The 58497-nt window shown below is 53.6% G+C and overlaps 5 protein-coding genes across 5 annotated transcripts; 2 read left to right on the top strand and 3 right to left on the bottom strand.

Moving 5' to 3' along the window:
* Positions 1-494: 494 nt before the first annotated feature.
* LOC311169827 (tripartite motif-containing protein 60-like) lies at positions 495-1880 on the bottom strand (the record flags this gene model as incomplete). The annotated part of the gene is made up of 1 exon (XM_084232085.1): positions 495-1880. The coding sequence occupies one exon, from the start codon at positions 1878-1880 to the stop codon at positions 495-497; it is 1386 nt and encodes a 461-aa protein (XP_084088211.1).
* A 3292-nt stretch (positions 1881-5172) lies between these two features.
* On the top strand, positions 5173-6564 carry LOC311169829 (tripartite motif-containing protein 60-like; the record flags this gene model as incomplete). Its single annotated transcript, XM_084232087.1, has 1 exon — positions 5173-6564. One exon carries the CDS (start codon positions 5173-5175, stop codon positions 6562-6564), a length of 1392 nt encoding a protein of 463 aa, XP_084088213.1.
* Positions 6565-40607: 34043 nt separating this feature from the next.
* On the bottom strand, positions 40608-42102 carry LOC311169830 (tripartite motif-containing protein 75-like; the record flags this gene model as incomplete). The annotated part of the gene is made up of 2 exons (XM_084232088.1): positions 41802-42102; positions 40608-41687 (listed from the first exon to the last, which is right to left on the bottom strand). Exons 1-2 carry the CDS (start codon positions 41991-41993, stop codon positions 40608-40610), a joined length of 1272 nt encoding a protein of 423 aa, XP_084088214.1. The 5' UTR covers positions 41994-42102.
* A 4533-nt stretch (positions 42103-46635) lies between these two features.
* LOC311169831 (tripartite motif-containing protein 60-like) lies at positions 46636-48021 on the bottom strand (the record flags this gene model as incomplete). The annotated part of the gene is made up of 2 exons (XM_084232089.1): positions 46636-47691; positions 47773-48021. 2 exons carry the CDS (start codon positions 48019-48021, stop codon positions 46636-46638), a joined length of 1305 nt encoding a protein of 434 aa, XP_084088215.1.
* Positions 48022-51236: 3215 nt separating this feature from the next.
* Positions 51237-56285, top strand: LOC311169832 (tripartite motif-containing protein 60-like; the record flags this gene model as incomplete). Its single annotated transcript, XM_084232090.1, has 2 exons — positions 51237-51972; positions 56244-56285. Exons 1-2 carry the CDS (start codon positions 51361-51363, stop codon positions 56283-56285), a joined length of 654 nt encoding a protein of 217 aa, XP_084088216.1. The 5' UTR covers positions 51237-51360.
* Positions 56286-58497: the final 2212 nt, after the last annotated feature.

Genomic DNA, 58497 nt, shown 5'->3' on the forward strand with positions numbered 1-58497 from the left:
TCACTTCCCAGCACAAAATCCCTCCTCTGTTTTATTGAAATATTCATTCTTTTTTTAATATTGTGCATATATACACACACACACACACACACATATATATTTTAAGGATATATTTATATATACAAGACTGGGGTACAGGCCACAGGTGTGGGAGGGTGAGACAATTCACCAGAGAGAGTGGGGAGTACACTGCTGAGGGGAGCAGTGGGTGAGACAGGAGAGGTCTGTGCGCCATGTGGGACTCTCCCTGGCCGGCCGGGAGTCCAACTGGCGCTACTGAGGCTGTGGACAGCTTCACAGCGCTGCGCTCAACCTGCGGAGCCACCAGGGAGGCCCTAGACGTTCATTCTTGAGGGGCATGGGTCAGAGGTTGAGACCTCTGACCGTGGGGAGGGGAGAGAGAACATGAAACTGAGACACCAAATGTGGACTCAGACTCTGTATTTCCAACACTTTCGTGAAGAGAGGGGGAACATGGACGCGGTCACAAGGGCTCAGCCTTCATTGACTAGAGTCATGGAAAGTGATGAAGAAGTTCCAACAGAGAAATAGGGCACAAGCCTGTCTGTGAACGTGTCCCTCAGGATACACAGATGGGATCTGGTACTCAAATTGTAAAAGGAAATCTCTCCCAACTCGTAGTCCAGGAAAATGCCAACCTGTACTGTGGGGGGGGCAAGACGTGTCCAGGTGGACCGCTGAAACTGCCAGCAGCCATTGCGGGGGGAAGGAGCTGTGAGGCCATTCCTGGGGAAAGATTCCTTGCACACACCCAGGGACCACACACCCGCGCCTCGGATGTCCACCTGCCAAAAGTGCCTGCCGGCCTCGAACCCCTGAGCGCTCAGGACAGCCTCGCGGGAGGTAAACGCCTTGGGATGAGCAACGTCGATCGGTGCCACCCTTTCGTGGGTAAAGGTGGCGGATTTCCTGTCCTGTGAGATAATGAGGTTGTGGTGCGCGGTCTCGGGGTCTAGAGTCAAATCCACCTGAAACTTGCTCATGCTGGTTTTCAGGCCAATGTAATGTGGGGGGAAACTAAAATCCCCCTTCTTGAAATCATATTTGAAGGCTGCTGGTGCCTCTAAATTAGTGTACCTGCTCCACTGGAGGTGGCTGCTTCTGACCCCCCTCAGTAACCCCAGGTCTGTCTGCACACACTGGGCGGTGATTTCCCGAAGCAGACTCTTGAGTGTGGCGCCGTAGTCTGACATCTGGTTTCTGCTTTCAGTGACTCTTCGATAAACACCTGACATTTCCCTCAGTAACTGAGTATCCATTTTAGCATGATCCCTTCCCAGTAATCTCTTCAAGAGCTCTAGGTCACAGTACAACTCACTCCTTCGAGCTTCCACTGTCTCGCTTAGTTCCCTTATTTTGGAGACCTGCGTGGCTAAGCCCCTTTCGGCATCTTCCACCTGCTTCCTGAGGGGCTCCAGGGAGCTCTTGAGCTTCTCCCTGCGCTGAGCAGCAGCTTGCTCCAGGGGTACCAGGGGGTGACCCCGGTGGGGGGAGGAGGCCCCGCACTGGGCACACAGCAGCTCCTGGTCCTCCTCACAGAACAGGGCCAGGGCCTGGTGGTGCTGGGCACACAGGGCCTCTTCCTCCTGCCTCTTCCTCTTGTTCCTGGCGGGGGGCAGCTGCCTCAGGAGGTCCGTCAGAGCACACAGCTGGGAGTTCTTGTGGGCATCCCTGGAGGGGCAGTGGTGCAGGCAGACGGGGCAGGGGAGGACGTCCTGGAGGCCTTGCCAGCGCTGGCGGAGGCAGGGCCCACAGCAGTTGTGGCCGCAGTCGAGGGTCACCGGGTCTCGCAGGGGGTCCAGGCACACGGGGCAGCTGGCCTCTGCCTGCAGCTCAGCCAGGGAGGCGGCCAGGGCCATGGTGCTGGGGGCGTCTGTCTGAGGAGCCGCCTGAGGAAGGCCCGGCTCTGCAGGAGCGGGAGGGAGAGGCGAGGACTGGCAGCCTTCCCTTGCCTGCTCACAAGCTCCCAGGAGGGTCCAGGCACTGCAGGGAGTGTGGGCCACTCAAGCTGCAGCCGCAGAGTCACAGGATATACAGGCCAAACATCCTCAGCTTGGTGTTATTGCACCTCGGGTGCTAGGGGTCCCTCTTCCAGAGACAGGCAGGTCCCTGGGGTTTGGGACAGAAGGCACAGGAGGTCTGTCTGCAAGGACTGTTCTGTGCAGAATGTGAAGGGCTCAGCTTTATATACCCTGTAGGGTGTGTCTTTCCCCACCCTCCTCCTCCATTGGCTAGAATGCAAATCCCATCAGTTTCCTGGGGAATTTTTGGCCCCAGGGCACTACCCATCATCCTCTCTGATGCATCTTCCTGCAGGGTGTGGTCACTCTCTCCTGTCCCCCGCCCCGCCCCCTTCTCACCCTGCACTGGGTCTCCTCTCTCTGAGCTCAGCAGTGATCTGGTTTCTGGCCACTGGGTAGTGAAATGGCCTCGTGTTCATCACGATGAAATGGCAGGACAGCCCTGACCTGAAGCTGTTGTTTTAATACCGTCTGACCCTTCAAGCAGGGGTGTCCAGCATGTGTGTGTCTTGGTTGTCTGATTCACAAGGTCATCTTGACCTCTCCGTCCCCCCTGGCTGGTGGAAACCAACTCTGAGATCCACGGTGGATTCATTGGAGGACTCTCAGCATGGAAAGTTCTGGTCACAGATGCCTCATTTCAATCTTGCGGTGAGGACACCATTAGGCTAATCCAGAATGTGTGACATTAAGAAAGCAACTGGCCTGAGGGCCTCATAAAATTCAAGGTCATGAAAGCAAAAAGTGAAGTGACTCAAGAAAGCTCGGGGCCCAGTGGGGACAGGGTGGCGGAGCACGTGAAAGGCATTTTCTCGAGTTGTTCTCATGCTTTTTTACTCTGCTGGATACTTGCTCGTTCGGAGATTGCTGCCGAGTCTTTAGCAGGAAAGTGTTATGGGATCGGAAACCTTCTAATGATTTTGCAAAAGAAATGTATAGATTCTCTCTTGTGAAGGGGCGGAGGAGTCTTGGTCTCGGGAGCTGGGCTCCGCTGCGGGCCTCGGCGCTCGGCCCCGCGCCTGACCGCAGTTAGAAGGAGAGAGGACAGTCAGAGCAAAGCAGGCTGTGTGCTTGGACAGGCGAGCTCAGGCTGCCTTACACAGTGCCCAGCACTGCGACAGAGCCTGGTCTGAAGGCCGAGAGAAGCTGCCTGAGAAAGAGGGAAATTAAGCCCAAGGTTTACATGGAGGGGACGTCAGAACTCCCAGGAGAAAGCATCCCTTTGTCCCCTCTGGCTCTTGAAGCTGAAAAGCTGATCCCTCAGTGAGAACCAAGCTCCCCCAGCAGCTGGCGAGGAGCAGGTGCGCACAGGGTCTTAGAGGCAGAGGCCGTGACCAAAGGCCCGTGGCCGCGGGTGGGGGACCCGGCCGCAGCCGCCTCGGGCAGCACTCTCCGTCCGTGCCTGTCTGTGCGCGTCTCTGGATGCTGGTAGCAGGAATTTTGAGAAAGGCCGTGTAGGTGGTCAAGCTGACCGACACCGCGGTGGGTTTCCTTGTTTGTTCTTCCCTCCGTGAAAGGACAAAGTGTTGCCAGCTGGCGGCCTCCTCTGCCCAGGAACTTGCCAACAAAGATTCTGTGTTTTGTCTTGATTGCATCTTTCATCGTGGACATGGAAACTTTGTCTTGGACATTTTTACAGATTGTGTTACTCAGCAAAAGTGTCCCTGCACTTTTATCTTCCTCAGATGCACGGAAAGTGACAGACACAGGTTTCTGATCGCGGAGGCCCTTTGCCCTCAAGTGGAGGAGGAGCCGCCCTGGCCCTTCCAGTGCCTCTGCCTCTCCATGAAGCAAGTGTTTGCACAAAGGCCAGGGGTGGGAGCCTCAGGCCTTCCCTGGCCCCTTCCAGCAGAGACGTGTCCGCTGAGTAGACAAGGGCAGGTCAGCATGAGCGCACTGGTCTCTGGCCAGGACACTGCAGCTTGGTGAGAGCTTCTGCAGGGGAGCAGATGGCCCCTGGGGGGCTGGTTTGGGTGGGAGGCGCAGCTCCTCCTGAAGACAGAGGTGGAGCCGATTCCTCTAGGGCAGCACTCGCCAGCCCAGGACAGTGAGGGCAGAGCACACAGCTCCAGGGACAGTGCAGGTAGCAACTCCGGGGAGTTCATCAGGCTTCTGAGATAAGGACAGTAAATTCTAAGAAGTGCTCACCAAGATATACTCCAGAGATGAGGTCAGAGAGTCCAGGCGGACTAAACAAAGTCCAGAGCACAAGGAGCCTCTAAGGGGGCAGCAATGCCAGGAATGGAGGTAGGGGCTCTGGGCCTGCCTGGTGGTGGGAGGTAAGTTCCTGTGTCTGAGGCCTGGGAAGGCCTAGGTCAGGTACCCAAGCAGAGACGACAAAGAAGATGGTGCCCAGGTCCTGACTGAATCTCTAAAGAGGTCGGGTCAGAGCAATGCCGGTCCTGACCAGCTGTGGGTGACAAGCTTCAGTGCCGCACCCCCTTCCATGTCAGGGTCCAGAGAGGATTCACTGGTCACATTCATGGGCCGACCATGTGGGAACTGACACACAGATTCTGGACACCCGTGCTTGAAGGGTCAGACGGTATTAAAACAACAGCTTCAGGTCAGGGCTGTCCTGCCATTTCATCGTGATGAACACGAGGCCATTTCACTACCCAGTGGCCAGAAACCAGATCACTGCTGAGCTCAGAGAGAGGAGACCCAGTGCAGGGTGAGAAGGGGGCGGGGCGGGGGACAGGAGAGAGTGACCACACCCTGCAGGAAGATGCATCAGAGAGGATGATGGGTAGTGCCCTGGGGCCAAAAATTCCCCAGGAAACTGATGGGATTTGCATTCTAGCCAATGGGGGAGGAGGGTGGGGAAAGACACACCCTACAGGGTATATAAAGCTGAGCCCCTCACATTCTGCACAGAACAGTCCTTGCAGACAGACCTCCTGTGCCTTCTGTCCCAAACCCCAGGGACCTGCCTGTCTCTGGAAGAGGGACCCCTAGCACCCGAGGTGCAATAACACCAAGCTGAGGTTGTTTGGCCTGTATGTCCCCTGACTCTGCGGCTGCAGCTTGAGTGGCCCACACTCCCTGCAGTGCCTGGATCCTCCTGGGAGCTTGTGAGCAGCAGAGGAAAGGCTGCCAGTCCTTGCCTCAGACAGAAGCCCCCAGCATCATGGCCCTGGCCGCCTCCCTGGCTGAGCTGCAGGCAGAGGCCAGCTGCCCCGTGTGCCTGGACCACCTGCGAGACCCGGTCACCCTCGACTGCGGCCACAACTGCTGTGGGCCCTGCCTCCGCCAGCGCTGGCAAGGCCTCCAGGACGTCCTCCCCTGCCCCGTCTGCCAGCACCACTGCCCCTCCAGGGATGCCCACAAGAACTCCCAGCTGTGTGCCCTGACGGACCTCCTGAGGCAGCTGCCCCCCGCCAGGAACAAGAGGAAGAGGCAGGAGGAAGAGGCCCTGTGTGCCCAGCACCACCAGGCCCTGGCCCTGTTCTGTGAGGAGGACCTGGAGCTGCTGTGTGCCCAGTGTGGGGCCTCCTCCCCCCACCAGGGCCACCTCCTCACACCCCTGGAGCAAGCTGCTGCTCAGCACAGGGAGAAGCTCAAGAGCTCCCTGGAGACCCTCAGGAAGCAGGTGGAAGATGCTGAGAGGGGCTTAGCCACGCAGGTCTCCAAAATGCATGAACTGAGAGAGAAGGTGGAAGCTGGAAAGAGTGAGCTGTACTCTGAATTTGCACATTTCAAGCGCTTCCTGCAAAGGGATCATGTTAGCCTTGATTCTGAGGTACTGAGGGAAATGTCAGGTATTTCTGAAAGAGTCACTGCAAGTAGAAACCAGATGTCAGACTATGGCGCCACTCTCAAGAGTCTGCTTCGTGAAATCAGCACCCATTGTGTGCAGACAGACCTGGGGTTACTGAGGGGGGTCAGAAGCAGCCACCTCCAGTGGAGCAGGTACGCTAACCTAGAGGCCCCAGCAGCCTATTCATACAAGTTGGAGGAGGTGGTGTGCAGTCTCCCGCCACATTACATTAGCCTGCAAAATGTCATCCACAAGTTTCAGGTGGATTTGACTCTAGACCCCGAGACCGCGCACCGCAACCTCATTATCTCACCAGACAGGAAATCCGCCATCTTTACCTACGAAAGGGTGGCACCAAACAACACTCATCCCAGGGCGTTTACCTCCCAGGAGGCTGTCCTGAGCGCCCAGGGGTTCGAGGCCGGCAGGCACTTTTGGCAGATGGACATCCGAGGCGCGGGTGTGTGGTCCCTGGGTGTGTGCAAGGAATCTTTCCCCAGGGATGCCCTGGCACCTTCCCCCAGCAATGGCTGCTGGCAGTTTCAGCGGTCCACTGGGACAAACATTGACCCCTACACACTATGCATTCGAGTTGGCGTTTTCCTGGACTACGAGTTGGGAGAGATTTCCTTTTACAATTTGAATAACAGATGCCATCTGTGGACGCTGACGGACACGTTCACAGACAGGCTCATCCCCTATTTCTCTGTTGGAGCCTCTCCTTTTTCATTTTCCATGACTCTAGTCACAGATGAGAGCTGAACCCCTGTAAACATGTCTGTGTTCGGGTTCTTCCTCTGTGCATGGAATGTTCTGTAAATAAAGAGTCTGATTCCATTCTTCGTGTCTGAGTGCTCGTGTCTTCCCCGCTCCCCCGTGGCCTCACCCTCTGCCCCCATCTGGGCAAACTGTGAGGAAACCTGTTGTTCCTTCACTGGCTTTGGGGTTCTTTCTGTGAGGTTCACCCGCCCAGAACTCCCCACCGCGTATGCCTGCTGTGACCTCCATTCTGGCCCAGCAGAGCCCCACAGTGAGGAATAAACCTCTCCCCTCCTGGTGTATCTGCAGCCCTGACAGCGGGACCAAGGTTGAGCACGTGTATGTTCCCTGTGGGGGGCAACCTTGACCTAGAATATGTGTCCTCTCAGAGGTCCCCCTCATTCTGGGGATATTCTGATCACAGGAGACATGGCATTTTTATTTTCCAAATACCGTAAGACAGACAGTTTTCAATTGTGTTCAAAAATTATCTGCACTATTGTGTTGTTGGTGCACATTTCTCTTGCGAGGGATGGAACTCCATCACAAATTCCTTGCAATTTTAATAATAAACAATTAAAATATTACATTCCTGGTTTATCAAAAATTTCTCCCCAAAATTATTTCCCTGTCTTGTTTTTGCCCAGGCAGAAGTCAATGCTTATAAACTGCAGGAGAAAGCGCTCGCACATTCAAACGTCGAACATAGTTAAGTGGGTCAAAGCAAAGGACACAGCATGTTCACAGAGTGAAATACATGAGAGGTAAAACTTTCTCCACTCATATCATTATAGGACTAGAGTTTCCCAGAAAGACCCAGAAGGAACTTCAGGACGGTAAAGCTGGAACATAGCCTGGTCTGGGTGACATAATCTTTAGATATTGCTTTAAATGGTTGCGGGTGATGCTGGCGCTTGGGGCACCCTCTTGGGAGATGCTGTTCCTTGGGAAGTGCCGCCCTGGGGGTGGCCCCGGCTTTGAATGCGAGTGTGGGCGCTGGAGGAGGTCGCGGCGAGATTTGCCTCTGAGGTGTGGTGCGGAGGACGCACCTTGTCACCTTCACTGTGGCCTCTTGTCACCGTGGCCCCGTCCTTCCACAGTGTCTGTGACCATCTGTCTGCGGCGCCCAGCGCGCTCGGCCTTCCACGGGCTCTCCCCCTCTAGTGGCTGGTGATTTTGATTTTCATTTCAATATTAAACCTTGACCGTTTTTCAAAATCAGAATGTCCTGATGGATTGATTGTGTCCAAAGCCGTGTAGTTTCCAGAGGACAGCGTCAGCCCTGGACGTGCGGTCCAGCTTCCCGCAGCACCCACCTGGCTCAATGTCCCATGGCTTTGAGGGCCTGGCTCAATGCCCCATGGCTTCCCGGGGCTGACAGCTGAAGGGCTGTTTGTGGCATTCCCCAGTTTGTTTGGGCTGCCACGCATGCACCCCTCCGCTGCTGTTTTCGCTCCCCACTTACTCCACTTGGCTTCCCTGCTCCGTCCAGGTTGCCGCAAAAGGCAGCGTTCTGTCTTCTCCAGGAGCTGAGAACCCCAGGGTTCTGTACCCCGTCGTCTGCTTGTATATTTCGATCGATCCAGGTCTGGCGTTCCTGAAACGATGCTGCTGTGAACCAGGGCGGGGGCTCTTTATTGTGGTGCTTGTCTTTAGACAAAGGCCCTGCGGGTTCCGCCCATGCCCCGGGGGGTTCCGTTTCCCCACTTGTCAGGAACCCCCGAGCTGCCTTCCAGCCCCACCAGCAGCGAGCAAGGGCTCCCTCCCCACCCAAGTCTCTGTGATACTTGCTGCAGGCACAGGGGTGCCTGGAATCCCACTGAGAAACCTCACATTTCTGTGGGGAATATGTAAAGAATCGTTGAAATGGAAATATCATTAAAGCCCATGATTTTTGGTAGCACAGAGGATGTACTTCCTCATCACAAATTCTGGAATGAGAAACCAACCCCAAGGGATTCTTGCGGGAACTCATCCGACATCCTCAAATGGGCCCACGAAGGGGTGGGTGCCCGCGGGGCGGGCAGCTCGAGGCTGGGTGACGAACGAGGCGCAGAGGCCTCGAAGGTGGGAAAGAAGAAGCCCGCGAGGGAGTCCAGCCACGGCCTCAGCTCACTCTCCTCTAGGCGAAACCAAGCGCCTTCTCATCCTCAGCTGCAAAAGGCCAGTTGTAGACACTGTTCCTGACAAACGGGGGGCCCATGGTAGGTATCCCCCCAAGATGGCCACATCCTAACCCCTGGCTCCACGATAAAAGGGAGTTGACGAACCAGGAGGCAGGGAAGCTGCCACGAGCTTCCCTGGGTGATCTGGGCGCCTCCCGCGGCACCCCGGGGTCCCAACACATGGAAGGACGGGTCGGTGGGACTTGGGGTGGGGGGGCCTGAGCTTGCTGGCTTGGGGTGCTGGAACAGAGGCGGGTGTCGAGGCCAGGGCTGGGGGAGCCTCGGGGAAGAAGGGGAATCTCCCTGTGAGTCCGGGAATGACCGGGGCCCTCGCCCCCCTGTCGGCCCCAGGGCCCGTCCTGGAGCTCCGGCCTCCAGCGGTGAGAGACAGCACATTTGTGTTCAGCCATAGATTCGTGGTCACAGCAGCCGAAACAGGAAGTGCGGCCCAAAATGCTCCACTCGGAACCGTGAACACGCAGGCCTTGGCGTCCTCTCGTGTTCAGAGAGGCTGGTCCACGGCCGGGCAGACTCAGACGGAGGGAGACGCAGAGGGAGGAACAGGGACCTGGGGGAAGAGACGGCCGTGCCCTTCTCCCTGACCCGGCCTGGCAGGGCCCGAGGGTGAGCACGCGTCCTCTCCTGCAGAAGGGCAGGGCTGTGTCTCAACGCTCTGTCCCGCTGACCCCAGCCTCTGAGCCCCGCAGTCTGAGCATTTGGCTTCAGCAGCTCCACCTGCCCCATGAGGCGTCCATGCAGCCCCAGGGCTTCTGCAGAAGCCTTGTCAGACCTTTAGCTGGTCGGGGGTGCAACCCTGAAGGCTGGAGAGGAAAGGGGGGAAACCAGGAGGTGGTTGCAAACCACCCAAGCCACCCCTCCAGGCAGCGCCTCCTCTGGGCTTCTGCAGGGCGAAAGCACTGCTCACAAGGTCACACCTGCAGGCCCGAGGGCAAGTGTGAGCAGACGTGCCCGCAGGGCCAGCAGGGAGGTGAGGCTGAGGTCCAGGGGCTGTGGCTCGTGGTCACTGCTCCGAGACGCCTCACTGCTGGCCTCCTTACTAGGTCTCCGAGAAACCCGAGCGTCACCCCTGCAGGGAGCGTGCCACTATTTCTTCCCCCAAGACCCCAGTCACCGCCCCTGTGCTGATTGACGAAGCCGTTTCTTCTGGGAGGTAGTGTCTGGAATGAGCTACCACGACTCTGTCCCCAGGCTGGCTGCTCTGGCAGGCCCCATGCTGGTGGCCCCCGGGTGACCGTGGAGGCCCACCAACTTTGTGGGGATCCCTGCCCCACTGAGGCTATGCCTCTGAGTGCTTTGCCCTGGGTAGAATCTGCACCTGGCCTGCGAGATTGGCAAATACGCTCTGTAGCCCTGACAAATACCCTCTGTGGCTGGGGAAGTTCACGTGGGCCTGACCCAAGCGCATCTTTTTGCATGGAGACCCGGGCTGCTCGCGGGTGGTAGGGGGACCCCAATTCTTATCCCTCCTTCCCGGCCAGCTCTCACTAAAGTGCACTTTTACCTGCTCCAGGTGTGGCATTGGCTATTTATTTATTTTTTTAATATTTATTTTTGCGTATAAGAACCAGGGTGTAGGCCAGAGGCGTGTGTGGGGTGAGAGGATTTACCAGAGGCAGAGTGGGGAGCAGAACAGGCAGACTGACTGAAACACACTGCTGAGGGGAGCAGCCAGCGAGTCAGGAGAGATCTGCTGTGCCATGTGGGTCGCTCCCTGGCCAGGGATGGAACTCAGGTAGTCACAGTGATAGGGCTGAGACTTACCTCCCATGCGCTGGCCATTTATGCTCTTGGCTTCTAGGCTTCACCTAAGAAGGTGAGGAGTCACTTGAGATGAGGATACCTGCCAGGGAGTAGGGGGAGGCGTGTCCCCCGAAGAGAGAGGAAGGAGCTGAGGGAACTTGCATCCTCTCTGGGATTTAGGATCTGCTCTGTGGTTTGATTGTCTTGCAAATCATTGATTTCTTGTCTACACCTGCGCGTTCCGGGTACAGGGCACCTGGCTGTCCACACGTGGGGACACTGAGGATAACATTAAAGTGCCCCACCCCCGAGCTACCCCCATGCCTGCCCTTTTCTAAGAGCTGCAGCTTCTCTGCTTCTCACAGCCGGGAGAAGACCGCTCTCCCCTGCCTGTCTCCGCGAGCCATCTGAGCATTTCCAAGGCCGAGTTTGTGTCGCGCTGGCTCAGGCGTCCTGGTGCAGGGGAGGAGTCCAGACGCAGGGGTGAGACCTGGCCCGAGGGAGCTAGTCAGTCTCCTGCGTCTCCACATTCCTGGCTTAACAGGGACGGAGCCAGGGCTGGAGGACCTAAAGCACAGGATTGGGCATTAAGTACTAATTGAGCTTAATTCATTTATAGGAATGAAATAAGATAAATCACGGGAGGGAATAATTGCAAACGACAACCGTGACGGGGCTGTTCTGTGTCATCCCTCGCCTTGGACAGCAGAGGGTCCCTGAGACACCCCAGAGCTGCAGCGAGGGTCCCACGGGGGCCACAAGGGGGCAGCAGAGCGGGTGTCTGCGCTGGTCTGCGCTGTGAGGACCCAGGCCCCAGGGGCACTTGTGGAGATTAAAAAAATAAAATCACCAAAATGCAACCCCAAATCTTAATTTCTTCAGGCCATTCTTTTCAGTTATTTTAGAATTATTGTAGAGCAATGAATTATCTTCCAAATATTTCATTCCCAGATGGATGCCAGTTTTCAACTGAGGAAGTGGTGAGCCCATCTCTAAGAACTATGGCTGGGCAGAATTTTAGGTTAAACCCACCCACTTCAGCACCTAGTTTCTAGCGCCCACCTGGAACACATTTCCATGTAAATCCCAACACACACCAGACAGACACAGGCATTGCCCTGACCCCGGGGTCTCCAGAGCTTTAGCAACAACCCCTGTGGTCTGGGGGCAGCTCCGGGGGCCAGCCCCCCAGGATGTTTGATTTCCAGAGGGAAGGGTGGGTGGGAGCAGGTAGCAACATGGAGGGGCAGACTAGTGTCTCTCCACGGACGCCGAGTGTGGGTCCTCGGCTGGCCACAGTCCCGGCGAGTCCCAAGACACCCAGGTGGCCGCCCAGGTGGCTCGTCAGGTCAGGGACATGAGAATTTTCATCGAGGGTGTGGGCCTGAGGCCCAGGTAGCAGGTTTTTGACTGTCGGGGAGGACCATGAAGTTGCTGTTATAGAGCAACCCCGATATTAAACGGGTTCCTGGCTGTGGGTCCTCACCCGCGCGCTTTAAAGGGACTTATGAATACTCTACTACAGACACACACAAAAGGGTTAATAAAAGGTTTATTTACAAGAGGAAAGGAAATAAGGAAAATGTACAACTCAGGGAGAAAATAGGGAAATAAAGTCTTTAATGCGTCCTACCCGATCCGACGACCTGGAAACCCCAAAGTCACTCTCAGAGCTGACCGGACGCTGCTGCTGGCCAAGAGCCCAAAATGGAGAGAGCCCCCCAAAGCCCACGTGTCTGCCTTTTGTATCCACCTGGCTGCTTAACCCCACCCTCAGGTCCCAGCCACCTTCCCTTTGGTGGGGATGGGATTTGGAGTTCCCAGTGTCTTTGGCTTTGACCTGGGGTGGGGGTGGAGTCCACAAAGCCTGTATGGAATTTGCTTTGGGACCGCCTTTTCCCCCTAACAATTCCCCCCTTTCACTTGTTGCCACCATTTCCATGGTGATGAAGATCAAATATATGGAGGTTGGGATGCAGTCTCAGATGAACGTTTTGTCAGGTTCCAGTGTGAAAGAAAACCAGTCTCTCCAGGTATTTGTCCATTGTGGAAAGCAAAAGTCCTCCACTCCAGGAAAAATAGTTCATCAGTTTAAGCCAAAAAAAAAATCTGGAGGCGTTAGCCAAAACAAGTCAGCAGATATGTAAAAAATTTCAGGAAGAAAAAAAATCTTAAAATGGTTCAACTGATGTAAAAACACAAATTTTCTCAACCTTGATCCCAAACTTTTAACAGCAAAGCAAAAGTTTGCAAACTAAATCTACTTTTAAACCATTTTTCCTATTTTTGCATAAAATCACAGAGTAGAAATAACTAACAGCAATTTTAGCTGGCTTTGTTGAAATATTCCATACAGGATCAGAGCGAACCGGTGGCATCCAGTCGATGTGTGCTTCAGGTATAAAGTTGGTCTCATCAGACTCCACCTGGGCTTTCCTCTTCGCGAGGGTACCAGGGCATTTTCGTTGGCTGGGTTGTCCAGTCCTGCCAATGGAGGCAAGCTTCCTCACCTTCTTTGGAGGTCTCTGGAACCCTACAAACAAGGCAAACAGGTTCTCCTCTTCTTGGTTCAGCTCTTTTTCAACTTTTGGAAGAACTCCACACAAAGCCACACAATCAAACTCGCGTCCGATTTTTTTTTGTTAAAACAGGCAAAATCCCTATGGAAGTTATGCAAAAACAGACTCTGAAATAAGTAGCAAAAATTACTACCACTATTTGTATGCTGTGTTGGTATCAAGGGGAGAGAAAAAGTGACAAGTTAGCTTTGCTGGAAAAAAAATTACAACCTTTCTGCAGATCCTGGTTACTCAAAACAAAACAAAACAAAACAAAACTTTCGTGGATTCAGGACAGAATGCATAAAAAAAATTTCCAGTATTATGTCAAAGAAACCTTAGTAAATGTCAGGTGTATTTCCAGGTCTATTCAGTCCTTTGTAGGAAAGTTTTTACTCTCAACAGTTCCATCAATAGGAATCTGTTGAGACCTTTTCTCCCTATATTTCCAGAAACAATTTCTGTAGATGTGAAACAATTGAATTATACAATATTACAAGGTGACAATCACCATTGACAATTTACATACATACCCGATACTACTGTTAACATATTGTACATACCAAAGTTTTTACCATTTTCCCAAGTGACAATGCTTCCCTTCCAGTTTTACTTCATTAGGTAAAAGCCAAATAGAACAAATTCATGTAATGCTTTCCCAGGAGGAAAAGGAGAAACTTCGTGGAGTGTCTCAGGAGCTCTACTGAGGTTCCACAAAATTTCCTTGCATCAGTCAAATGACAGGCCACCAAATTTGTACTTGAATTTAGATTTCTGGGAAGCTTTGCCATAAATATCAGAAAAGTAACAGAAACAACAATATTTAATCTCTATGAAGGCACCGGCTTAGTTCAGTAGCACAATGTTGACAATCAAACCATAACTTTTTGTTTTTCTCATAACTGGAGACTCTTTTTTTTTTTTTTTTCAATGTCTATGGGCACCATGTATACCAATTTGTCAATCACTGGAGGTCAAGACGGTTAGACACAAGGACATACAGACAGACAACATATAGACACAAAGAGCTCTTTAGTTACCATTCATCACGCGTGGGATATCCCATACAACTGCAGTTTGTCTGATAGGCCAAAGTAATAATAAAAAAACAAGCAGGGAAACAAAAAAACTTCAAAGTAAAAAAAAAACAAAAGTTGATAGGAAATAACAAAATCAAGATTAAAAACCTTTGTATGAAAGAAAAAAAATACTGTCAGCATATGCATGATCCTAGATGTCATTTCACATCTCCTAAACTTTGCAAGGAAGAGATTGGTTAGAGCATGGTAGTTTTTTTTCTTCTCAGGGTTTCTTCAGAAAAAAAAAACGAGTTCATGGGTATCCTGCAACAATAACTGGAAAAGAAGTCAGTAACATTCAAGTTTTTGTCTGTTTCTTAAACAAATACCTCAAGTCCTCAATGGGTTCACAAGACCAATGGGACTTCGTCTCTGGGTCCGTTCCTTCTGGCGCTTTCTTAACTCTGGAATGATGTACCCAGGGTTTTATTCCTGCAAGTTTCAGAGAAGTATGTGTGCTTAGCAAAACATCATATGGACCAGTCCATTTTTCTGACAACTGGTTTTGGGCATCCCCACTCTGCCAGGTCTTCAGTAAGACCTGATCTCCAGGTTTGAAGGGATGCAATGGTTGATCAGGAGGCATAGAGATTCTCGAGGTTGCAAAGTTATGAATCACTGTTAGAACCTCCTGGATGTGTTTCACATATTGCGTGATCCGGCAATCTTGAGCTATTTCCGGACTGGCTTTCAGAACTGAGGCCTGGAAGGGTCTTCCAAACACAATCTCAAAGGGGCTTCATTGTAGCCCACTTCTAGGTGCCACTCTTATGCGGAGGAGGGCAAGGGATAGTACCTGGTCCCAACGAAGCTGTGTTTCTTGGCACAGTTTCGCCAAGGTTTTCTTCAAGGTGTGGTTCATCTTTTCTGTTTGCCCAGAAGACTGCGGTCTCCATGCAGCATGCAATTTCCAGTTGATCTGTAACACACTGCTTACTGCATGAGTAACATCAGAGACAAATGCTGGCCCATTATCACTCTGGATAGAATCCGGCAACCCAAAGCGAGGAATTATCTCCTTTAGCAGCTGTTTTGCAACCTCAGAAGCTTTTTCCGTCTTTGTGGGAAATGCTTCCACCCATCCCGAGAACGTATCCACAAAAACCAACAGGTATTTGAAGTTGCCTGTTGTTCTAGGCATTTGTGTAAAGTCCACCTGCCAGTCCTCAAAAGGGCACTTGCCTCGATATTGAACCCCAACGGCTTTGGGGTGGGAGTCAGTCTTGGGGTTATTCCTGGCACATAGTTGACAACCTCGGGTGATCCGTTGTGCTATTCTATGCAAATATGGTCCCTTCAAATATGGGCGCACAGTTTCTAATAAGGCATCTCTCCCATAGTGGGATCCTTCGTGAAGATGTTTTAGCACCGGATATACCAGGGCCTCCGGAAGGAGTATCATCCCATGGGAGTTTACTCTCCAAGTAGAGCTGGGGTCAAACTCAGTAAATCCCCATGCACGAGCTCTCTCCTCATCCCGTTCGGTGTATTCAGGAGCATACTGAGTCAGGTCCACAAGAGGGATGAGTGCACCCTGGAGGGCAGAACGGGCAGCGGCCTTAGCTGCCCGATCAGCTGCCCTGTTGCCCTTTGCCAAGTCAGACCCACCCTTTTGGTGGCCAGGACAGTGCATCACAGCGACAGCTGATGGTAAAGCCACTGCCTTTAACAAGGCCAGGATTTCTAATGGGTGTTTGACATCCTTGTTGCTAGCCGTAAGAAGTCCCCGCTCCTTCCAAATGGCCCCATGCATGTGGAGAATCATAAAAGAGTACTTTGAGTCAGTAAATATATTGACTCTTTTACCTTTTGAGAGTTCCAAGGCACGGGGCAGGGCTATTAATTCGGCTTTCTGTGCTGATGTACCTGCCGGAAGAGCCTTGGCTTCTACGGTGTTCTGGAGCGTCACCACTGCATATCCAGCACATCGACGGCCTTGATCCATAAAGCTGCTGCCATCTGTAAATAGCTCCCACTCTGGATCCAGCAGAGGCTGGTCCGTTAGATCTGGTCGGCTGGCATACACTGTGTCTATGGTTTCTAAACAGTTATGGATTAAAGTGTCATCCTCAAGTCCGTCTGCATTGCTTGGAAGCAGTGTGGCAGGATTCAGGGAATTAGAAACCTGCAGTTTCACATTAGGATTGTTCAACAGAGCTGCTTGATATTTTCCCATTCGCCCAGCGGTTAACCAAAGTCCACCCTTCTGCTCCAGCAATGTCAAGACCTGATGTGGCACACACACAGTGATGGGCTGACCCAATGTAAACTTCTCTGCCTCGTGTAGGAGGTCACAAGTGGCAGCCACAGCACGCAAGCATGAAGGCCATCCCTTAGTGGTGTGGTCCAACTGTTTGGACAAATATGCAACGGGCTGCATTTCTGGTCCCAACAATTGGATCAGCACTCCTAGGGCAACCCCCTGTCTCTCATGTACATAAAGTCTGAATGGCTTCCTAAGATCCGGAAGTCCTAATGCTGGTGCTGAAATCAACTTTACTTTTATTTCATCAAAAGCCTTTTGACATTCCGGAGTCCAAGACAAAGGTTCAGAGTCCAGGCCTTTGAGAGCATCATATAAAGGTTTTGCTATTAGTCCAAAATTAGGAATCCAAATCCTACAAAACCCAGCCATACCCAAAAATCCGCGCAACTGTCGCCGGTTACTGGGGATTCTAAGGGCTGAAATTACCTGTTTTCTTTCCGTCATCAGGCTCCGTCTGCCTTTCTTGATTTCAAACCCCAAATACGTCACAGTTTGTTTGCATATCTGTGCCTTGTGAGGTGACACCTTGTAGCCACATTTTGCCAGGTGGTTCAGTACCACTGTGGTATTTTCCAGACAAGATTCGTAGTCTGGACTTGCAATCAATAAATCATCTACATATTGCAATAAGACACCCTGGTTTAGTTGAACCTTCCTGAGATCCCTGGCCAGTATTTCCCCAAAAATAGTTGGGGAGTTCTTAAACCCCTGTGGAAGCACAGCCCAGCAATACTGGAGTGTGCTCTTGGACTTAGGGTCCTGCCACTCGAAGGCAAAAAGCGGTTGATCCTGGACATCAATTGGGATACAGAAAAAGGCATCCTTCAGGTCTAATACTGAAAACCACCCATAGTCACCAGGTATTGCAGTTAATAGGGTGTACGGATTAGGCACAGTGGGATGTAAATCCTGAACAATATCATTAATAGCCCTTAAATCTTGGACAAAACGGTACTCGCCTGTATGGGGTTTCTTCACTGGCAGAATTGGAGTGTTATACGGTGAGCGACAGGGCCGAATGAGTCCAGATTGAAGGAACCTTTTCAATACTGGCTCAATTCCCCTCAAGGCCTCCTCCCTTAAGGGGTATTGTTTCCTTCTCAGGGTTTTGCTCCCCTCTATCACTTCTATCCTTACAGGCTCAGCATTTTTCGCACGTCCTGGGGTTCCATCAGCCCAAACCCACTTACTTACTCTTTCAACAATTTCTGGAGGTAAAATTTCACTTTTTGGTGGAGCATCTTGAGTAAGCAACATCTGGAATCGCAGAGCATGCTCTGGAGGCACCTGTAGGTGAAGCCTCTGATTTTTGGGTGAGAATATAATTCGTGCATTGAGCTTACTTAAAAGGTCACGACCAAGGAGAGGGATTGGACACTCTTCCATGTACAGGAAGCTGTGCTGGAGCTGTGTGGTGCCTAGCCGGCACTCCAAAGGTTGCAGGAAGGGTGTCTGTTGTGACTTCCCTGTAACCCCAATGACTGCTGCAGTCTTTTTGCTCATTTTAGTTAATTTCGAATTCAAAACTGAGTATGTTGCTCCAGTGTCCACCAAGAAATCAATCAGACGGTCCCCCACAGCGAGGGTTACCCGGGGCTCCGAGGGGGTTATTTTGATGGGTTTAAGATCTAGTGGAACCCCTGGGCACCCCTATTCTTCATCTGAACCTTCTCCATAAACTTTCATTTGTCTCCTTTCTTCCACACTTGGCTCCCGATTCCTTCTACTCTGTCTATATTCCCTCCTATCTTCACCTGAGACCCTACTCTGTGCTATCACTGGTCTCCTGTCCTCTGTGCTGGGCTCTCGATTCCTTCTCCGTCCGTATTCCCTATCATCATCTGAGCCTCTACTCTGTGCTAACATCTGTCTCCTTTCCTCTCTCCTTGGTTCCTGGTTCTGTGTACCCCTCCTATATTCCCTCCTGTAGCCCCTACGTGAATCATCCTGTCGTGGTGTCCTCAGTGTTCTATCCTGCCTTCTGTAATTACTGCGTCTGCCTCTTCTCTGTAACCTGGGACAACTGTCCTTCCAATGTCCCTCTTCCCTACAGAAAGCACACTGATCTCTTCCTAGGGGTTCACATCTCCGTCCATTACTGTTTTCCCGAAACCTTGGCCTGTGCTCTCTTTGTACAAAAACTGTCGCAGGTTTCGGTCTCCTGTCCTCTCTCCTGTCCTCTCTATTATTATAAATCTTAAATGCTAAGTCCACTACCTGGGACGGACTCATCTCTGTGACGCCGTCTACCTTTGCTAACTGTTTCCTTATGTCTGGAGCACAATATGTGATGAACACCATAGTGAACAAATGAGCATTTTCTGGGGCATCCGGATTTATATCCGTGTGGTCTCTATACGTCTGAATAATCCTCTCAAGGAACTCTGATGGATCCTCATTAGCCCCTTGTGTAAGGTACAATAATTTGTTAACATTTTTATGTTTGGGGATTCCCTGCTCCAGTCCTACCAATAAACATTTTTTATAGAGATCCAACTTCGCCATTCCTCCATTGTTGGGGTCCCATTTAGGATCTACCTCTGGGACAGCAATCTGTGGCTCTGGGGATTGGCTATCCTGTTGGCGGAGACGTGCAGCCTCCTCACTGGCTTTCCTCACTACTATCCTCCGCTCATCTAGACCTAGTAAAACTTGTAACATCATCTTAGCAACATGGGACTCAGGTATGGACTTTGTGGGTTCATTTGAGAATGAGGACCTGTATCATTGAAAAAATCCCTGTTGAAGGGGCCTCTCAGTTCACACCTGTGTGGTTCGGGGGTCCACTGTGCTCCTATCTGACCGCCCCACACAGCGCCTCTGAGGCGGCCATGGGGGGCCTGTGTGTTTTTACTTTCTCAGAGCTTCTCGGGTGACTCTGTGACAAGGGTAGAAACTGCCCAGAGCAACTTCTTCTCAGACTCTGCCTCCTGGTGACAACCCGCAGGACCTTCAGCATGTGAGGGCCTCAGAGTCCCCAAAGTAAAACTAAACCTTGAACCACAAAGGGGTGAGAGGTGCGGACATGTCTGCTTGTACCCCACGAGACCACCACCCTGGGCGCTCAGTTCCCACATGGCCGACCCGTGAATGTGACCAGTGAATCCTCTCTGGACCCTTACATGGAAGGGGGTGTGACCCCGAAGCATATCACCCACAGCTGCTCAGGGCCCTGGCATTGCCCGGACCCGACCTCAGCTTTCCTCGGAGATTCAGCCAGGACCCCCGGCTCCACGCCCTGTTTTTGAGCTAGTTGTAGCCAGGCTGGATTGTAGCTGATACAGGGCCCCAGGCCAGGCATTGTTCTCTCCTTCTTCCCCAGCACATAGCCTGACTTGGGGTGTTCGCTCCTATTTTTAACAGGCACTTAGCTTAAGCTCTGGCTTCTGTTAGTGTTCATTTGCTGCCTTAGTTTGAGTCCTGATGTGGAGGGTTGCAGTTGTTTTGAATATCCCAGCCTTGGCTTCGAGTGACAGCCTCTTCTGTGAGGAGACCAAGTTCATCTGGCCGGTCTCACCCTTGTCCCCAGTGATTGGCTCCAGCTGCTCTATATTGAGAGTCTCAGGCACAAGCCAGTGCCCCTCGGTGGGGATGCCGCCTCCTGTAGCTCCCCACGGTGAGCCCAGCCTGTCCTGGGTGCCTGGTCTCAAGATTTCCAAGTTGGTGAGTCCCCTGAGTCAGCAGCTCCGCAGGGTTTCACACAGCACCTGCCCCTGTCTCACTGGTGTTTCCTACCCCTTTCTGCTGAGCTGTTGCTCCGAGTGTGAGCTGCGATTGTCTTTTTCTTGGTCGATTTTGGCTTGTTCCGTGGTGTAGTTGCGACATACAGAGGAGGTGAGCCCAGCTTCTTAACTCTGCTGCTCTATTGCTGGACCCTTGCTGTATTTATTTTGATTATTTGCCCATGTAAACCAGTCTATTCAATTGGTTTTCAATGTTCACTTCCATGGGAATGTGAAGAAAAATGGAAAATATCTGATAATTTTTTTTTAATGGGGCGTTCTAATTTTATTTTTTGTAACTATTAAAATTGCAGGGAATTTGTAATGGATTCTTATGTCTTCCTCAAGAGAATGGCATCGAGAAATACAAGGTTATAAATTCTGAAGACAAGTGAAAATTTTCTAAGAGTATTTGGGGGGGATAAAAAGGTGCTTCCTGGGATATTAGCATCCCCGAGTTCGTCTGAGATGATTCATATTCTGGTTACTGTTATGTTCACCCCACACAGGGAACATGCACCCCAGTCAATAGTTCTGGTGTCAGGGCTGCTGAGGCCACAGACACACCAGGAAGGGAGAGGTTTATTCCTCACTGTGGGGCTTTTTTGGGGGTGGAGGGAAGGGATGTGTTGGGCCAGAACGGAGATGGTCACACAAGGTTAATGTGGTAGGGAGTTCTGGGGGGTGGAGGACTTCATAGAAAAGAACCCCTAAGCCTAAGGAGCATCAGGTTTCCTGACAGTTTGCCCAGATGGGGGCAGAGGGTGAGGCCACGGGGGAGCGGGGAAGACACGAGCACTCAGACACCAAGAATGGAATCAGACTCTTTATTTACAGAACATTCCATGCACAGAGGAAGAACCCGAACACAGACCTGTTTACAGGGGTTCAGCTCTCATCTGTGACTAGAGTCATGGAAAATGATAAAGAGGAGGGTCCAACAGAGAAATAGGGGATGAGCCTGTCTGTGAACGTGTCCCTCAGCGTCCACAGATGGGATCTGTTATTCAAATTGTAAAAGGAAATCTCTCCCAACTCGTAGTCCAGGAAAACGCCAAGTCGAAGTTTCACCACGGGGGAGTGGAGGCGTGTCCCGGTGGACCGCTGAAACTGCCAGCAGCCATTGCGGGGGGAGGGAGGTGCCAGGGCATCCCTGGGGAAAGATTCCTTGCACACACCCAGGGACCACACACCCGCGCCTCGGATGTCCACCTGCCAAAAGTGCCTGCCGGCCTCGAACCCCTGGGCGCTCAGGACAGCCTCGTGGGAGGTAAACGCCCTGGGATGAGCAACGTCGTTCGGTGCCACCCTTTCGTAGGTAAAGATGGCGGATTTCCTGTCCTGTGAGATAATGAGGTTGTGGTGCGCGGTCTCGGGGTCTAGAGTCAAATCCACCTGAAACGTGTCCATGATATTTTGCAGACCAATGTAATGTGGGGGGAGACTACAAATCTGCTTCTTGAATTTGTATTTAAAGGCCGCTGGGATCCCCAGGTGAACACACCTGCTCCACCGGCGGTGGATGCTGCTGACCCCCCTCAGCAACTCCAGGTCTGTCTGCACACGCTGGGTGCTGATTGCACTGAGCAGACTCTTGAGTGTGGAGCCATAGTCTGACATCCTCTGTCTGCTTTCAGTGATTTTCTGTTGAGCCCGGGATACCCGGTTATCGGTGGCATCCTGGTCCATTTCCAGGAAACACTTAAAATGTGCAAATTCAGAGTTTAATGCTTTCCTTCGAGTTTCTAGCTTCTCTCTTAGTTCCTGTGTTTTGAGGATATACATTTCTAACTCCCTTTGACCATCTTCCGCCTGCTTCCTGAGGGGCTCCAGGGAGCTCTTGAGCTTCTCCCTGTGCTGAGCAGCAGCTTGCTCCAGGGGTACCAGGGGGTGACCCCGGTGGGGGGAGGAGGCCCCGCACTGGGCACACAGCAGCTCCAGGTCCTCCTCACAGAACAGGGACAGGGCCTGGTGGTGCTGGGCACACAGGGCCTCTTCCTCCTGCCTCTTCCTCTTGTTCCTGGCAGGGGGCAGCTGCCTCAGGAGGTCAGTCAGGGCACACAGCTGGGGGTTCCTGAGGATGTCCCTGGAGGGGCAGTGGTGCAGGCAGACGGGGCAGGGGAGGACGTCCTGGAGGCCTTGCCAGCGCTGGCGGAGGCAGGGCCCACAGCAGTTGTGGCCGCAGTGGAGGGTGACCGGGTCTCGCAGGGGGTCCAGGCACACGGGGCAGCTGGCCTCTGCCTGCAGCTCAGCCAGGGAGGCGGCCAGGGCCATGGTGCTGGGGGCGTCTGTCTGAGGAGCCGCCTGAGGAAGGCCCGGCTCTGCAGGAGCAGGAGGAGAGGCGAGGCCTGGCAGCCTTCCCTCAGCTGCTCACAGGCTCCCAGGAGGGTCCAGGCGCTGCAGGGAATGCAGCCACTCAAGGGGCCTCTGCTCCTTCCTGTGACTCTGCAGCCCCAGCACCCTCTGCTCCTGGCCTGGCGCGCGGCCTGCTGGAAGCTTCTGTGGGTCTTCTCGGAACCTCAGGGCGCAAGCTGGACGGAACCTGAAAGACAGCGACCCCCCCAGTCAGGTCCAGGGCTGTTCTCACCCCACTCCCCCCGCGCAGGCACGGCGAGGGCTGGGCCGGGCCTGGCTCCCCACGCGGCCCGGGCGGGGCTCCGGCTCCGGCGAGAACCCGAGGCGCATGGAGCCCAGAGACACGTGAAGAAACTGCGCTTGCCTTTTGGTCGTGGACTGGGTGACAGAGATGTGGGTGAGACCCGTGGGGAGGTGACAGTGGCAGCTTTTATCTTGATGTTGATGTTGCTCTTTTCCTTCCGGGCTTGTCTGGTTGTTTCTGACCCTTTTCTGTGAGTCCCCACTGGAAGGTGCTTTAGACTTGTGGCAGGCTTTGGGGCTTTGCTCTGGACCAATCCCATTTGGATGGACTTTTACCCACGAGGGGACGGGTCACTTTGGGTGCTTGATTTAGAAACTAGACTCTTTGCCTTACCTGTATTGTTTCCTAATTTTATTAAAGTTCCTTTTCATTAAAGTCTCCTATGTTTTGTGTTGATGCGGCGGATGGCAGAACCCATTTAGAATAGGCAGGTTTGCGGGGTTTTGGGGTGCCCCTCTCCCCGTCCTATAACACCGTGACGGCACAGTGCACCCTGGAGAGGGCTGAACCTTTGCTGTCTTGCCTGTCGGGGGTGTGTGGTGTTCTTTGACATTCCTAATGGTTTCTTTACTCTCTTGCACTGTATGTTGATGATTTTCTTATACCCTCGCAGTCACTTCACAGTTAGATGTGTTCCTAGTTATTTCATTTTTTTTCAAAGATGTATTTATTATGCATACAAGAACTGAGGTACAGGCCAGAGGTCCGGCGAGGGGGTTGAGAGGATTCACTAGAGACAGAGTGGGGAACAGACTGACAGACTGACTGAAATACACTGCTGAGGGGAGCAGCAGGGAGTCAGGAGAGGTCTGCTCCTGCCATGTGGGTCACTTCCCTGGCTGGGGATTGAACTCATGCTGCAGTGGCTGTGGATAGCTTCACAGTGCTGCGTCTTAACTCCTTGTGCCACCAGGGAGGTCCCTAGTCATTCCATTTTTTGCTGCAGGGTAAGAGTCACTTCAAATATTTCCTTTCCCTTTACCTGCTCACACACGGATATACTTATTTGTTGCACACATAGGGATATTAGGTTTTTGCACAATAATCTTGCTCCTGTCCACTTTGGCCTTTTTAATTTGTAGATTCTTTGGCTTTCCTAGAGGACAAGCATATCTCTTGCAGATAATGGTAGTTTGCTCCTCCCTTTCAGTGTTTATTTAGCCCTTTTAAGCCTAGATTTGTTGACTGGGTAGCATCCTGGTGGGGACAGTCACAATGAATTTCTCAACCTGTCCCTACCCTAAGCCAGTGCTCAACCTTGGCATCACTGAAATGGAAGCAACTGGACATTGAGAATAACCTTTTCAGATGCTCTGTGAATCCAGTCACCAGTGAACTATCATTACCAAACCCCTCTAAGATCGGGGTCCATTTGCCCAGTGACCTAAAGCCAGAAATTCAGAAAATAGGTTCATTTTAACAGACCAAGAACTTGACTGCCTGATAAGCAACAGAGAAGGGAGAACTTAGGTTCAAACAAAACTGGAAAAAAAGCAAATCATGAGCTTTGTCCCCGAGCTTCAGGGAGAGCCCCCGCTGCTTAGAGGGCTGGTAGCTCATGAACTCACGGGCAGACTCCATGGTCGTGTGCAGAAGTTCTCCTCACACACTCAGCACTCTCCCCTTCCCAGCGGTCAGCCGCCAACTTAGGAATAACCAGCTGGGTCCTGCTCTGTGGTTGCCACTGTCCTGTCTCCACTCCTGAGAAAAGGCACAATGTGGTGCAAATATTTCACTTCCCAGCACAAAATCCCTCCTCTGTTTTATTGAAATATTCATTCTTTTTTTTAATATTGTGCATATATACAAACACACACACACACAAACACATATATATTTTAAGGATATATTTATTTATACAAGACTGGGGTACAGGCCACAGGTGTGGGAGGGTGAGACAATTCACCAGAGAGAGTGGGGAGTACACTGCTGAGGGGAGCAGTGGGTGAGACAGGAGAGGACTGTGCGCCATGTGGGACTCTCCCTGGCCGGCCGGGAGACCAACTGGCGCTACTGAGGCTGTGGACAGCTTCACAGCGCTGCGCTCAACCTGCGGAGCCACCAGGGAGGCCCTAGACGTTCATTCTTGAGGGGCATGGGTCAGAGGTTGAGACCTCTGACCGTGGGGAGGGGAGAGAGAACATGAAACTGAGACACCAAATGTGGACTCAGACTCTGTATTTCCAACACTTTCGTGAAGACAGGGGGAACATGGACGCGGTCACAAGGGCTCAGCCTTCATTGACTAGAGTCATGGAAAGTGATGAAGAAGTTCCAACAGAGAAATAGGGCACAAGCCTGTCTGTGAACGTGTCCCTCAGGATACACAGATGGGATCTGGTACTCAAATTGTAAAAGGAAATCTCTCCCAACTCGTAGTCCAGGAAAATGCCAACCTGTACTGTGCGGGGGGCAAGACGTGTCCCAGTGGACCGCTGAAACTGCCAGCAGCCATTGCGGGGGGAAGGAGCTGTGAGGCCATTCCTGGGGAAAGATTCCTTGCACACACCCAGGGACCACACACCCGCGCCTCGGATGTCCACCTGCCAAAAGTGCCTGCCGGCCTCGAACCCCTGAGCGCTCAGGACAGCCTCGCGGGAGGTAAACGCCTTGGGATGAGCAAAGTCGATCGGTGCCACCCTTTCGTGGGTAAAGGTGGCGGATTTCCTGTCCTGTGAGATAATGAGGTTGTGGTGCGCGGTCTCGGGGTCTAGAGTCAAATCCACCTGAAACTTGCTCATGCTGGTTTTCAGGCCAATGTAATGTGGGGGGAAACTAAAATCCCCCTTCTTGAAATCATATTTGAAGGCTGCTGGTGCCTTTAAATTAGTGTACCTGCTCCACTGGAGGTGGCTGCTTCTGACCCCCCTCAGTAACCCCAGGTCTGTCTGCACACACTGGGCGGTGATTTCCCGAAGCAGACTCTTCAGTGTGGCGCCGTAGTCTGACATCTGGTTTCTGCTTTCAGTGACTCTTTGATAAACACCTGACATTTCCCTCAGTAACTGAGTATCCATTTTAGCATGATCCCTTCCCAGTAATCTCTTCAAGAGCTCTAGGTCACAGTACAACTCACTCCTTCGAGCTTCCACTGAATCGCTTAGTTCCCTTATTTTGGAGACCTGCGTGGCTAAGCCCCTTTCGGCATCTTCCACCTGCTTCCTGAGGGGCTCCAGGGAGCTCTTGAGCTTCTCCCTGCGCTGAGCAGCAGCTTGCTCCAGGGGTACCAGGGGGTGACCCCGGTGGGTGGAGGAGGCCCTGCACTGGGCACACAGCAGCTCCTGGTCCTCCTCACAGAACAGGGCCAGGGCCTGGTGGTGCTGGGCACACAGGGCCTCTTCCTCCTGCCTCTTCCTCTTGTTCCTGGCGGGGGGCAGCTGCCTCAGGAGGTCCGTCAGGGCACACAGCAGGGAGTTCTTGTGGGCATCCCTGGAGGGGCAGTGGTGCAGGCAGACGGGGCAGGGGAGGACGTCCTGGAGGCCTTGCCAGCGCTGGCGGAGGCAGGGCCCACAGCAGTTGTGGCCGCAGTCCAGGGTGACCGGGTCTCGCAGGGGGTCCAGGCACACGGGGCAGCTGGCCTCTGCCTGCAGCTCAGCCAGGGAGGCGGCCAGGTCCATGGTGCTGGGGGCGTCTGTCTGAGGAGCCGCCTGAGGAAGGCCCGGCTCTGCAGGAGCGGGAGGGAGAGGCGAGGACTGGCAGCCTTCCCTCAGCTGCTCACAAGCTCCCAGGAGGGTCCAGGCGCTGCAGGGAGTGTGGGCCACTCAAGCTGCAGCCGCAGAGTCACAGGATATAAAGGCCAAACATCCTCAGCTTGGTGTTATTGCACCTCAGGTGCTCGGGGTCCCCCTTCCAGAGACAGGCAGGTCCCTGGGGTTTGGGACAGAAGGCACAGGAGGTCTGTCTGCAAGGGCTGTTCTGTGCAGAATGTGAAGGACTCAGCTTTATATACCCTGTAGGGTGTGTCTTTCCCCACCCTCCTCCCCCATTGGCTAGAATGCAAATCCCATCAGTTTCCTGGGGAATTTTTGGCCCCAGGGCACTACCCATCATCCTCTCTGATGCATCTTCCTGCAGGGTGTGGTCACTCTCTCCTGTCCCCCGCCCCGCCCCCTTCTCACCCTGCACTGGGTCTCCTCTCTCTGAGCTCAGCAGTGATCTGGTTTCTGGCCACTGGGTAGTGAAATGGCCTCGTGTTCATCACGATGAAATGGCAGGACAGCCCTGACCAGAAGGAACTTCAGGGCGGTAAAGCTGGAACATAGCCTGGTCTGGGTGACATAATCTTTAGATATTGCTTTAAATGGTTGCGGGTGATGCTGGCGCTTGGGGCACCCTCTTGGGAGATGCTGTTCCTTGGGAAGTGCTGCTCTGGGGGTGGCCCCAGCTTTGAATGCGAGTGTGGGCGCTGGAGGAGGTCGCGGCGAGATTTGCCTCTGAGGTGTGGTGCGGAGGACGCACCTTGTCACCTTCACTGTGGCCTCTTGTCACCGTGGGCCCGTCCTTCCTCGGTGTCTGTGACCATCTGTCTGCAGCGCCCAGCGCGCTCGGCCTTCCACGGGCTCTCCCCCTCTAGTGGCTGGTGATTTTGATTTTCATTTCAATATTAAACCTTGACCGTTTTTCAAAATCAGAATGTCCTGATGGATTGATTGTGTCCAAAGCCGTGTAGTTTCCAGAGGACAGCGTCAGCCCTGGACGTGCGGTCCAGCTTCCCGCAGCACCCACCTGGCTCAATGCCCCATGGCTTTGAGGGCCTGGCTCAATGCCCCATGGCTTCCCGGGGCTGACAGCTGAAGGGCTGTTTGTGGCATTCCCCAGTTTGTTTGGGCTGCCACGCGTGCACCCCTCCGCTGCTGTTTTCGCTCCCCACTTACTCCACTTGGCTTCCCTGCTCCGTCCAGGTTGCCGCAAAAGGCAGCGTTCTGTCTTCTCCAGGAGCTGGGAACCCCAGGGTTCTGTACCCCGTCGTCCGCTTGTATATTTACATCGATCCAAGTCTGGCGTTCGTGAAACGATGCTGCCGTGAACCGGGGCGGGGGCTCTTCATTGTGGTGCTTTCCTGTCTTTAGACAAAGGCCCGGCGGGTTAGGCCCCTGCCCCGGGGGTTCCGTTTCCAGCTTGTCAGGAACCCCCGAGCTGCCTTCCAGCCCCACCAGCAGCGAGCAAGGGCTCCCTCCCCACCCAAGTCTCTGTGATACTTGCTGCAGGCACAGGGGTGTCTGGAATCCCACTGAGAAACCTCACATTTTTGTGGGGAATATGTAAAGAATTGTTGAAATGGAAATATCATTAAAGCCCATGATTTTTGGTAGCACAGAGGATGTACTTCCTCATCGAAATTCTGGAATGAGAAACCAACCCCAAGGGATTCTTGCGGGAACTCATCCGACATCCTCAAATGGGCCCACGAAGGGGTGGGTGCCCGCGGGGCGGGCAGCTCGAGGCTGGGTGACGAACGAGGCGCAGAGGCCTTGAAGGTGGGAAAGAAGAAGCCCGCGAGGGAGTCCAGCCACGGCCTCAGCTCACTCTCCTCTAGGCGAAACCAAGCGCCTTCTCATCCTCAGCTGCAAAAGGCCAGTTGTAGACACTGTTCCTGACAAACGGGGGGCCCATGGTAGGTATCCCCCCAAGATGGCCACATCCTAATCCCTGGCTCCATGATAAAAGGGAGTTGACGAACCAGGAGGCAGGGAAGCTGCCACGAGCTTCCCTGGGTGATCTGGGCGCCTCCCGCGGCACCCCGGGGTCCCAACACATGGAAGGACAGGTCGGTGGGACTTGGGGTGGGGGGGCCTGAGCTTGCTGGCTTGGGGTGCTGGAACAGAGGCGGGCGTCGAGGCCAGGGCTGGGGGAGCCTCGAGGAAGAAGGGGAATCTCCCTGTGAGTCCTGGAATGACCGGGGCCCTCGCCCCCCTGTCGGCCCCAGGGCCTGTCCTGAGCTCCGGCCTCCAGCGGTGAGAGACAGCACATTTGTGTTCAGCCATAGATTCGTGGTCACAGCAGCCGAAACAGGAAGTGCGGCCCAAAATGCTCCACTCGGAACCGTGAACACGCAGGCCTTGGCGTCCTCTCGTGTTCAGAGAGGCTGGTCCACGGCCGGGCCGACTCAGACGGAGGGAGACGCAGAGGGAGGAACAGGGACCTGGGGGAAGAGACGGCCGTGCCCTTCTCCCTGACCCGGCCTGGCAGGGCCCGAGGGTGAGCACGCGTCCTCTCCTGCAGAAGGGCAGGGCTGTGTCTCAATGCTGTCCCGCTGACCCCAGCCTCTGAGCCCCGCAGTCTGAGCATTTGGCTTCAGCAGCTCCACCTGCCCCATGAGGCGTCCATGCAGCCCCAGGGCTTCTGCAGAAGCCTTGTCAGACCTTTAGCTGGTCGGGGGTGCAACCCTGAAGGCTGGAGAGGGAAGGGGGAAACCAGGAGGTGGTTGCAAACCACCCCCAGCCACCCCTCCAGGCAGCGCCTCCTCTGGGCTTCTGCAGGGCGAAAGCACTGCTCACAAGGTCACACCTGCAGGCCTGAGGGCAAGTGTGAGCAGACGTGCCCGCAGGGCCAGCAGGGAGGCGAGGCTGAGGTCTAGGGGCTGTGGCTCGTGGTCACTGCTCCGAGACGCCTCACTGCTGGCCTCCTTACTAGGTCTCCGAGAAACCCGAGCGTCACCCCTGCAGGGAGCGTGCCACTATTTCTTCCCCCAAGACCCCAGTCACCGCCCCTGTGCTGATTGACGAAGCCGTTTCTTCTGGGAGGTAGTGTCTGGAATGAGCTACCACGACTCTGTCCCCAGGCTGGCTGCTCTGGCAGGCCCCATGCTGGTGGCCCCCGGGTGACAGTGGAGGCCCACCAACTTTGTGGGGATCCCTGCCCCACTGAGGCTATGCCTCTGAGTGCTTTGCCCTGGGTAGAATCTGCACCTGGCCTGCGAGATTGGCAAATACGCTCTGTAGCCCTGACAAATACCCTCTGTGGCTGGGGAAGTTCACGTGGGCCTGACCCAAGCGCATCTTTTTGCATGGAGACCCGGGCTGCTCGCGGGTGGTAGGGGGACCCCAATTCTTATCCCTCCTTCCCGGCCAGCTCTCACTAAAGTGCACTTTTACCTGCTCCAGGTGTGGCATTGGCTATTTATTTATTTTTTAATATTTATTTTTGCGTATAAGAACCAGGGTGTAGGCCAGAGGCGTGTGTGGGGTGAGAGGATTTACCAGAGGCAGAGTGGGGAGCAGAACAGGCAGACTGACTGAAACACACTGCTGAGGGGAGCAGCCAGCGAGTCAGGAGAGATCTGCTGTGCCATGTGGGTTGCTCCCTGGCCAGGGATGGAACTCAGGTAGTCACAGTGATAGGGCTGAGACTTACCTCCCATGCGCTGGCCATTTATGCTCTTGGCTTCTAGGCTTCACCTAAGAAGGTGAGTCACCTGAGATGAGATACCTGCCAGGGAGTAGGGGGAGGCGTGTCCCCCGAAGAGAGAGGAAGGAGCTGAGGGAACTTGCATCCTCTCTGGGATTTAGGATCTGCTCTGTGGTTTGATTGTCTTGCAAATCATTGATTTCTTGTCTACACCTGCGCGTTCCGGGTACAGGGCACCTGGCTGTCCACACGTGGGGACACTGAGGATAACATTAAAGTGCCCCACCCCCGAGCTACCCGCATGCCTGCCCTTTCCTAAGAGCTGCAGCTTCTCTGCTTCTCACAGCCAGGAGAAGACCGCCCTCCCCTGCCCGTCTCCGCGAGCCAACGGAGCATTTCCAAGGCCGAGTTTGTGTCGCGCTGGCTCAGGCGTCTTGGTGCAGGGGAGGAGTCCGGACGCAGGGGTGAGACCTGGCCCGAGGGAGCTAGTCAGTCTCCTGCGTCTCCACATTCCTGGCTTAACAGGGACGGAGCCAGGGCTGGAGGACCTAAAGCACAGGATTGGGCATTAAGTACTAATTGAGCTTAATTCATTTATAGGAATGAAATAAGATAAATCACGGGAGGGAATAATTGCAAAGGACAACCGTGAGGGGGCTGTTCTGTGTCATCCCTCGCCTTGGACAGCAGAGGGTCCCTGAGACACCCCAGAGCTGCAGCGAGGGTCCCACGGGGGCCACAAGGGGGCAGCAGAGCGGGTGTCTGCGCTGGTCTGCGCTGTGAGGACCCAGGCCCCAGGGGCACTTGTGGAGATTAAAAAAATAAAATCACCAAAATGCAACCCCAAATCTTAATTTCTTCAGGCTATTCTTTTCAGTTATTTTAGAATTATTGTAGAGCAATGAATTATCTTCCAAATATTTCATTCCCAGATGGATGCCAGTTTTCAACTGAGGAAGTGGTGAGCCCATCTCTAAGAACTATGGCTGGGCAGAATTTTGGGTTAAACCCACCCACTTCAGCACCTAGTTTCTAGCGCCCACCTGGAACACATTTCCATGTAAATCCCAACACACACCAGACAGACACAGGCATTGCCCTGACCCCGGGGTCTCCAGAGCTTTAGCAACAACCCCTGTGGTCTGGGGGCAGCTCCGGGGGCCAGCCCCCCAGGATGTTTGATTTCCAGAGGGAAGGGTGGGTGGGAGCAGGGAGCGGAGGGGCAGACTAGTGTCTCTCCACGGACGCCGAGTGTGGGTCCTCGGCTGACCACAGTCCCGGCGAGTCCCAAGACACCCAGGTGGCCGCCCAGGTGGCTCGTCAGGTCAGGGACATGAGAATTTTCATCGAGGGTGTGGGCCTGAGGCCCAGGTAGCAGGTTTTTGACTGTCGGGGAGGACCATGAAGTTGCTGTTATAGAGCAACCCCGATATTAAAAGGGTTCCTGGCTGTGGGTCCTCACCCGCGCGCTTTAAAGGGACTTATGAATACTCTACTACAGACACACACAAAAGGGTTAATAAAAGGTTTATTTACAAGAGGAAAGGAAATAAGGAAAATGTACAACTCAGGGAGAAAATAGGGAAATAAAGTCTTTAATGCGTCCTACCCGATCCGACGACCTGGAAACCCCAAAGTCACTCTCAGAGCTGACCGGACGCTGCTGCTGGCCAAGAGCCCAAAATGGAGAGAGCCCCCAAAGCCCATGTGTCTGCCATTTGTATCCACCTGGCTGCTTAACCCCACCCTCAGGTCCCAGCCACCTTCCCTTTGGTGGGGATGGGATTTGGAGTTCCCAGTGTCTTTGGCTTTGACCTGGGGTGGGGGTGGAGTCCACAAAGCCTGTATGGAATTTGCTTTGGGACCGCCTTTTCCCCCTAACAATTCCCCCCTTTCACTTGTTGCCACCATTTCCATGGTGATGAAGATCAAATATATGGAGGTTGGGATGCAGTCTGAGATGAACGTTTTGTCAGGTTCCAGTGTGAAAGAAAACCAGTCTCTCCAGGTATTTGTCCATTGTGGAAAGCAAAAGTCCTCCACTCCAGGAAAAATAGTTCATCAGTTTAAGCCAAAAAAAAAATCTGGAGGCGTTAGCCAAAACAAGTCAGCAGATATGTAAAAAATTTCAGGAAGAAAAAAAATCTTAAAATGGTTCAACTGATGTAAAAACACAAATTTTCTCAACCTTGATCCCAAACTTTTAACAGCAAAGCAAAAGTTTGCAAACTAAATCTACTTTTAAACCATTTTTCCTATTTTTGCATAAAATCACAGAGTAGAAATAACTAACAGCAATTTTAGCTGGCTTTGTTGAAATATTCCATACAGGATCAGAGCGAACCGGTGGCATCCAGTCGATGTGTGCTTCAGGTATAAAGTTGGTCTCATCAGACTCCACCTGGGCTTTCCTCTTCGCGAGGGTACCAGGGCATTTTCGTTGGCTGGGTTGTCCAGTCCTGCCAATGGAGGCAAGCTTCCTCACCTTCTTTGGAGGTCTCTGGAACCCTACAAACAAGGCAAACAGGTTCTCCTCTTCTTGGTTCAGCTCTTTTTCAACTTTTGGAAGAACTCCACACAAAGCCACACAATCAAACTCGCGTCCGATTTTTTTTGTTAAAACAGGCAAAATCCCTATGGAAGTTATGCAAAAACAGACTCTGAAATAAGTAGCAAAAATTACTACCACTATTTGTATGCTGTGTTGGTATCAAGGGGAGAGAAAAAGTGACAAGTTAGCTTTGCTGGAAAAAAAATTACAACCTTTCTGCAGATCCTGGTTACTCAAAACAAAACAAAACAAAACAAAACTTTCGTGGATTCAGGACAGAATGCATAAAAAAAATTTCCAGTATTATGTCAAAGAAACCTTAGTAAATGTCAGGTGTATTTCCAGGTCTATTCAGTCCTTTGTAGGAAAGTTTTTACTCTCAACAGTTCCATCAATAGGAATCTGTTGAGACCTTTTCTCCCTATATTTCCAGAAACAATTTCTGTAGATGTGAAACAATTGAATTATACAATATTACAAGGTGACAATCACCATTGACAATTTACATACATACCCGATACTACTGTTAACATATTGTACATACCAAAGTTTTTACCATTTTCCCAAGTGACAATGCTTCCCTTCCAGTTTTACTTCATTAGGTAAAAGCCAAATAGAACAAATTCATGTAATGCTTTCCCGGGAGGAAAAGGAGAAACTTCGTGGAGTGTCTCAGGAGCTCTACTGAGGTTCCACAAAATTTCCTTGCATCAGTCAAATGACAGGCCACCAAATTTGTACTTGAATTTAGATTTCTGGGAAGCTTTGCCATAAATATCAGAAAAGTAACAGAAACAACAATATTCAATCTCTATGAAGGCACCGGCTTAGTTCAGTAGCACAATGTTGACAATCAAACCATAACTTTTTGTTTTTCTCATAACTGGAGACTCTTTTTTTTTTTTTTTTTCCAATGTCTATGGGCACCATGTATACCAATTTGTCAATCACTGGAGGTCAAGACGGTTAGACACAAGGACATACAGACAGACAACATATAGACACAAAGAGCTCTTTAGTTACCATTCATCACGCGTGGGATATCCCATACAACTGCAGTTTGTCTGATAGGCCAAAGTAATAATAAAAAAACAAGCAGGGAAACAAAAAAACTTCAAAGTAAAAAAAAAACAAAAGTTGATAGGAAATAACAAAATCAAGATTAAAAACCTTTGTATGAAAGAAAAAAAATACTGTCAGCATATGCATGATCCTAGATGTCATTTCACATCTCCTAAACTTTGCAAGGAAGAGATTGGTTAGAGCATGGTAGTTTTTTTTCTTCTCAGGGTTTCTTCAGAAAAAAAAAACGAGTTCATGGGTATCCTGCAACAATAACTGGAAAAGAAGTCAGTAACATTCAAGTTTCTTTCTGTTTCTTAAATAAATATCTCAAGTCTTCAATGGGTTCACAAGACCAATGGGACTTCGTCTCTGGGTCCGTTCCTTCTGGCGCTTTCTTAACTCTGGAATGATGTACCCAGGGTTTTATTCCTGCAAGTTTCAGAGAAGTATGTGTGCTTAGCAAAACATCCTAGGGACCAGTCCATTTTTCTGACAACTGGTTTTGGGCATCCCCACTCTGCCAGGTCTTCAGTAAGACCTGATCTCCAGGTTTGAAGGGATGCAATGGTTGATCAGGAGGCATAGAGATTCTCGAGGTTGCAAAGTTATGAATCACTGTTAGAACCTCCTGGATGTGTTTCACATATTGTGTGATCCGGCAATCTTGAGCTATTTCCGGACTGGCTTTCAGAACTGAGGCCTGGAAGGGTCTTCCAAACACAATTTCAAAGGGGCTTAATTGTAGCCCACTTCTAGGTGCCACTCTTATGCGGAGGAGGGCAAGGGATAGTACCTGGTCCCAACGAAGCTGTGTTTCTTGGCACAGTTTCGCCAAGGTTTTCTTCAAGGTGTGGTTCATCTTTTCTGTTTGCCCAGAAGACTGCGGTCTCCATGCAGCATGCAATTTCCAGTTGATCTGTAACGCACTGCTTACTGCATGAGTAACATCAGAGACAAATGCTGGCCCATTATCACTCTGGATAGAATCCGGCAACCCAAAGCGAGGAATTATCTCCTTTAGCAGCTGTTTTGCAACCTCAGAAGCTTTTTCCGTCTTTGTGGGAAATGCTTCCACCCATCCCGAGAACGTATCCACAAAAACCAACAGGTATTTGAAGTTGCCTGTTGTTCTAGGCATTTGTGTAAAGTCCACCTGCCAGTCCTCAAAAGGGCACTTGCCTCGATATTGAACCCCAACGGCTTTGGGGTGGGAGTCAGTCTTGGGGTTATTCCTGGCACATAGTTGACAACCTCGGGTGATCCGTTGTGCTATTCTATGCAAATATGGTCCCTTCAAATATGGGCGCACAGTTTCTAATAAGGCATCTCTCCCATAGTGGGATCCTTCGTGAAGATGTTTTAGCACCGGATATACCAGGGCCTCCGGAAGGAGTATCATCCCATGGGAGTTTACTCTCCAAGTAGAGCTGGGGTCAAACTCAGTAAATCCCCATGCACGAGCTCTCTCCTCATCCCGTTCGGTGTATTCAGGAGCATACTGAGTCAGGTCCACAAGAGGGATGAGTGCACCCTGGAGGGCAGAACGGGCAGCGGCCTTAGCTGCCCGATCAGCTGCCCTGTTGCCCTTTGCCAAGTCAGACCCACCCTTTTGGTGGCCAGGACAGTGCATCACAGCGACAGCTGATGGTAAAGCCACTGCCTTTAACAAGGCCAGGATTTCTAATGGGTGTTTGACATCCTTGTTGCTAGCCGTAAGAAGTCCCCGCTCCTTCCAAATGGCCCCATGCATGTGGAGAATCATAAAAGAGTACTTTGAGTCAGTAAATATATTGACTCTTTTACCTTTTGAGAGTTCCAAGGCACGGGTCAGGGCTATTAATTCGGCTTTCTGTGCTGATGTACCTGCCGGAAGAGCCTTGGCTTCTACGGTGTTCTGGAGCGTCACCACTGCATATCCAGCACATCGACGGCCTTGATCCATAAAGCTGCTGCCATCTGTAAATAGCTCCCACTCTGGATCCGGCAGAGGCTGGTCCGTTAGATCTGGTCGGCTGGCATACACTGTGTCTATGGTTTCTAAACAGTTATGGATTAAAGTGTCATCCTCAAGTCCATCTGCATTGCTTGGAAGCAGTGTGGCGGGATTCAGGGAATTAGAAACCTGCAGTTTCACATTAGGATTGTCCAACAGAGCTGCTTGATATTTTCCCATTCGCCCAGCGGTTAACCAAAGTCCACCCTTCTGCTCCAGCAATGTCAAAACCTGATGTGGCACACACACAGTGATGGGCTGACCCAATGTAAACTTCTCTGCCTCGTGTAGGAGGTCACAAGTGGCAGCCACAGCACGCAAGCATGAAGGCCATCCCTTAGTGGTGTGGTCCAACTGTTTGGACAAATATGCAACGGGCTGCATTTCTGGTCCCAACAATTGGATCAGCACTCCTAGGGCAACCCCCTGTCTCTCATGTACATAAAGTCTGAATGGCTTCCTAAGATCCGGAAGTCCTAATGCTGGTGCTGAAATCAACTTTACTTTTATTTCATCAAAAGCCTTTTGACATTCCGGAGTCCAAGACAAAGGTTCAGAGTCCAGGCCTTTGAGAGCATCATATAAAGGTTTTGCTATTAGTCCAAAATTAGGAATCCAAATCCTACAAAACCCAGCCATACCCAAAAATCCGCGCAACTGTCGCCGGTTACTGGGGATTCTAAGGGCTGAAATTACCTGTTTTCTTTCCGTCATCAGGCTCCGTCTGCCTTTCTTGATTTCAAACCCCAAATACGTCACAGTTTGTTTGCATATCTGTGCCTTGTGAGGTGACACCTTGTAGCCACATTTTGCCAGGTGGTTCAGTACCACTATGGTATTTTCCAGACAAGATTCGTAGTCTGGACTTGCAATCAATAAATCATCTACATATTGCAATAAGACACCCTGGTTTAGTTGAACCTTCCTGAGATCCCTGGCCAGTATTTCCCCAAAAATAGTTGGGGAGTTCTTAAACCCCTGTGGAAGCACAGCCCAGCAATACTGGAGTGTGCTCTTGGACTTAGGGTCCTGCCACTCGAAGGCAAAAAGCGGTTGATCCTGGACATCAATTGGGATACAGAAAAAGGCATCCTTCAGGTCTAATACTGAAAACCACCCATAGTCACCAGGTATTGCAGTTAATAGGGTGTACGGATTAGGCACAGTGGGATGTAAATCCTGAACAATATCATTAATAGCCCTTAAATCTTGGACAAAACGGTACTCGCCTGTATGGGGTTTCTTCACTGGCAGAATTGGAGTATTGTACGGTGAGCGGCAGGGCCGAATGAGTCCAGATTGAAGGAACCTTTTCAATACTGGCTCAATTCCCCTCAAGGCCTCCTCCCTTAAGGGGTATTGTTTCCTTCTCGGGGTTTTGCTCCCCTCTATCACTTCTATCCTTACAGGCTCAGCATTTTTCGCACGTCCTGGGGTTCCATCAGCCCAAACCCACTTACTTACTCTTTCAACAATTTCTGGAGGTAAAATTTCACTTTTTGGTGGAGCATCTTGAGTAAGCAACATCTAGAATCGCAGAGCATGCTCTGGAGGCACCTGTAGGTGAAGCCTCTGATTTTTGGGTGAGAATATAATTCGTGCATTGAGCTTACTTAAAAGGTCACGACCAAGGAGAGGGATTGGACACTCTTCCATGTACAGGAAGCTGTGCTGGAGCTGTGTGGTGCCTAGCCGGCACTCCAAAGGTTGCAGGAAGGGTGTCTGTTGTGACTTCCCTGTAACCCCAATGACTGCTGCAGTCTTTTTGCTCATTTTAGTTAATTTCGAATTCAAAACTGAGTATGTTGCTCCAGTGTCCACCAAGAAATCAATCAGACGGTCCCCCACAGCGAGGGTTACCCGGGGCTCCGAGGGGGTTATTTTGATGGGTTTAAGATCTAGTGGAACCCCTGGGCACCCCTATTCTTCATCTGAACCTTCTCCATAAACTTTCATTTGTCTCCTTTCTTCCACACTTGGCTCCCGATTCCTTCTACTCTGTCTATATTCCCTCCTATCTTCACCTGAGACCCTACTCTGTGCTATCACTGGTCTCCTGTCCTCTGTGCTGGGCTCTCGATTCCTTCTCCGTCCGTATTCCCTATCATCATCTGAGCCTCTACTCTGTGCTAACATCTGTCTCCTTTCCTCTCTCCTTGGTTCCTGGTTCTGTGTACCCCTCCTATATTCCCTCCTGTAGCCCCTACGTGAATCATCCTGTCGTGGTGTCCTCAGTGTTCTATCCTGCCTTCTGTAATTACTGCGTCTGCCTCTTCTCTGTAACCTGGGACAACTGTCCTTCCAATGTCCCTCTTCCCTACAGAAAGCACACTGATCTCTTCCTAGGGGTTCACATCTCCGTCCATTACTGTTTTCCCGAAACCTTGGCCTGTGCTCTCTTTGTACAAAAACTGTCGCAGGTTTCGGTCTCCTGTCCTCTCTCCTGTCCTCTCTATTATTATAAATCTTAAATGCTAAGTCCACTACCTGGGACGGACTCATCTCTGTGACGCCGTCTACCTTTGCTAACTGTTTCCTTATGTCTGGAGCACAATATGTGATGAACACCATAGTGAACAAATGAGCATTTTCTGGGGCATCCGGATTTATATCCGTGTGGTCTCTATACGTCTGAATAATCCTCTCAAGGAACTCTGATGGATCCTCATTAGCCCCTTGTGTAAGGTACAATAATTTGTTAACATTTTTATGTTTGGGGATTCCCTGCTCCAGTCCTACCAATAAACATTTTTTATAGAGATCCAACTTCGCCATTCCTCCATTGTTGGGGTCCCATTTAGGATCTACCTCTGGGACAGCCATCTGTGGCTCTGGGGATTGGCTATCCTGTTGGCGGAGACGTGCAGCCTCCTCACTGGCTTTCCTCACTACTATCCTCCGCTCATCTAGACCTAGTAAAACTTGTAACATCATCTTAGCAACATGGGACTCAGGTATGGACTTTGTGGGTTCATTTGAGAATGAGGACCTGTATCATTGAAAAAATCCCTGTTGAAGGGGCCTCTCAGTTCACACCTGTGTGGTTCGGGGGTCCACTGTGCTCCTATCTGACCGCCCCACACAGCGCCTCTGAGGCGGCCATGGGGGGCCTGTGTGTTTTTACTTTGTCAGAGCTTCTCGGGTGACTCTGTGACAAGGGTAGAAACTGCCCAGAGCAACTTCTTCTCAGACTCTGCCTCCTGGTGATGACCCGCAGGGCCTTCAGCATGTGAGGGCCTCAGAGTCCCCAAAGTAAAACTAAACCTTGAACCACAAAGGGGTGAGAGGTGCTGACATGTCTGCTTGAACCCCACGAGACCACCACCCTGGGCGCTCAGTTCCCACATGGCCGACCCGTGAATGTGACCAGTGAATCCTCTCTGGACCCTTACATGGAAGGGGGTGTGACCCCGAAGCATATCACCCACAGCTGCTCAGGGCCCTGGCATTGCCCGGACCCGACCTCAGCTGTCCTCGGAGATTCAGCCAGGACCCCCGGCTCCACGCCCTGTTTTTGAGATACTTGTAGCCAGGCTGGATTGTAGCTGATACAGGGCCCCAGGCCAGGCATTGTTCTCTCCTTCTTCCCCAGCACATAGCCTGACTTGGGGTGTTCGCTCCTATTTTTAACAGGCACTTAGCTTAAGCTCTGGCTTCTGTTAGTGTTCATTTGCTGCCTTAGTTTGAGTCCTGATGTGGAGGGTTGCAGTTGTTTTGAATATCCCAGCCTTGGCTTCGAGTGACAGCCTCTTCTGTGAGGAGACCAAGTTCATCTGGCCGGTCTCACCCTTGTCCCCAGTGATTGGCTCCAGCTGCTCTATATTGAGAGTCTCAGGCACAAGCCAGTGCCCCTCGGTGGGGATGCCGCCTCCTGTAGCTCCCCACGGTGAGCCCAGCCTGTCCTGGGTGCCTGGTCTCAAGATTTCCAAGTTGGTGAGTCCCCTGAGTCAGCAGCTCCGCAGGGTTTCACACAGCACCTGCCCCTGTCTCACTGGTGTTTCCTACCCCTTTCTGCTGAGCTGTTGCTCCGAGTGTGAGCTGCGATTGTCTTTTTCTTGGTCGATTTTGGCTTGTTCCGTGGTGTAGTTGCGACATACAGAGGAGGTGAGCCCAGCTTCTTAACTCTGCTGCTCTATTGCTGGACCCTTGCTGTATTTATTTTTATTATTTGCCCATGTAAACCAGTCTGTTCAATTGGATTTCAATGTTCACTTCCATGGGAATGTGAAGAAAAATGGAAAATATCTGATAATTTTTTTTTAATGGGGTGTTCTAATTTTATTTTTTGTAACTATTAAAATTGCAGGGAATTTGTAATGGATTCTTATGTCTTCCTCAAGAGAATGGCATCGAGAAATACAAGGTTATAAATTCTGAAGACAAGTGAAATTTTTCTAAGAGTATCTGGGGGGGATAAAAAGGTGCTTCCTGGGATATTAGCATCCCCGAGTTCATCTGAGATGATTCATATTCTGGTTACTGTTATGTTCACCCCACACAGGGAACATGCACCCCAGTCAATAGTTCTGGTGTCAGGGCTGCTGAGGCCACAGACACACCAGGAAGGGAGAGGTTTATTCTTCACTGTGGGGCTTTTTTGGGGGTGGAGGGAAGGGATGTGTTGGGCCAGAACGGAGAAGGTCACACAAGGTTAATGTGGTAGGGAGTTCTGGGGGGTGGAGGACTTCATAGAAAAGAACCCCTAAGCCTAAGGAGCATCAGGTTTCCTGACAGTTTGCCCAGATGGGGGCAGAGGGTGAGGCCACGGGGGAGCGGGGAAGACACGAGCACTCAGACACCAAGAATGGAATCAGACTCTTTATTTACAGAACATTCCATGCACAGAGGAAGAACCCGAACACAGACCTGTTTACAGGGGTTCAGCTCTCATCTGTGACTAGAGTCATGGAAAATGATAAAGAGGAGGGTCCAACAGAGAAATAGGGGATGAGCCTGTCTGTGAACGTGTCCCTCAGCGTCCACAGATGGGATCTGTTATTCAAATTGTAAAAGGAAATCTCTCCCAACTCGTAGTCCAGGAAAACGCCAAGTCGAAGTTTCACCACGGGGGAGTGGAGGCGTGTCCCGGTGGACCACTGAAACTGCCAGCAGCCATTGCGGGGGGAGGGAGGTGCCAGGGCATCCCTGGGGAAAGATTCCTTGCACACACCCAGGGACCACACACCCGCGCCTCGGATGTCCACCTGCCAAAAGTGCCTGCCGGCCTCGAACCCCTGGGCGCTCAGGACAGCCTCGTGGGAGGTAAACGCCCTGGGATGAGCAACGTCGTTCGGTGCCACCCTTTCGTAGGTAAAGATGGCGGATTTCCTGTCCTGTGAGATAATGAGGTTGTGGTGCGCGGTCTCGGGGTCTAGAGTCAAATCCACCTGAAACGTGTCCATGATATTTTGCAGACCAATGTAATGTGGGGGGAGACTACAAATCTGCGTCTTGAATTTGTATTTAAAGGCCGCTGGGATCCCCAGGTGAACACACCTGCTCCACCGGCGGTGGATGCTGCTGACCCCCCTCAGCAACTCCAGGTCTGTCTGCACACGCTGGGTGCTGATTGCACTGAGCAGACTCTTGAGTGTGGAGCCATAGTCTGACATCCTCTGTCTGCTTTCAGTGATTTTCTGTTGAGCCCGGGATACCCGGTTATCGGTGGCATCCTGGTCCATTTCCAGGAAACACTTAAAATGTGCAAATTCAGAGTTTAATGCTTTCCTTCGAGTTTCTAGCTTCTCTCTTAGTTCCTGTGTTTTGAGGATATACATTTCTAACTCCCTTTGACCATCTTCCGCCTGCTTCCTGAGGGGCTCCAGGGAGCTCTTGAGCTTCTCCCTGTGCTGAGCAGCAGCTTGCTCCAGGGGTACCAGGGGGTGACCCCGGTGGGGGGAGGAGGCCCCGCACTGGGCACACAGCAGCTCCAGGTCCTCCTCACAGAAGAGGGCCAGGGCCTGGTGGTGCTGGGCACACAGGGCCTCTTCCTCCTGCCTCTTCCTCTTGTTCCTGGCGGGGGGCAGCTGCCTCAGGAGGTCAGTCAGGGCACACAGCTGGGGGTTCCTGAGGACCTCCCTGGAGGGGCAGTGGTGCAGGCAGACGGGGCAGGGGAGGACGTCCTGGAGGCCTTGCCAGCGCTGGTGGAGGCAGGGCCCACAGCAGTTGTGGCCGCAGTGGAGGGTGACCGGGTCTCGCAGGGGGTCCAGGCACACGGGGCAGCTGGCCTCTGCCTGCAGCTCAGCCAGGGAGGCGGCCAGGGCCATGGTGCTGGGGGCGTCTGTCTGAGGAGCCCCCTGAGGAGGGCCTGGCTCTGCAGGAGCGGGAGGAGAGGGGAGGCCTGGCAGCCTTCCCTCAGCTGCTCACAGGCTCCCAGGAGGGTCCAGGCACTGCAGGGAATGAGGCCACTCAAGGGGCCGCTGCTCCTTCCTGTGACTCTGCAGCCCCAGCACCCTCTGCTCGTGGCCTGGCGCGCGGCCTGCTGGAAGCTTCTGTGGGTCTTCTCGGAACCTCAGGGCGCAAGCTGGACGGAACCTGAAAGACAGCGACCCCCCGTCAGGTCCAGGGCTGTTCTCACCCCACTCCCCCCGCGCAGGGACGGCGAGGGCTGGGGCCGGGCCTGGCTCCCCACGCGGCCCGGGCGGGGCTCCGGCTCCGGCGAGAACCCCCAGTCACAGCCCTTCCCCGGGCCTCCTGGCCGGGCGGGAGCGCGGAGCCCGAGCTGAGCCGGGCGGGCGCCCAGAGCGCCTGGCGGGCCGGAGCCGGCACCAGCAGGTCCGCCCGCCCGGCCCGGCACCATCGCGCCCCGCCCCGGCGTCCTGTCCCGCCGCGGCCCCCGACGTCCCTCTCGGGGCTCCCCGGACACTCGCCCTGCGCGGAGGCGCCGCCCGGCCGCGCGCAGCGGGGTCGCCCTCGCCTGTCGGGGTGCGCCCGCGACGCTCTGCTCGGGGCGGCTCGGGGCGGGGGGCGCGGGGTCCCGGCGGGGCGCCCGGGCCCCCCCCAGGCTGCCGAGCCGCAGCCGGCGCCCGCGCGGGCCGGGCGGGGGGGCGCGTCGTGCCGGGAGGGGCCGGGCCGCCTCGTCCGCCGCGGGCGGGTCTCCCGGGCCGGGATCCGCCCCAGGACCCTCCCGACGCCGCCCTCCCTGCGGGCGGGTCCCGGGCCGGGGCGCCCCGCCCTGCCCCACCCGCGCCCGATCTCCGGGTGCAGCCCGGCCCGGCCGCGCCCTTGCGGGGGGTTCAGCTCCTCCCGGCCGCCAGCCCCGCCCGCGCCCCCCGGGGTCGGGACCCTCTGCCTCTGGAAGACGGTGTCCCCAGACTCTGTCCTGGTCTGTGTTTTCGGGGTTCACAAGCTCATTCAGCGCTCTCAGCCTCCACAGGCCTCAGAAGACCCGCCCTGGGCGCATTGCCCCCCCCAATCCCCCCCCAGGTACCCCCTGTGCTGTCGCGGCGGGGAGCAGCCCCGGGGGTCAGGCCAGAGCAGTCAGGAGCCGCCTCCTGCCAAGTGCGGGGGTTCGGGGTGCGGTGGAAGTAAACCCACCTGGTGCTTCTGACCCGGTGGAGACCCTTGGGAAACCGCACTCACCTCCAGGTCTGACCCCAGGGGCCAGTTCACGAAAAATGCAGCTGCATCCTGCGAGGCTGCAGCCCCGTCCCGGCCTGTCCCTTCCCTTCATCCTGGTTTCCTCCCGAACCTGCTGGGGCTGAGGAAGGGGAAGGTCCGGGAATCCCTTCTCAGAGGGATCCAGGCCCCTCCCCCGCCAACCTCCTCCTGTCCTTCCCCTCACCTGCTCCTGCTCAGAAATACCTGTTGCACACATAGGGATCTTAGGTTTTTGCACAATAATCTTGCTCCCGTCGCCTTTGGCCTTTATAATTTCTGGATTCTTTGGCTTTCCTAGAACCCCAACAAGGTGACCCACGTTTTTAACAAGGGTAATAACCAAGCCCCGACTCCGCCCAGCAGGCAAGCTTGGGAGGTTGAGTGGATAAAGGAATCACTGGGTTGCTATTGGAACGGCCCTAAGACTGATAACCCTGACCTTGGCCTGCAGATCCCCAGGCACCAGACTGAGCAAGAGTCAGGACACACTGTGTCAAACATCAAAGCCCAAGACTAGACATCGCAGCAGACAACTGGGGCACACGGACACCCCAAGAGTATAAAAGGGGGCCTGAAGCCCTTATGGGGGCACAGACAACCTCTCCCGACTCACCTGCTGCCCTTTTCTGCAGTGAATTCAATAACTCTGCTTTCCTGGTCTCCACTCTTGTCTCTGGTGATTCACCCTGTGCCTCTGGCCTCCACCCCAATATTGCTACAACAAGCAACCAGCTCTTTCTAAATGGTTCTTGTCCTGCGTCAGCTCGTACGTTTCCAAGTGTGTCCGGTGTTAATGAGCACAGGGATGAAGGAGCCGAGTACCCTGCAGGCTGCCCCTGCCCCAGGGCCATGTACCCCGATGGGTGTGCCCATCTAATCGGCTCTCCGAACACAGCTGCGCAGAACAACGAGTAAGTCCGCAGCTCCGGATGAAGGCGATGGCCTTGGGATTATTGTGGGGTTCTGTTGTAACAGGGTGGTCCCCAGGAAAGGGGGAGGTTCCCTGCCCCACCCAAGGGAGGGTGGAGCTGAGCAGGAAGAGGAGAAGCTGCAGAAGAGACTGAGGAAGGAAGCAGGATGGAGCCAGAAGGAGACCTGGAGGAGGCACATGGAGCCTAGAGACACGTGAAGAAACTGTGCTTGTCTTTTGGTCGTGGACGGGGTGACACAGATGTGGGTGAGACCCGTGGGGAGGTGACAATGGCAGCTTTTATCTTGATGTTGATTTTGCTCTTTTCCTTCCGGGCTTGTCCCGTTGTTTGTGACCCTTTTCTGTGGGTCCCCACTGGAAAATGCTTTAGACTTGTGGCAGGCCTTGGGGCCTTGCTCTGGGCCAATCCCATTTGGATGGACTTTTACCCACGAGGGGACGGGTAACTTTGGGTGCTTGATTTAGAAACTAGACTCTTTGCCTTACCTGTATTGTTTCCTAATTTTATTAAAGTTCCTTTTGATTAAAGTCTCCTATGTTTTGTGTTGATGCGGCAGATGGCAGAACCCATTTAGAATAGGCAGGTTTGCGGGGTTTTGGGGTGCCCCTCTCCCCGTCCTATAACACCGTGACGGCACAGTGCACCCTGGAGAGGGCTGAACCTTTGCTGTCTTGCCTGTCGGGGGTGTGTGGTGTTCTTTGACATTCCTAATGGTTTCTTTACTCTCTTGCACTGTATGTTGATGATTTTCTTATACCCTTCGCAGTCACTTCACAGTTAGATGTGTTCCTAGTTATTTCATTTTTTTTCAGAGATGTATTTATTATGCATACAAGAACTGAGGTACAGGCCAGAGGTCCGGCGAGGGGGTTGAGAGGATTCACTAGAGACAGAGTGGGGAACAGACTGACAGACTGACTGAAATACACTGCTGAGGGGAGCAGCAGGGAGTCAGGAGAGGTCTGCTGTGCCATGTGGGTCACTTCCCTGGCTGGGGATTGAACTCATGCTGCAGTGGCTGTGGATAGCTTCACAGTGCTGCGTCTTAACTCCTTGTGCCACCAGGGAGGTCCCTAGTCATTCCATTTTTTGCTGCAGGGTAAGAGTCACTTCAAATATTTCCTTTCCCTTTACCTGCTCACACACGGATATACTTATTTGTTGCACCCATAGGGATATTAGGTTTTTGCACAATAATCTTGCTCCTGTCCACTTTGGCCTTTTTAATTTGTAGATTCTTTGGCTTTCCTAGAGGACAAGCATATCTTTTGCAGATAATGGTAGTTTGCTCCTCCCTTTCAGTGTTTATTTAGCCCTTTTAAGCCTAGATTTGTTGACTGGGTAGCATCTTGGTGGGGACAGTCACAATGAATTTCTCAGCCTGTCCCTACCCTAAGCCAGTGCTCAACCTTGGCATCACTGAAATGGAAGCAACTGGACATTGAGAATAACCTTTTCAGATGCTCTGTGAATCCAGTCACCAGTGAACTATCATTACCAAACCCCTCTAGATCGGGGTCCATTTGCCCAGTGACCTAAAGCCAGAAATTCAGAAAATAGGTTCATTTTAACAGACCAAGAACTTGACTGCCTGACAAGCAACAGAGAAGGGAGAACTTAGGTTCAAACAAAACTGGAAAAAAAGCAAATCATGAGCTTTGTCCCCGAGCTTCAGGGAGAGCCCCCGCTACTTAGAGGGCTGGTAGCTCATGAACTCACGGGCAGACTCCATGGTCGTGTGCAGAAGTTCTCCTCACACACTCAGCACTCTCCCCTTCCCAGGGGTCAGCCGCCAACTTAGGAATAACCAGCTGGGTCCTGCTCTGTGGTTGCCACTGTCCTGTCTCCACTCCTGAGAAAAGGCACAATGTGGTGCAAATATTTCACTTCCCAGCACAAAATCCCTCCTCTGTTTTATTGAAATATTCATTCTTTTTTTAATATTGTGCATATATACACACACACACACACACACATATATATTTTAAGGATATATTTATATATACAAGACTGGGGTACAGGCCACAGGTGTGGGAGGGTGAGACAATTCACCAGAGAGAGTGGGGAGTACACTGCTGAGGGGAGCAGTGGGTGAGACAGGAGAGGTCTGTGCGCCATGTGGGACTTTCCCTGGCCGGCCGGGAGTCCAACTGGCGCTACTGAGGCTGTGGACAGCTTCACAGCGCTGCGCTCAACCTGCGGAGCCACCAGGGAGGCCCTAGACGTTCATTCTTGAGGGGCATGGGTCAGAGGTTGAGACCTCTGACCGTGGGGAGGGGAGAGAGAACATGAAACTGAGACACCAAATGTGGACTCAGACTCTGTATTTCCAACACTTTCGTGAAGAGAGGGAGAACATGGACGCGGTCACAAGGGCTCAGCCTTCATTGACTAGAGTCATGGAAAGTGATGAAGAAGTTCCAACAGAGAAATAGGGCACAAGCCTGTCTGTGAACGTGTCCCTCAGGATACACAGATGGGATCTGGTACTCAAATTGTAAAAGGAAATCTCTCCCAACTCGTAGTCCAGGAAAATGCCAACCTGTACTGTGGGGGGGGCAAGACGTGTCCAGGTGGACCGCTGAAACTGCCAGCAGCCATTGCGGGGGGAAGGAGCTGTGAGGCCATTCCTGGGGAAAGATTCCTTGCACACACCCAGGGACCACACACCCGCGCCTCGGATGTCCACCTGCCAAAAGTGCCTGCCGGCCTCGAACCCCTGAGCGCTCAGGACAGCCTCGCGGGAGGTAAACGCCTTGGGATGAGCAACGTCGATCGGTGCCACCCTTTCGTGGGTAAAGGTGGCGGATTTCCTGTCCGGTGAGATAATGAGGTTGTGGTGCGCGGTCTCGGGGTCTAGAGTCAAATCCACCTGAAACTTGCTCATGCTGGTTTTCAGGCCAATGTAATGTGGGGGGAAACTAAAATCCCCCTTCTTGAAATCATATTTGAAGGCTGCTGGTGCCTCTAAATTAGTGTACCTGCTCCACTGGAGGTGGCTGCTTCTGACCCCCCTCAGTAACCCCAGGTCTGTCTGCACACACTGGGCGGTGATTTCCCGAAGCAGACTCTTGAGTGTGGCGCCGTAGTCTGACATCTGGTTTCTGCTTTCAGTGACTCTTTGATAAACACCTGACATTTCCCTCAGTAACTGAGTATCCATTTTAGCATGATCCCTTCCCAGTAATCTCTTCAAGAGCTCTAGGTCACAGTACAACTCACTCCTTCGAGCTTCCACTGAATCGCTTAGTTCCCTTATTTTGGAGACCTGCGTGGCTAAGCCCCTTTCGGCATCTTCCACCAGCTTCCTGAGGGGCTCCAGGGAGCTCTTGAGCTTCTCCCTGCGCTGAGCAGCAGCTTGCTCCAGGGGTACCAGGGGGTGACCCCGGTGGGGGGAGGAGGCCCCGCACTGGGCACACAGCAGCTCCTGGTCCTCCTCACAGAACAGGGCCAGGGCCTGGTGGTGCTGGGCACACAGGGCCTCTTCCTCCTGCCTCTTCCTCTTGTTCCTGGCGGGGGGCAGCTGCCTCAGGAGGTCCGTCAGGGCACACAGCTGGGAGTTCTTGTGGGCATCCCTGGAGGGGCAGTGGTGCAGGCAGACGGGGCAGGGGAGGACGTCCTGGAGGCCTTGCCAGCGCTGGCGGAGGCAGGGCCCACAGCAGTTGTGGCCGCAGTCGAGGGTCACCGGGTCTCGCAGGGGGTCCAGGCACACGGGGCAGCTGGCCTCTGCCTGCAGCTCAGCCAGGGAGGCGGCCAGGGCCATGGTGCTGGGGGCGTCTGTCTGAGGAGCCGCCTGAGGAAGGCCCGGCTCTGCAGGAGCGGGAGGGAGAGGCGAGGACTGGCAGCCTTCCCTTGCCTGCTCACAAGCTCCCAGGAGGGTCCAGGCACTGCAGGGAGTGTGGGCCACTCAAGCTGCAGCCGCAGAGTCACAGGATATACGGGCCAAACATCCTCAGCTTGGTGTTATTGCACCTCGGGTGCTAGGGGTCCCTCTTCCAGAGACAGGCAGGTCCCTGGGGTTTGGGACAGAAGGCACAGGAGGTCTGTCTGCAAGGACTGTTCTGTGCAGAATGTGAGGGGCTCAGCTTTTTATACCCTGTAGGGTGTGTCTTTCCCCACCCTCCTCCCCCATTGGCTAGAATGCAAATCCCATCAGTTTCCTGGGGAATTTTTGGCCCCAGGGCACTACCCATCATCCTCTCTGATGCATCTTCCTGCAGGGTGTGGTCACTCTCTCCTGTCCCCCGCCCCGCCCCCTTCTCACCCTGCACTGGGTCTCCTCTCTCTGAGCTCAGCAGTGATCTGGTTTCTGGCCACTGGGTAGTGAAATGGCCTCGTGTTCATCACGATGAAATGGCAGGACAGCCCTGACCTGAAGCTGTTGTTTTAATACCGTCTGACCCTTCAAGCAGGGGTGTCCAGCATGTGTGTGTCTTGGTTGTCTGATTCACAAGGTCATCTTGACCTCTCCGTCCCCCCTGGCTGGTGGAAACCAACTCTGAGATCTAGGGTGGATTCATTGGAGGACTCTCAGCATGGAAAGTTCTGGTCACAGATGCCTCATTTCAATCTTGCGGTGAGGACACCATTAGGCTAATCCAGAATGTGTGACATTAAGAAAGCAACTGGCCTGAGGGCCTCATAAAATTCAAGGTCATGAAAGCAAAAAGTGAAGTGACTCAAGAAAGCTCGGGGCCCAGTGGCGACAGGGTGGCGGAGCACGTGAAAGGCATTTTCTCGAGTTGTTCTCATGCTTTTTTACTCTGCTGGATACTTGCTCGTTCGGAGATTGCTGCCGAGTCTTTAGCAGGAAGGTGTTATGGGATCGGAAACCTTCAAATGATTTTGCAAAAGAAATGTATAGATTCTCTCTTGTGAAGGGGCGGAGGAGTCTTGGTCTCGGGAGCTGGGCTCCGCTGCGGGCCTCGGCGCTCAGCCCCGTGCCTGACCGCAGTTAGAAGGAGAGAGGACAGTCAGAGCAAAGCAGGCTGTGTGCAAGGACAGGCGAGCTCAGGCTGCCTTACACAGTGCCCAGCACTGCGACAGAGCCTGGTCTGAAGGCCGAGAGAAGCTGCCTGAGAAAGAGGGAAATTAAGCCCAAGGTTTACATGGAGGGGACGTCAGAACTCCCAGGAGAAAGCATCCCTTTGTCCCCTCTGGCCCTTGAAGCTGAAAAGCTGATCCCTCAGTGAGAACCAAGCTCCCCCCAGCAGCTGGCGAGGAGCAGGTGCGCACAGGGTCTTAGAGGCAGAGGCCGTGACCAAAGGCCCGTGGCCGCGGGAGGGGGACCCGGCCCGCGGCCGCCTCGGGCAGCACTCTCCGTCCGTGCCTGTCTGTGCGCGTCTCTGGATGCTGGTAGCAGGAATTTTGAGAAAGGCCGTGTAGGTGGTCAAGCTGACCGACACCGCGCTGGGTTTCCTTGTTTGTTCTTCCCTCCGTGAACGGACAAAGTGTTGCCAGCTGGCGGCCTCCTCTGCCCAGGAACTTGCCAACAAAGATTCTGTGTTTTGTCTTGATTGCATCTTTCATCGTGGACATGGAAACTTTGTCTTGGACATTTTTACAGATTGTGTTACTCAGCAAGAGTGTCCCTGCACTTTTATCTTCCTCAGATGCATGGAAAGTGACAGACACAGGTTTCTGATCGCGGAGGCCCTTTGCCCTCAAGTGGAGGAGGGGCCGCCCTGGCCCTTCCAGTGCCTCTGCCTCTCCATGAAGCAAGTGTTTGCACAAAGGCCAGGGGTGGGAGCCTCAGGCCTTCCCTGGCCCCTTCCAGCAGAGACGTGTCCGCTGAGTAGACAAGGGCAGGTCAGCATGAGCGCACTGGTCTCTGGCCAGGACACTGCAGCTTGGTGAGAGCTTCTGCAGGGGAGCAGATGGCCCCTGGGGGGCTGGTTTGGGTGGGAGGCGCGGCTCCTCCTGAAGACAGAGGTGGAGCCGATTCCTCTAGGGCAGCACTCGCGAGCCCAGGACAGTTAGGGCAGAGCACACAGCTCCAGGGACAGTGCAGGTAGCAACTCCGGGGAGTTCATCAGGCTTCTGAGATAAGGACAGTAAATTCTAAGAAGTGCTCACCAAGATATACTCCAGAGATGAGGTCAGAGAGTCCAGGCGGACTAAACAAAGTCCAGAGCACAAGGAGCCTCTAAGGGGGCAGCAATGCCAGGAATGGAGGTAGGGGCTCTGGGCCTGCCTGGTGGTGGGAGGTAAGTTCCTGTGTCTGAGGCCTGGGAAGGCCTAGGTCAGGTACCCAAGCAGAGACGACAAAGAAGATGGTGCCCAGGTCCTGACTGAATCTCTAAAGAGGTCGGGTCAGAGCAATGCCGGTCCAGACCAGCTGTGGGTGACAAGCTTCAGTGCCGCACCCCCTTCCATGTCAGGGTCCAGAGAGGATTCACTGGTCACATTCATGGGCGGACCATGTGGGAAGTGACACACAGATTCTGGACACCCGTGCTTGAAGGGTCAGACGGTATTAAAACAACAGCTTCAGGTCAGGGCTGTCCTGCCATTTCATCGTGATGAACACGAGGCCATTTCACTACCCAGTGGCCAGAAACCAGATCACTGCTGAGCTCAGAGAGAGGAGACCCAGTGCAGGGTGAGAAGGGGGCGGGGCGGGGGACAGGAGAGAGTGACCACACCCTGCAGGAAGATGCATCAGAGAGGATGATGGGTAGTGCCCTGGGGCCAAAAATTCCCCAGGAAACTGATGGGATTTGCATTCTAGCCAATGGGGGAGGAGGGTGGGGAAAGACACACCCTACAGGGTATATAAAGCTGAGCCCCTCACATTCTGCACAGAACAGTCCTTGCAGACAGACCTCCTGTGCCTTCTGTCCCAAACCCCAGGGACCTGCCTGTCTCTGGAAGAGGGACCCCTAGCACCCGAGGTGCAATAACACCAAGCTGAGGATGTTTGGCCCGTATATCCTGTGACTCTGCGACTGCAGCTTGAGTGGCCCACACTCCCTGCAGCGCCTGGACCCTCCTGGGAGCTTGTGAGCAGCTGAGGGAAGGCTGCCAGTCCTCGCCTCTCCCACCGGCTCCTGCAGAGCCGGGCCTTCCTCAGGCGGCTCCTCAGACAGACGCCCCCAGCACCATGGACCTGGCCGCCTCCCTGGCTGAGCTGCAGGCAGAGGCCAGCTGCCCCGTGTGCCTGGACCACCTGCGAGACCCGGTGACCCTGGACTGCGGCCACAACTGCTGTGGGCCCTGCCTCCGCCAGCGCTGGCAAGGCCTCCAGGACGTCCTCCCCTGCCCCGTCTGCCAGCACCACTGCCCCTCCAGGGATGCCCACAAGAACTCCCAGCTGTGTGCCCTGACGGACCTCCTGAGGCAGCTGCCCCCTGCCAGGAACAAGAGGAAGAAGCAGGAGGAAGAGGCCCTGTGTGCCCAGCACCACCAGGCCCTGGCCCTGTTCTGTGAGGAGGACCTGGAGCTGCTGTGTGCCCAGTGTGGGGCCTCCTCCCCCCACCAGTGCCACCTCCTCACACCCCTGGAGCAAGCTGCTGCTCAGCACAGGGAGAAGCTCAAGAGCTCCCTGGAGCCCCTCAGGAAGCAGGTGGAAGATGCTGAGAGGGGCTTAGCCACGCAGATCTCCAAAATGCATGAACTGAGAGAGAAGGTGGAAGCTGGAAAGAGTGAGCTGTACTCTGAATTTGCACATTTCAAGCGCTTCCTGCAAAGGGATCATGTTAGCCTTGATTCTGAGGTACTGAGGGAAATGTCAGGTATTTCTGAAAGAGTCACTGCAAGTAGAAACCAGATGTCAGACTATGGCGCCACTCTCAAGAGTCTGCTTCGTGAAATCAGCACCCGTTGTGTGCAGACAGACCTGGGGTTACTGAGGGGGGTCAGAAGCAGCCACCTCGGTGGAGCAGGTACACTAATTTAGAGGCCCCAGCAGCCTATTCATACAAGTTGGAGGAGGTGGTGTGCAGTCTCCCGCCACATTACATTAGCCTGCAAAATGTCATCCACAAGTTTCAGGTGGATTTGACTCTAGACCCCGAGACCGCGCACCGCAACCTCATTATCTCACCAGACAGGAAATCCGCCATCTTTACCTACGAAAGGGTGGCACCAAACAACACTCATCCCAGGGCGTTTACCTCCCAGGAGGCTGTCCTGAGCGCCCAGGGGTTCGAGGCCGGCAGGCACTTTTGGCAGATGGACATCCGAGGCGCGGGTGTGTGGTCCCTGGGTGTGTGCAAGGAATCTTTCCCCAGGGATGCCCTGGCACCTTCCCCCAGCAATGGCTGCTGGCAGTTTCAGCGGCCCACCGGGACAAACATTGACCCCTACACACTATGCATTCGAGTTGGCGTTTTCCTGGACTACGAGTTGGGAGAGATTTCCTTTTACAATTTGAATAACAGATGCCATCTGTGGACGCTGACGGACACGTTCACAGACAGGCTCATCCCCTATTTCTCTGTTGGAGCCTCTCCTTTTTCATTTTCCATGACTCTAGTCACAGATGAGAGCTGAACCCCTGTAAACATGTCTGTGTTCGGGTTCTTCCTCTGTGCATGGAATGTTCTGTAAATAAAGAGTCTGATTCCATTCTTCGTGTCTGAGTGCTCGTGTCTTCCCCGCTCCCCCGTGGCCTCACCCTCTGCCCCCATCTGGGCAAACTGTGAGGAAACCTGTTGTTCCTTCACTGGCTTTGGGGTTCTTTCTGTGAGGTTCACCCGCCCAGAACTCCCCACCGCGTATGCCTGCTGTGACCTCCATTCTGGCCCAGCAGAGCCCCACAGTGAGGAATAAACCTCTCCCCTCCTGATGTATCTGCAGCCCTGACAGCGGGACCAAGGTTGAGCAAGTGTATGTTCCCTGTGGGGGGCAACCTTGACCTAGAATATGTGTCCTCTCAGAGGTCCCCCTCATTCTGGGGATATTCTGAACACAGGAGACATGGCATTTTTATTTTCCAAATACCGTAAGACAGACAGTTTTCAATTGTGTTCAAAAATTATCTGCACTATTGTGTTGTTGGTGCACATTTCTCTTGCTAGGGATGGAACTCCATCACAAATTCCTTGCAATTTTAATAATAAACAATTAAAATATTACATTCCTGGTTTATCAAAAATTTCTCCCCAAAATTATTTCCCTGTCTTGTTTTTGCCCAGGCAGAAGTCAATGTCTATAAACTGCAGGAGAAAGCGCTCGCACATTCAAACGTCGAACATAGTTAAGTGGGTAAAAGCAAAGGACACAGCATGTTCACAGAGTGAAATACATGAGAGGTAAAACTTTCTCCACTCATATCATTATAGGACTAGAGTTTCCCAGAAAGACCCAGAAGGAACTTCAGGACGGTAAAGCTGGAACATAGCCTGGTCTGGGTGACATAATCTTTAGATATTGCTTTAAATGGTTGCGGGTGATGCTGGCGCTTGGGGCACCCTCTTGGGAGATGCTGTTCCTTGGGAAGTGCCGCCCTGGGGGTGGCCCCGGCTTTGAATGCGAGTGTGGGCGCTGGAGGAGGTCGCGGCGAGATTTGCCTCTGAGGTATGGTGCGGAGGACGCACCTTGTCACCTTCACTGTGGCCTCTTGTCACCGTGGGCCCCGTCCTTCCACGGTGTCTGTGACCATCTGTCTGCGGCGCCCAGCGCGCTCGGCCTTCCACGGGCTCTCCCCCTCTAGTGGCTGGTGATTTTGATTTTCATTTCAATATTAAACCTTGACCGTTTTTCAAAATCAGAATGTCCTGATGGATTGATTGTGTCCAAAGCCGTGTAGTTTCCAGAGGACAGCGTCAGCCCTGGACGTGCGGTCCAGCTTCCCGCAGCACCCACCTGGCTCAATGCCCCATGGCTTTGAGGGCCTGGCTCAATGCCCCATGGCTTCCCGGGGCTGACAGCTGAAGGGCTGTTTGTGGCATTCCCCAGTTTGTTTGGGCTGCCACGCGTGCACCCCTCCGCTGCTGTTTTCGCTCCCGACTTACTCCACTTGGCTTCCCTGCTCCGTCCAGGTTGCCGCAAAAGGCAGCGTTCTGTCTTCTCCAGGAGCTGAGAACCCCAGGGTTCTGTACCCCGTCGTCTGCTTATATATTTAGATCATCCAAGTCTGGCGTTCGTGAAACGATGCTGCCCTGAACCGGGGCGGGGGCTCTTCATTGTGGTGCTTTCGTGTCTTTAGACAAAGGCCCTGCGGGTTCGGCCCATGCCCCGGGGGGTTCCGTTTCCAGCTTGTCAGGAACCCCCGAGCTGCCTTCCAGCCCCACCAGCAGCGAGCAAGGGCTCCCTCCCCACCCAAGTCTCTGTGATACTTGCTGCAGGCACAGGGGTGTCTGGAATCCCACTGAGAAACCTCACATTTCTGTGGGGAATATGTAAAGAATCGTTGAAATGGAAATATCATTAAAGCCCATGATTTTTGGTAGCACAGAGGATGTACTTCCTCATCACAAATTCTGGAATGAGAAACCAACCCCAAGGGATTCTTGCGGGAACTCATCCGACATCCTCAAATGGGCCCACGAAGGGGTGGGTGCCCGCGGGGCGGGCAGCTCGAGGCTGGGTGACGAACGAGGCGCAGAGGCCTCGAAGGTGGGAAAGAAGAAGCCCGCGAGGGAGTCCAGCCACGGCCTCAGCTCACTCTCCTCTAGGCGAAACCAAGCGCCTTCTCATCCTCAGCTGCAAAAGGCCAGTTGTAGACACTGTTCCTGACAAACGGGGGGCCCGTGGTAGGTATCCCCCCAAGATGGCCACATCCTAACCCCTGGCTCCACGATAAAAGGGAGTTGACGAACCAGGAGGCAGGGAAGCTGCCACGAGCTTCCCTGGGTGATCTGGGCGCCTCCCGCGGCACCCCGGGGTCCCAACACGTGGAAGGACAGGTCGGTGGGACTTGGGGTGGGGGGCCTGAGCTTGCTGGCTTGGGGTGCTGGAACAGAGGCGGGCGTCGAGGCCAGGGCTGGGGGAGCCTCGAGGAAGAAGGGGAATCTCCCTGTGAGTCCGGGAATGACCGGGGCCCTCGCCCCCCTGTCGGCCCCAGGGCCCGTCCTGGAGCTCCGGCCTCCAGCGGTGAGAGACAGCACATTTGTGTTCAGCCATAGATTCGTGGTCACAGCAGCCGAAACAGGAAGTGCGGCCCAAAATGCTCCACTCGGAACCGTGAACACGCAGGCCTTGGCGTCCTCTCGTGTTCAGAGAGGCTGGTCCACGGCCGGGCAGACTCAGACGGAGGGAGACGCAGAGGGAGGAACGGGGACCTGGGGGAAGAGACGGCCGTGCCCTTCTCCCTGACCCGGCCTGGCAGGGCCCGAGGGTGAGCACGCGTCCTCTCCTGCAGAAGGGCAGGGCTGTGTCTCAACGCTCTGTCCCGCTGACCCCAGCCTCTGAGCCCCGCAGTCTGAGCATTTGGCTTCAGCAGCTCCACCTGCCCCATGAGGCGTCCATGCAGCCCCAGGGCTTCTGCAGAAGCCTTGTCAGACCTTTAGCTGGTCGGGGGTGCAACCCTGAAGGCTGGAGAGGAAAGGGGGGAAACCAGGAGGTGGTTGCAAACCACCCAAGCCACCCCTCCAGGCAGCGCCTCCTCTGGGCTTCTGCAGGGCGAAAGCACCGCTCACAAGGTCACACCTGCAGGCCCGAGGGCAAGTGTGAGCAGACGTGCCCGCAGGGCCAGCAGGGAGGCGAGGCTGAGGTCCAGGGGCTGTGGCTCGTGGTCACTGCTCCGAGACGCCTCACTGCTGGCCTCCTTACTAGGTCTCCGAGAAACCCGAGCGTCACCCCTGCAGGGAGCGTGCCACTATTTCTTCCCCCAAGACCCCAGTCACCGCCCCTGTGCTGACTGACGAAGCCGTTTCTTCTGGGAGGTAGTGTCTGGAATGAGCTATAGCGACTCTGTCCCCAGGCTGGGCTGCTCTGGCAGGCCCCATGCTGGTGGCCCCCGGGTGACAGTGGAGGCCCACCAACTTTGTGGGGATCCCTGCCCCACTGAGGCTATGCCTCTGAGTGCTTTGCCCTGGGTAGAATCTGCACCTGGCCTGCGAGATTGGCAAATACGCTCTGTAGCCCTGACAAATACCCTCTGTGGCTGGGGAAGTTCACGTGGGCCTGACCCAAGCGCATCTTTTTGCATGGAGACCCGGGCTGCTCGCGGGTGGTAGGGGGACCCCAATTCTTATCCCTCCTTCCCGGCCAGCTCTCACTAAAGTGCACTTTTACCTGCTCCAGGTGTGGCAGTGGCTATTTATTTATTTTTTTAATATTTATTTTTGCGTATAAGAACCAGGGTGTAGGCCAGAGGCGTGTGTGGGGTGAGAGGATTTACCAGAGGCAGAGTGGGGAGCAGAACAGGCAGACTGACTGAAACACACTGCTGAGGGGAACAGCCAGCGAGTCAGGAGAGATCTGCTGTGCCATGTGGGTTGCTCCCTGGCCAGGGATGGAACTCAGGTAGTCACAGTGATAGGGCTGAGACTTACCTCCCATGCGCTGGCCATTTATGCTCTTGGCTTCTAGGCTTCACCTAAGAAGGTGAGTCACTTGAGATGAGGATACCTGCCAGGGAGTAGGGGGAGGCGTGTCCCCCGAAGAGAGAGGAAGGAGCTGAGGGAACTTGCATCCTCTCTGTGATTTAGGATCTGCTCTGTGGTTTGATTGTCTTGCAAATCATTGATTTCTTGTCTACACCTGCGCGTTCCGGGTACAGGGCACCTGGCTGTCCACACGTGGGGACACTGAGGATAACATTAAAGTGCCCCACCCCCGAGCTACCCCCATGCCTGCCCTTTTCTAAGAGCTGCAGCTTCTCTGCTTCTCACAGCCGGGAGAAGACCGCTCTCCCCTGCACGTCTCCGCGAGCCAACGGAGCATTTCCAAGGCCGAGTTTGTGTCGCGCTGGCTCAGGCGTCCTGGTGCAGGGGAGGAGTCCGGACGCAGGGGTGAGACCTGGCCCGAGGGAGCTAGTCAGTCTCCTGCGTCTCCACATTCCTGGCTTAACAGGGACAGAGCCAGGGCTGGAGGACCTAAAGCACAGGATTGGGCATTAAGTACTAATTGAGCTTAATTCATTTATAGGAATGAAATAAGATAAATCACGGGAGGGAATAATTGCAAACGACAACCATGAGGGGGCTGTTCTGTGTCATCCCTGGCCTTGGACAGCAGAGGGTCCCTGAGACACCCCAGAGCTGCAGCGAGGGTCCCACGGGGGCCACAAGGGGGCAGCAGAGCGGGTGTCTGCGCTGGTCTGCGCTGTGAGGACCCAGGCCCCAGGGGCACTTGTGGAGATTAAAAAAATAAAATCACCAAAATGCAACCCCAAATCTTAATTTCTTCAGGCCATTCTTTTCAGTTATTTTAGAATTATTGTAGAGCCATGAATTATCTTCCAAATATTTCATTCCCAGATGGATGCCAGTTTTCAACTGAGGAAGTGGTGAGCCCATCTCTAAGAACTATGGCTGGGCAGATTTTTAGGTTAAACCCACCCACTTCAGCATCTAGTTTCTAGCGCCCACCTGGAACACATTTCCATGTAAATCCCAACACACACCAGACAGACACAGGCGTTGCCCTGACCCCGGGGTCTCCAGAGCTTTAGCAACAACCCCTGTGGTCTGGGGGCAGCTCAGGGGGCCAGCCCCCCAGGATGTTTGATTTCCAGAGGGAAGGGTGGGTGGGAGCAGGGAGCGGAGGGGCAGACTAGTGTCTCTCCACGGACACCGAGTGTGGGTCCTGTGCTGGCCACAGTCCTGGGGAGTCCCAGGACACCCAGGTGGCCGCCCAGGTGGCTCGTCAGGTCAGGGACATGAGAATTTTCATCGAGGGTGTGGGCCTGAGGCCCAGGTAGCAGGTGTTTGACTGTCGGGGAGGACCATGAGTCGCTTTGGAGACCGGAGGGAGGCGGGAGCAACATGGGACTCAGGTATGGACTTTGTGGGTTCATTTGAGTGTTGTGCCCAAGGTCAGCAGACTCGGCGAGCATAGCCTCCAAGAACCCAAAGACAGCTGATGCAAACACAAAAGGGAGTTTATTTCAGACTCGAGTCCGGGTTCAAGGCATCTACCAACGCAGTGGCAGATACCGAGAGCCCCGAACAAAGGAAGCAGGGGTCTTTTAATAAGGTTAAATTATTCTGGCAGTTACTCATTGGCTACAAGGATGAGTTCTCCAACTTTGCCAGGCTATCATTCTAAGCTGACTGGCCAGGCCAAGATGCAGCTCCAACCTGCAGCTCCAATTACAGCAAGTTCACCCTCATTGGTGACCAGAGAGTAA

This window comes from Talpa europaea (assembly GCF_964194135.1).
Source record: "Talpa europaea genome assembly, chromosome: 4".
Classification (NCBI taxonomy): domain Eukaryota; kingdom Metazoa; phylum Chordata; class Mammalia; order Eulipotyphla; family Talpidae; genus Talpa; species Talpa europaea.